The 60,948-nt window shown below is 46.3% G+C and overlaps 6 protein-coding genes and 1 long non-coding RNA gene across 11 annotated transcripts in view; 2 read left to right on the forward strand and 5 right to left on the reverse strand.

Moving 5' to 3' along the window:
* The window catches only part of svopl (SVOP like), a 6,616-nt gene extending 5,465 nt beyond the window's left edge, over window positions 1-1,151 (reverse strand). For all 3 annotated transcript variants that reach the window (XM_022755847.1, XM_022755846.1, XM_022755845.1), the window contains exon 1: window positions 1,063-1,151. The gene's annotated coding sequence lies outside the window, so the exon portion shown is untranslated. The remainder of the gene's footprint in view (window positions 1-1,062) is intronic.
* An 822-nt stretch (window positions 1,152-1,973) lies between these two features.
* LOC111229500 (UPF0606 protein KIAA1549-like) lies at window positions 1,974-15,265 on the reverse strand. The gene is made up of 18 exons (XM_022755833.1): window positions 13,987-15,265; window positions 13,615-13,717; window positions 12,012-12,291; window positions 11,724-11,910; window positions 11,523-11,582; window positions 11,211-11,362; window positions 10,708-10,885; window positions 10,239-10,449; window positions 9,976-10,200; window positions 9,687-9,826; window positions 8,900-9,122; window positions 8,593-8,835; window positions 7,709-7,859; window positions 6,763-7,056; window positions 6,584-6,662; window positions 6,399-6,506; window positions 6,138-6,292; window positions 1,974-5,714 (listed from the first exon to the last, which is right to left on the reverse strand). Exons 1-18 carry the CDS (start codon window positions 15,263-15,265, stop codon window positions 5,490-5,492), a joined length of 4,293 nt encoding a protein of 1,430 aa, XP_022611554.1. The 3' UTR covers window positions 1,974-5,489.
* Window positions 15,266-19,923: 4,658 nt separating this feature from the next.
* Window positions 19,924-24,968, reverse strand: LOC111229528 (poly [ADP-ribose] polymerase 12-like). 3 transcript variants are annotated; one of them, XM_022755871.1, is made up of 8 exons: window positions 24,567-24,968; window positions 22,808-22,958; window positions 22,357-22,633; window positions 22,069-22,146; window positions 21,518-21,644; window positions 21,259-21,427; window positions 20,853-20,973; window positions 19,924-20,502 (listed from the first exon to the last, which is right to left on the reverse strand). In XM_022755871.1, the coding sequence occupies exons 1-8, from the start codon at window positions 24,908-24,910 to the stop codon at window positions 20,405-20,407; spliced, it is 1,365 nt and encodes a 454-aa protein (XP_022611592.1). In that variant the 5' UTR covers window positions 24,911-24,968; the 3' UTR covers window positions 19,924-20,404. The 3 variants fall into 3 exon arrangements, with proteins under 3 accessions (XP_022611592.1, XP_022611593.1, XP_022611594.1); XM_022755872.1 differs by having other exon boundaries at window positions 19,925-20,502; window positions 22,808-22,943; XM_022755873.1 differs by having other exon boundaries at window positions 19,926-20,502; window positions 22,808-22,943; window positions 24,438-24,646.
* Window positions 24,969-26,231: 1,263 nt separating this feature from the next.
* Window positions 26,232-27,531, forward strand: LOC111229519. Its single transcript, XR_002665406.1, has 3 exons — window positions 26,232-26,260; window positions 26,395-26,495; window positions 27,360-27,531. It is a non-coding gene; the product is annotated as an uncharacterized LOC111229519 (long non-coding RNA).
* A 2,137-nt stretch (window positions 27,532-29,668) lies between these two features.
* Window positions 29,669-34,527, forward strand: LOC111229501 (transmembrane protease serine 9-like). Its single transcript, XM_022755834.1, has 13 exons — window positions 29,669-29,722; window positions 29,906-29,960; window positions 30,372-30,555; window positions 30,627-30,702; window positions 31,381-31,570; window positions 31,650-31,789; window positions 32,503-32,653; window positions 32,725-32,766; window positions 32,852-33,074; window positions 33,156-33,313; window positions 33,693-33,791; window positions 33,880-34,016; window positions 34,366-34,527. Exons 1-13 carry the CDS (start codon window positions 29,669-29,671, stop codon window positions 34,525-34,527), a joined length of 1,671 nt encoding a protein of 556 aa, XP_022611555.1.
* A 273-nt stretch (window positions 34,528-34,800) lies between these two features.
* On the reverse strand, window positions 34,801-50,822 carry stab2 (stabilin 2). The gene is made up of 49 exons (XM_022755858.1): window positions 50,772-50,822; window positions 50,552-50,663; window positions 50,288-50,468; window positions 50,029-50,122; window positions 49,677-49,835; window positions 49,464-49,559; window positions 49,217-49,309; window positions 49,081-49,128; window positions 48,847-48,980; window positions 48,582-48,684; window positions 48,391-48,468; window positions 48,223-48,312; window positions 48,032-48,139; window positions 47,813-47,944; window positions 47,021-47,149; window positions 46,882-46,944; window positions 46,426-46,524; window positions 46,157-46,352; window positions 45,792-45,887; window positions 45,206-45,263; window positions 45,021-45,094; window positions 44,737-44,862; window positions 44,363-44,436; window positions 44,058-44,129; window positions 43,705-43,824; window positions 43,588-43,632; window positions 43,419-43,511; window positions 42,733-42,888; window positions 42,494-42,619; window positions 42,235-42,294; window positions 41,964-42,140; window positions 41,195-41,284; window positions 40,975-41,121; window positions 40,415-40,474; window positions 40,206-40,329; window positions 39,420-39,569; window positions 39,237-39,341; window positions 38,762-38,869; window positions 38,340-38,533; window positions 38,117-38,258; window positions 37,646-37,779; window positions 37,402-37,567; window positions 37,028-37,134; window positions 36,821-36,940; window positions 36,595-36,741; window positions 36,247-36,357; window positions 36,040-36,171; window positions 35,295-35,443; window positions 34,801-35,205 (listed from the first exon to the last, which is right to left on the reverse strand). Coding segments are annotated over exons 2-49 (5,376 nt in total). The 5' UTR covers window positions 50,661-50,663; window positions 50,772-50,822; the 3' UTR covers window positions 34,801-35,204.
* Window positions 50,680-59,774, reverse strand: LOC111229502 (stabilin-2-like). Its single transcript, XM_022755835.1, has 21 exons — window positions 59,701-59,774; window positions 57,890-58,017; window positions 57,691-57,806; window positions 56,952-57,037; window positions 56,689-56,755; window positions 56,459-56,554; window positions 56,114-56,236; window positions 55,834-56,030; window positions 55,287-55,414; window positions 55,069-55,202; window positions 54,500-54,579; window positions 54,237-54,386; window positions 53,567-53,710; window positions 53,145-53,207; window positions 52,836-52,952; window positions 52,495-52,548; window positions 52,303-52,383; window positions 51,920-52,072; window positions 51,749-51,808; window positions 51,557-51,614; window positions 50,680-50,858 (listed from the first exon to the last, which is right to left on the reverse strand). The coding sequence occupies exons 1-21, from the start codon at window positions 59,746-59,748 to the stop codon at window positions 50,680-50,682; spliced, it is 2,262 nt and encodes a 753-aa protein (XP_022611556.1). The 5' UTR covers window positions 59,749-59,774.
* Window positions 59,775-60,948: the final 1,174 nt, after the last annotated feature.

The following is a 60,948-nucleotide window of genomic DNA, read 5'->3' on the forward strand; positions in this document are numbered from 1 at the left end:
TTTCTTTTCACTAATTCATAGAAACTCAAACAGTAATTACAACCTATTTTTGCTGTTATTTTATTTGTGTTTGTGGTATAAAAAAGATGGTCTAATGAAAAATGATTTTAAAACCTTTTTATGTTCTTGATTTTCACCAACAACTGGAAAAAATTCAACTTTAATTTTTACATTTCAGTGAGAATTTGAATTAATTTTAGGTCACATTAATTCAAACTGATGGTTTTTAAATATTAATTCAATGGAGTTTAAATTTCTTCTTTAAGTGATTAAAGTTCACAGGTAAATAATCATTCAGATTAATGTTTGTTTCCTGTCATGATTATTGTTATGAACCTGATAAACAGATGTTTCCAGGTGTTACAGGCGTAAATGAGCCTGGTTGACAGGTTGTAGGTGGAGACACTGAAAGCAGCAGGTTTCACAGAAACTGAAGCCAAAGTGTTCAAAACTCCCATTTACACATGAACGAATTTCATGATCTTGAAACTAATGCTGAAAGGTAAAGGTAAGGTTAGGTAAACCAAAGGTAAAGGTGAGGTGAGGTAAACTGAAGGTAAAGGTAAGGTTAGGTAAACTAAACGTAAAGGTAAGGTGAACTGAAAATAAAGGTGAAGAAGAATCCGTCAAGTGTTTTACATAAATCCGAGCCTTGAAGCGATCAGCACTTTGTTTAGTCTGTTTCTACTCGGTTCAAAAAGTGGATTTTACTGAACCTGAGTGTCTGAACGAGCATTATCAGAGAGCCGAGTCCCACAGGAAACTCTTTTAAACGGTCTCATAATGTTTCCGGTCGTGTCCGTGATTTTTTTTCAACCAACACCAAAGAGAAAACCTTAAATCACAAAAATATAAACGAAGTTTGGCGGGAGGTTTTCTCCGGGAGTAAACACCGAGTGACTCAAGAGGATATCAGTCATTAACTCTGGTTTCTTAAAGCAGAACCTGATGATTAAGAACACAAGTCTACCTGCAGTAACTTCAACTTAATGTTAACTAAACTGTTCCCGCCAACGACCAACACCTGTCTGCATTCACCTTGATTTAAGAGCCTGTACTTACACCGTGGGGAGTTTTAACCCTGGAGCCGCTGGTTTGTTTTCATGATGCAGGAGTTTCTTCCGGATTAAAATGTTGTTGTTGACCTGCCCAGGTGTATCAGGAAGTGTCATCGTCACCAGGGAACCCGCGGAGGGAGGAGGCAGAGGAGGAGGGAGCGGGCTTTCAATGGGAGGGGTCAAGTTTATACACGGATTGTCAGGTGGGTGGAGGCCTGTTGATGCAGGTTTAACTGCTGATCATTACAACAGAGAATCAAGCCACTGTAAATAAATATAAATATTAAGAAAATAAAGTTATAGTTGTTTATTATTTATACGACTTTATTTTAGTAACTCTTTTCTCTAAACTGTATTCTCTAAATATTACCTCCTTTCATTAAACCATTTTTATTTTCTTAAACAATCACAAATTATGTTTGGAAACATAGCTTTACAGTAGAAATATATTATTATCAAAATGTTCAGACCTTTTCTCAAAATATGAAATTTTGTCCTTCAAACACTAAAATTATTCAAATTTATATATAACGACTTTTTTTCTTGAAATAATTCAATTTTATTCACCTAATATTGAGTATTAAACATGTATTCTTGAAACTTTATTATGGAAATAAAATGGTTTTCTGCTGTAATATTTATTTTGAATATCTACTCATTGGCCCTGATTCATAAACTTTCTAAATTTGAACCTTTTCTGTTTATTTTTCTTATGTGTGTTTCCATAGAAACTCCACTGTGTGTAGTTTCATGTTTTCAGATTGGGACATCGTCTCACAGGAGATCACACGGATCATGAAACAAAAATCAGTTGATGATGAATAACAACATTTTAAATCATGTTTTGTCTCTAAATGAAAAATTAATACTTGAATGAATAAAGAAAAATATGTTTGAATTTGAATACGTCTTTAATGTTTGTTAACACAGTCTTTTAGATTGAAACACCACAGGATGCAGCTCACACAGACTTTGGGTTGAACAGGTCCTGTCATGTGACACAGTCAGATCAGCTGAGAGCTCAGCTGGCTGCTGTTGAACAGGTGAAACTGCTGGCAGTGTTCCCAGGTCACTGATTTGACATTAAAATAACTCTTCCTTCAGAGTCTGTCTCCACAAAGCAGCTTCACTGAGACCTGAATCATACCTGGAACCTGGACTGATGTGAACTCACCTGGTCTGAGTTCTCAGTGAAGCTACCTGTTGGAACAGAGTCCAGAGAGGAACAACAGGAATGTGGTTTGACTCAGAGCTGCAGCTGTACGGAAGTTTATTCATGACAAAACTCCTGAAACAATCCAACAGGTAAAGACCTGAAAACACACCTGCACAAGGTCAGAACAGAGCAGGTTCTGATCAGGTTTAATCAGGTCAGAGTCCGACAGGTAAAGTATCTTTGACGGGCCGATATCTTGTGCAGTTGTTGGTAAATTGTTTTGATGTGTTAATCAGATCCTTGTGTCAATGTTAATGACAAGATAAAACATCACCTTTCAGACATTTGGGCTCAGTACCTCTCAGTACCAGGTGGGTCTCTGAGTCTGGACCAGTAGTTTTGTCATGAATAAAACACCCACAGTGCACCTGGTTGTGTACTGGATTCTCACTGAGGATCACAGATCTAGAAAACACAGAAAATCTAGAAAACATGGAGGAAACATTCAGGAGGAGTTTATGAAACCTGCAGAGCAGCAGCTTGAATCCAGAGTTCGATGTGAGAAGACAAACTTCTCTTTTCAATCATGACACCTGCAGGGTTTATCTTTTTTTCAGACGCACCTTGAGTCCTTGAATTAGCACCATGTGATCCTGTAGGCTTGGCCAAGTCCCACAGCTTGACTGACAGGTGCTAGGCCCAATCAGAAAGTCTCCAGGCGGTTGGATTCTGGTCCATGGAAGGTGTGTCGGCATCATCGCCGGGCAGATGTTTGAGTCCATTCAGCAAAGCTATCACAGATAAAATATTTTCTAAGCATGATTTTTTTCTATTCAACATCATATCAATTTTCAGTTATACACTGTTTATTGTTACCATCTTCATTTAGATTCAAAAATATCTTCTGGAAATGAAAAACAAAAACAAAACAAAAAGAATACGTTTTAAGATGGGTTTTTTTCTACTGTGTTTAGATGAACAATGGTTTTATGGCACTGTGACATTAATCACTCTTTGCTCGCTCTTAACTTGATGTGGAACAACTCTTCACTTTTACAAACTTTGTTTTTAACATCTTTTAGCAGCATGCTAACATTAACTGGAACATCACAAGTAGCTAAAGCCTCAAACTCAGTCAAACATGCTGAAGAAGAGCAGAGAGCAAAGACGAACAAACCCTCTCCTACCCCGTGGAACCAGATTTCACGAGCGACCAAATTCTTCACAACACTACAGAGAAAACATCCAACCAGCAGAGGGAACCGTCATTCAGCTGTAAACCAACAGAAGGAACCTTCATTCAGCTGTACGACCAACAGAGGGAACCTTCATTCAGCTGTAAACCAACAGAGGGAACCTTCATTCAGCTGTACGACCAACAGAGGGAACCGTCATTCAGCTGTAAACCAACAGAGGGAACCTTCATTCAGCTTTGGGACCAACAGAGGGAACCTTCATTCAGCTGTAAACCAACAGAGGGAACCTTCATTCAGCTGTTATTTATTTATTTTATTAATTTTCATTATCTTATGTGCTTGCTGTCTGTGTTGTACTGTGTACTGGGACCATATTGCACAGTGATTCTTTACTTTATATAAAACTGATTGACTGACAGTCAGTTAGTGGTGAGTCTGTTTTCTTGTGTGCATTAAATATTACAGGCTCTGGGGGACGCTGGTGTGTCTGCTTTTAGCGTTAGCTGTAGTACCTGATTCTGCTGAATGACTGTTTCCCATCTTTGCCTGCTACACTAACCCCTTGACCCACCTGTCACCTAACAGACTTGTCGCTCTGCCCACAGACTGATGGATGCAACAAATCCGCAATGAAAAAAATTAGATATTTAAGCAATGCATTAGCGCAGGTTTTTTTTCATTGCCACCGATACATGAAAACGCGAGCGAGCAGCTACGCTAAGCAACGTCTCCACAGAGAAACAAAAGCTGGCTCAAAATCTACAGCAAGCTCAAACACAAGAGGATTACAACCACAGAACAGTAGTTTGGTCTTTTTTCATCAAAATAAAGGATTTAAAGTATACTTTCATATATGAGCAATAAAAAATAAGTAACATCTCAATACTCCAATAATAACGCTAACATTAATATTGTGCTCATTGGGATTCTATCTCTTTACATATATTTATATTCATTCTTATAGATATTTATTTATACTTTTTTCCTGTTTTTGTCCCTTTGATGTGGGAACTGTGTGCCACCTCCTGCTGTCGACAGTGCAAGACCTCATCAATATGGTTTATGAGCAGAGACCTGATCCCCATGGCTGATGGAAGTGTGGAAGGCAATAAGTGATCAATGAGGAGATGGTATGAGGCTAACGGTTAGCACCACAGAAGGTCCAGAGGGACAATTCACTTCAGACCTCCAGGATGGATGATTGACTCCAGAAGTCCAGAAAGGACTATCCACTCCAGAAGGTCAGGAGGGACTATCCAAATCAGAAATCTTGGAGGGTCAATCGGGTTCAGAGGTTAAGAAGGAATGATCCAAACTAGAAGGTTAGGATGAATCATCCACTCCAGATCTCCAAGAGGGACCATCCACTCCAAATGTTCAGGAATGAATTGCAACTCTAGAACTCCACGAACAATCCACTCAGTATCAGAGGGGACCATCCACTCCAGAGGATCAGAAAGGACTATCTGCTCCTTAAGTTCATGGAGGACCACCCATTCTTGAAGTTAACATTGGTCCATCCACTTCAAGCAGTTAGGAGGGATCGTTCCAATCCAGAATGATAAGAATGATCCACTCCATAAGGTCAGAAAGAAACCTCCACTGCAGAAGGTGCACATGGACCATCCACTCCAGAACTCCAGGAAGTACAATCTGCTCCAGAACTCCAGGATGGATGATTGACCCCAGAAGGTCAGGAGGGACCATCCTCTCCACAAACTCAGACAGTAAGATCCACTCTAAAACTCTAGGAGGGACAATCCTGTCCAGGAAGCACTTCAGTGGAAACACAAAGAGTCCAACTCCCGTCCAATGAAACACTGAGCTGAAGAATGACGGACAGACAGACAGACAGGCAGACGGGACCCTGTAAAGTACCGGAGGTCTTTCAATCAGAAGACAGGAGACATGGATCGTGGTCCAGAGTTATTTTGGGTTTAGCGATACAGACATAGATTAGCTCAAGAGAGTCCAGAGTGTGGATCATTTAGTTTTAGGGTTTTAATCCAGTCCTAACAGGCTTTGAGTGGTTTAAAACAATAACCAGTTGAATTCTGATCCAAACTGGTCCAGATCTGTCTAAGGGTAGCTGGTCACTGAAGCCTGTTTCTGGGCCAAACGACGCAGCTCCTCCCTGATAGCCTTGATAAGTGAGGCAGAGGTGTGGGCGGAGGGCGAGGCGTCCTCTGGTGGGTATTCTGGAGTGGGTGAGGTCAGGAGGAGAGGTGGTGCTGATGGGTCCCGCAACGAGGAGCTGGGCATCTGGAAAACAGAGGAAGAGGAGAACTCAGGGAATGACAGCACCTGTGGGGAGAAGGGGGGGGTGGGGGAGGGAGACCACAAAACAGCACTTTGTGAGCAGTCAAAGACCAGACCTGGACATGAAACTGAGTCATGTAAAGACACTTAATGAAATCAGAGCTATCTTTTCCACTATGATTTAAACTGTAGGCGATAATAAGGAAACATGATTAGCACTCTGAACGTCGGCACAGGACAGTCTAGCCTAGTGTGGACTGGTATGGACTAGTCTAGCATGTTCTGGTCAGAATGCATTTGAACATTTCTGATTAGCACTGGTGTTGTCAGAACTTGTTTGGACTGGTCTGGACTAGTTGTGGTCCCTACATCACCATACCTCTCAATACTACACTGATAGTTAAACAACGGAAGTAGTTGGTTTGATCCAGGTTTGGTTGATTTTACAACTCCTCAAAGTGGACTCACACTCTCTCTACTGGCTCCTGGTCTGGATAGGTCCTGGTCTGTGTGCTGCTGGTTCCAGCTTGAGCCAGTGGGGCCAGACATGCTGCGACCCACCCCAGGGTAAGCGCCGATATGACTGGACAAACCCACCTGTGTCAAGTGGTGGAGTTGTGCACCTGGAGGTTCATAAACCCAGTGAGTAAAGTCAACAAATATTACTATAAATGTTTCAGAACTCTTAAATGAGAGCAGTTTACCTATAAGCTGAAAATATGATGTTACCTGTGCTGCCCCCTACAGGTCGTGGTCTGGAGGAGGAGGGGGGGTCCTCATACTGCCCTCTGTTGGAGTAAACCGTCTCCTGCAGCTGATCTCCAGTAGAAACATACCCTCCTGAGCTCAGGCCCTGCCTGGATAAAACACACGGAGCATCAGTATTGGTTCAGGTCCAGCCATCACTCATGGACCTGGTTTTAAATTCACTGACACTGACCTTTGCAGCAGTCCCTGGACTGATGTAGGAGACATTCCCAGCTCTGCATATCTCTGCAGGAAGAAGAGAAGAAGACCATGAAAACTGAACACGGATCCATGACATTTCATGACACGACGGTATTGGGCCTCAGCTGCAGGTCGACACACTCACTGCAGAGAAGGGGCTGTGGGAGGGGGCTGCTGGGTAAGAGCCCCACTGTCTGCCTGGGGGGCGGGCCTGAGGGGAGGGGCTAGGCAGGGCAGGGCTTACCCCGCTAACCCCTGCGCTGCCCTGCGAGGACGGAGACACCAGAGCAAAGGCATCGTCCAGGAGGGAGTGCATCTGTTGTCGGGCCTCCTCTATGGAAGGCTGGGGGGGCATGTATGGTGGTGGGGCCGGGGCTGGGTCAAACACCTCATCAGTAGGGGACGGACTGCCGTGATCTGGGGGCAGGTCAGGATCTGACTGTGAGAGACGAGAGAGAATTACTAAAGGTATTCCACAAGGATCAACCTGAGGTCCACTGTCATTTATATTTAATAATATTTATTGTACAACTCAGTACAATGTGCACTTTTATGCTGATGATACCATTTTGTATCTATCGATGCTACTTCAGACCTTCTTTTGATGATCTCCAGATCATCTTTACATTTCCTTTAAAAGAGTGTCTGAGGCTCCTTTCAGATGTAAAGAACATGTATATCAGTTTATATCTGTTTTCATAGTGGACTGAGAACCAGAGACCCGTCCACTAGGGTTATATCTTTTTCATACTAAAAAACCAAGGTCATCTGCATATAGAAATTTCACTAAAGCAGGGTATATTTAAACAATTTATATTTAATGAAAATTAAAGAGACCCCAACACTCCACCCTGAGTAACCTCACATTAAGGGTTACGGTTGTCATATCAGATGTCCTGTTTACACTGAACCAGCTCTGAACCAGTTGTGTGTGATTTGATCAATAAAACTAAAGTCAATCTTCATCCAGTCTGTTCAGTTCCACAGCACAAATCCTTCCTGTGGATCCTGACTACAACCAGGCGACCAGAGCTGCACTGCTGACGGTTCACACACTGACACTGATTCAAATCTACATGAGCAGGTCTCACCATGTAGGCCACGTTGTTGAGTCCTGGGTACTTCCTGTAGGTGGCACTCTGATCGGTGAGCAGCCGGTCTCTGTCTGTGTCAGGAAGACTTCCGGGTCCCGGCTGAGCACGCCGACCCCGAGGAGAGCGCCTCCCCCTGGAGAGACAAGCACTATAATACTCATTTATCAAATTTATAGTGTTTACTTCTTTATGATATAACTAGCACATTCTAAAGACTCCTCTGAAACTTTATAAAACACTAAACCCATTCTCACTGTCCTCGGTTTTCATCCATTCATCCCTCTTTCTCTCTTTCTTCATTGTCTGTTAAGGAATGTATGATTTTTGTTCAAATGTCCTTTAAGGTCTGTTCAGCATCACATCTGTTTCTCACTCTTTTACTTTGTTAATGTAATGTTACAGTAGAGACAGACAGACAGAGGACAGACGGAGGACAGACCAAGGACAGACTGACGACAGACCATGGACAGACAGAGGACAGACCGAGGACAGACAGAGGACAGACTGACGACATACAGAGGACAGGCCGAGGACAGACAGAGGAGAGACTGATGACATACAGAGGACAGACAGATCGAGGACAGACAGATCGAGGACAGACAGAGGACAGACTGACCGAAGACAGACAGAGGACAGACAGACCGAGGACAGATAGAGGACAGACTGACGACATACAGAGGACAGACAGACTGAGAACAGACAGAGGACAGACCGATGACAAACAGAGGACAGACCAAGGACAGACTGATGAAAGACAGAGGACAGACAGACAGACAGACCGAGGACAGATCGAAGACAGACCAAGGACAGATTGACGACACACAGAGGACAGATCGAGGACAGACCGAGGACAGGTCAGGGGTTCTCAGGTGTAGTCTGACCTCTTCCTGGAGTCGATGTGCGTGGGGGGTGAGTGGGCGTCGGCCTGCAGGATGCAGTCCATGTGGTCATGGGCGGAGCTGTAGAGTCGCTGTGCTACCTCGCTCTGCACCGGCCCGTCTCCAAAGGCGTCCATGATGTCATCCATGGAGGGAAATTCACACTGGCCCCGCCTCTTGGCCCGCTGCCGAAGTTTGTTCCTGTGATGCTCGATCTCTGACTTGTGTCTCAACGCCACCTGTAGGAGCGTAGGTGAATGACGTCAAGCGGGTTTTAAAGGGCGAGCAGTGAGTTTGTTTGCGTGTTTGTCTTGATGACTCTCTCACCTCTGTGTTCACCTTCTCTGTGAGCGTGGGGCTCGGCTGTGATGGGGCGTGAGGCGGTGGCGGACTCGGTTGAGGCTGCATGGCGATCAGCTGCACTTTGTTGGCCTGTCGACGAGTGCCGTCAGACGAGCCTCGAGACAGACGGTCCACGTGGTCAAAGATGGAGGATGAGGAGAGAAGTTCGTCTGGACCGCTGCATGATGGAGCTGCTGGAGGAGGAGAACCTGAGGTTACAGTCTTCAGCTGCAGACTGACATCAGCTTTCGTTACCATTGTAACAACAAAGCGTCACAGCTTCTTCTCTCAGCTCATGGGCTGATTTATTCTGAGGCGTCAAATTGAAACTAGCTGGACTGGAAACAGGTTCCAGAGTCCAAGGAACCGAATCTGGTTCTGAACCTCGGACCTGCAGGTTCTCGGATCCTGATGATTCAAACTACTGGTCAGAACATAAACCTGCCGTATGTGTCAATCATCCAATAGACTGTTCTCTTAAGATCTGAACCAGCTGCTCTGACTGTGGGGGGGGGGGCCTTAGCTTGTGATGATGAATGAATCAAACGTACCCATCTTGCTCCTCCCTTCAGTCCAGAAGCATGAAGAAGAAAAGACAATCAAAACAGAGAAACAGGTTTGACTGCTCACTCATCCTCCACACCTCTATTTTTCTATTTTTATACTTTTCTATCTTTCTATTTTCCTTCTCTCTCTCGCTCTCACTCGTCAGAACTGGATATTAAAAAGTCAAACAGTTTAGGTGATGATGTCACTGTGTCTCAGACCATTTTTGGGCGTCTTCCTGTGCTGTTTCCCCTCAATGGGCGTGGCCACAGGTCGGGTGCTTTCCTCTGCTGACTCTCTGCCGCTGGATTGGTCGCTGCCTAACGAGTCTCCGTCCGATGGGCTGAGCCTGACAGAGGTAAGAAGAATTGGTTGTGGTTGTGGTTCTGGTTCTGGTTCTGCTGAAGACCGGATCTTAATGTTCCTCAGCAGAATGTGGAGATTTTAACATGTTGTTCATCATATTTATCTATTTTCAGAAGAAGAAACATGTCTAACCTTCCTCTGCGGCGGCTGGACCGGCCTGCCTTGGTGGACGACCCTTTAGATTTGGGGGTGTTGAGGTCTCCGCCGTCAGAGGGCGTGGCCTCTTTGACAGGGGCGGGTAGCGGCCCAGGCTCCTGGATCACCATGATGTCATCTTTACTGTGCTGACCGAGGTGGAGCTTGGCGAAGTCGAAGCCTTTGACGCTGGGAGCCTGAAGCTGAGGACAGAGGACACATCTCAGTCGTTTACATTCACCTACAGGACAGGAAACAGCTGACTGACTTCCTGTTGACTTCTCACCTTCTGTCTCTGCTGGATTGTGTTGATGGCATCCGGCTGGAACTCAAGCTTCTCGGAGCCGCACAGTTTCCAGTAGAGGATGATGATGATGAAGACAGCCAGCAGGACGGGGACAACCACGCCCACAATCAGCCAGATGCTGCTGCTCTGAGTCTCTGCCGGGGGAACGGACAGAGTCTCCACAGCTGGATGAGAAACAGGTGGGAGACAGGTGAGGGACAGATGAGGGAAATAAGAAGTGAATGTTTGTCTCTGTCTTGGAGGAGACAAAGTCTGTCCACTGTCCTTCAGTCTCTACATGTCTCATGTTCATATAAACTGTGTGTGAACAAACATGTTTAAATAATCAATCAATATCTGCTGATTATTTTATAATGATTGTAATATTATATAATATAATAAAACAGTGAGTCTGATGGTCCCTGGTTCAGGGTCTGACTCACGCTGGGCCAGCGGTCTCTGGACTCGGTGTCCCAGGACAATGGCGGCTCTCTGAAGGTCCAGACGGTTCAGGGTGGCGGCGGTCGTCTCGGCCGGGATCCGCTCACCGGCCGCACCCTCCACAAAATACAAGACCTCCAGGGGGCGCTCCGCCCCCGACAGCCTCGCCACCCGCACCACCTGAGACACAACAGGTGGGTCACATGTCACAGTCAGAAAAGCTCAGCTAACTGATGTCATCATACACGTACATGTCTGTACAAGACCAGGTAAAGGTTTTACACCAAAATTTCACCAGTGAAATAACTGGTACAAAGGTCAGAGGTAAATAAAAGTGCAGGTGACCAGAACCTGAAAACACCTGAAGATGTGAAAACAGGTTTTTATCAGTGAAGAACAAACTGGTGAAACTTCATCTGTCCTGCAGCAGAGTACAGGATACCTGTATGATGTGTATATACCTGTATATACCTGTATATACTGTACCTGTATGATGAGTGTATACCTGTAGACTGTTGTTGCCCACGGCAGTAGCTCTCCTCCAGCGCCTCCTGCTGGACTCCTGCAGTCCCTCCTCCAGCAGCAGAGCCAGACGTCTCTCCAGACGAGCTTTAAAGCTTCTCTCTGTCACCAGCTGATCCTGAACTCCCAGCAGCACTGAAACAGGAAACACACAGGTGTCACCACAGATATCCCCACCTGAGATCATCTGCTGCAGGTCACACTGTCTTCATGTAAAACTAGTCAAATCTGTCCTAATGTTCCTTTACTTCGGAGGCGTGTTCATGAGGTTGTAAGTGCACAAGTGTGTTCTCACCTGTTCTGACCCAGGTGGAGCGCAGGTGGTGCGATGTGTTCAGCTCCGGGTAGTGAAAGGCTGCAGACAGAAACATGTTCTTAAAGAATGTCACACGTTTAACACACACGTGTCTGTTCACAGATTTAACACACACACTGACCGTGACACAGTGCTTGCATCAACATGTGTGTGTGTTACAAACGAAAGTGTGTGTCGTACGTTCTGCAATCTGCACAGCAGGAAATCCGACGTAGAAGCTGAACTCGACCACGCTGAGCTTCCTCAGGTGTTTGCTGACCTCTGACCCTGGCAGGTAGCCCCGCCCATCACGCACCGCAAATGTGATCTCCACAGGAACCTTCTGCTCAGGCGCCGGCTGGGACACGCCCATTGTGATGTTCAACAGCTGCAGAAGACGAAACAGTGTGTCGACGTTTTTATCTTTAGATTTCATCAACAGGGAAGTGACAGTTTTCATCATTAATAATAAAGAAATAACCGACTCACCTGTACAGTGACGTTTCCCGCCTCATGTGAGCGCCTCCGTGTCTCTGCGTACGCCATCATCAGCCCTCTCTCCACCCGTTCGCTGAAGTTACAGACTCGGATGTCGACGTGGGCGGGGACGAACTGCAGCACAGAGTGGATCTGATACCTGAGGTCAGGTATGGTGTAGAGTGGTGACACGGTGGGAACCGGGCCGAAAGAACGCGGCGGTTGGCGGAGGGCGTTGATGACGGCCACAGCAGTGAAGATCAACGGTCCTGATACAACACGAAAGGCAAAGCTGGACGGAGTTCTAAGGAACTGGAAACAGAGAGGAAACAGATGTGTTCCCTGTTGAGCAGGTACAGGTTTAATCATCATCAATCATGGAATCAAATGAGCCCAACATGAAGGTGTCGTCATGACGACATGTTTGTCAATCTTAACTTTACAGCAGAGTTAATGTCTTCTTACAATCAGCTGGAAGTGAAGTGAAGTGAAGTAATGTGACGTGAAGTAAAGTAAAGTGAAATAAAGTGAAGTAAAGTGAAGTGAAGTAAAGTGAATTGAAGTGAAGTAAAGTGAAGTAAGGCAAAGTAAAGTAAAAAGAAGTGAAGTGAAATAAAGTGAAGTAAAGTAAAGTAAAGTGAAGTAACGAAAAAAGTAAAGTGAAGTGAATTGAAGTGAAGTGAAGTAAAATAAAGTAAAGTGAAGTAAAGTGAATTGAAGTGAAGTAAAGTGAAGTAAGGCAAAGTAAAGTAAAAAGAAGTGAAGTGAAATAAAGTGAAGTAAAGTGAAGTGAAGTAAAGTGAATTGAAGTGAAGTAAAGTGAATTGAAGCGAAGTAAAGTGAAGTGAAATAAAGTGAAGTAAAGTAAAGTAAAGTGAAGTAACGAAAAAAGTAAAGTGAAGTAAAGTGAATTGAAGTGAAGTAAAGTGAAGTAAAATAAAGTAAAGTCAAGTAAAGTGAAGTGAAGTGAAGTGAAGTGAAGGAAAGTGAAGTAAGGTAAAGTAAAGTAAAAAGAAGTGAAGTGAAATAAAGTGAAGTAAAGTAAAATGAAGTAAAGTGAGGTAAAGTGAAGTACAGTGAATTAAAGTGTAATAAAGTGAAGTAAAGTAAAGTGAAGTAAAGTGAATTGAAGTGAAGTAAAGTGAAGTAAAATAAAGTAAAGTCAAGTAAAGTCAAGTAAAGTAAAGTGAAGTAAAGTATTGTGATGTGAGGTAAAGTAAAGTGGATTATGTTAAAAAGATCTCTGATCTTTGTGTAGTGTTGTGTAAATATACTTCAGTCTGACCTGTGCTATGGTGGATGAGATGACATTTACCTGGATGAGGTGACGTATACTTGGATGAGGTGACGTATACTTGGATGAGGTGACGTATACTTGGATGAGGTGACGTTTACTTGGATGAGGTGACGTATACTTGGATGAGGTGACGTATACTTGGATGAGGTGACGTTTACTTGGATGAGGTGACGTATACTTGGATGAGGTGACGTTTACTTGGATGAGGTGACGTTTACTTGGATGAGGTGACGTATACTTGGATGAGGTGACGTTTACTTGGATGAGGTGACGTTTACTTGGATGAGGTGACGTATACTTGGATGAGGTGATGTTTACTTGGATGAGGTGACATTTACCTGGAGCTCCACTGAGCGGTTGAACTCTCTCTTCAGAAGATCTCTGACCTGACTGAAACCAGCCGACGAACCCTTGGAGCTGACTGCAGGAGGGATTCAAAGACAGATCAGTTGACTCGTATTGGTTGGATTAACAGGTAAACAAACATCATTCAAAGAGGTAAACAAATTGAATCACAAAGTATTTACTGAACTAAGAGAGTATCTCTTAGTTACATAGGCCTGAATACTTAGATCAGGACTCAGCTGTACTCGTCAAGGTTGACTTAGACGCAATAAAAAAAACTGTGCATGTGACAACAACAAGTACAAGTACCTCGTGTTCTTGTCACCTGACCCTCGGTGGTCTTACCTACTCTGACCAGGTACATGTCTGGCTTGGTGATGTTACACAGATACTGTCTGGTGGGCGGGATCTGGGCCACTCTTGGTGTGGTGACAGGGGGGGCTCTGGTCAGGCTGATGGCTGTGATCTGGGTGGTGGTGGTGATTGTGGTGGTGGTCGTCGTCTTGGTGTTGGTGGTGGTCCTGGTGGGTGGAGCCTTCACTGGCTTCTCCGTAACCACCGGGGGCCTTTCTGGTCTGTCGGGACGGGTGGGTGGTCCCAACGGGGGTGGGGGAGGCACCCGGCTGGTGGTGTTGGAAGGAGGGCGGGGAGGGTATCTCCCCGGGACTGGGATGTGATCTTTGGGTTTTGTAGCAGACAGAAGAGTGGTGGAGGGGGTTTTGAGGGTAGTTGATTGAGCAGGTGGCTTCTTCTCACTTGTGAGGATGGGAGAGAGGGTGAGGGGAGGGGTGGGCCCAGCCAGAGGACGCTTGGGCTCCCGTCCTGGAGGAGGGCCAGAGCTTGGGGATGGAGATGGAGATGGAGTTAGACGGTGAGTTTGTGTTGTTGTAGGAGTGATGGGGGGTTTGGCATCGGTCCAGTTGACCTGGTCCTGGTCTTTCTCCCTGTTGTTCTCCCTCTCCCTCTCCCTCTCTCTCTCCCTCTCCCTCTCCCTCTCTCTCTCCCGGGCCAGCAGGTTGGTGTAATACTCCAGACTGTTCATGTCTGGCAGCAGCAGCTCCGTCGGCTCCAGGGGCATCATGTCCTCCAGGTCATAGTCCTCCTCCCAGGTGGGGAAGACGTCCAGGTGGGTGGGGCGAGTGTGCAGTCGGATGCTGGGGGTGGAGGAGGAGGGCGAGAGGGGGAGACGGGTGGAGAGAGGGACGGTGGGACGAGCAGGGAAGGCAGTGTCATAAGAGACCCAGTCCCCACCGGCGTCATCATCGTAGGGGTGGTTGGGCAGCGGCGTGGCCAGGGCCAGCTCCTCGCCGTCGGGCACCATGAAGGACAGAGTCTCCAGGTAGTCTCCAGAACCCCAAACTTCCTCCAGGGAGGGACCCTGTTCCCAGGGGGGAGGAGGGGTGAGGGTTGGCTGGGTGTGAGGGGGGAGGGGCGGGGGGAGACTGGGGGACAGGAGGTCCGGGGGTCTGAGTAGAAGGTGGATCCCCTGAGCGCCAGAGTCCGAATCGTCCCTGGAGCCTCCACTGTTACCATGGTAACCAGAGTCTGAGGGCGGGCTCGGGGCAGGGGGTCTGGGAGGGGAGGGGGGTGAGGATGGTGTAGAAGGACGTGATGAAGCCTCCATCGTCCTGTTGAAGTTTAACACACCTGTGGGCGAGAGTCGGAAAATTCATTATATCGTCCCCACAGACCCTCAAGACGAGGACCCTGTCCAAAGACCAGGACCCTGACCAAAGACCAGGACCCTGACCAAAGACCAGGACCCTGTCCAAAGACCAGGACCCTGACCAAAGACCAGGACCCTGACCAAAGACCAGGACCCTGACCAAAGACCAGGACCTTGACTAAAGCTGAGGACCTTGACCTAACCCTAAGTCTGGTCTGATTATAGGCCTAAAATAAAATAATTCACTCTAATTATATTTTGTTATAACAACTTATTACAATTAGATACACACACACACACACACACACACACACACACACACACACACACACACATTCTTTTAACACAAGGGCTTTAACTCCTCTGTTCTGCTGCAGTCTTTCTAAACCTATTTGTCTTTGTGTCATCACACACACACACACACACAGTCAGCCTTGACTGGGGCTCTTTCATCTGGTGCCGGCCTCGTTGCCATGGTGACGCTGTGCTTTGCGGCAGCATCACGTGCCGAATGGAGACGAGTCATTGGTATTCAAGAGACGACGCCCTCAAACCCCCCAGTACAGAGATAGATAGATAGATAGATAGATAGATAGATAGATAGATTGATAGATAGATAGATACACAGATCAGCTGTGTGTTACAGATCAGGTGTGATGGCTGTGATTGGCTGTGATCAGCTCCTGTCTGTGTGTATCATGATGTTCAGACTGTGATACTGAAGGAAACTGGAGGATTCTCTGTGATGATGATGTCACACATATTAATGATGTCACGTATATTCTGTTTAATGTGTCATGTTGCCATTTTATCAACTTTTACCTATTTTTTCCTCATTAAGGTCAGTTTGTGGCTAATGTCACAGTGGTCGTGAATCTGCTGCTTCCTGTTCATGTACGACCTGCTCCTGTAGTTTTTAACTAATGTGTGTCGACCTCGTTAATAAAAATAAAGTACATTAAATTAAATGACATCAATGTTCCATAAATGTCTGGTGGAGAGTTTAGGTCAGGGAATTCATTATGTCAATGACAGGTCCCCACGAATGTAGAAAGACAGTGTGTGTGTGTGTGTGTGTGTGTGTGTGTGTGTGTGTGTGTGTGTGTGTGTGTGTGTGTGTGTGTGACTCAGTATCAGTGGGAGAAACATGAAGGAGGATAAAGACTGAGAATAAGATTTCCTGTTTCAGCCAAGAATCACAGACATTCCAAACTTCCTTATAAGGACATTTCACTTCCTGTTTCCTACAGGTATAACAAAGGTCAAGGGTCAGCAGCTCATCACCTGTCCTCCAGACCTCTTGCATAAATTTGGTGAAATTAGCTTTTTAGTTTGTCCACCTGTTTGTTGTGGAAGACTTTGAACTAGTCCAAACCTGGACGCGAACCAAACCTACAGGACCCAGACCTACAGGACCCAGACCTAAAGAAACCAGACCTACAGGACCAAGACCTACAGGGGAACCAGCCTACAGAGGACTGAGACCTACAGGACCCAGACCTAAGAGGAACCAGACCTACAAGGACCCACCCCCAGGCTAAGGACAGACCACAGACCTACAGGACCCAGACCTACAGGAACCCTACAGACCAGACCTTAAAGAAACCAGACCTACAGGACCCAGACCTAAAGAAACCAGACCTACAGGACTGAGACCTACAGGAACCAGACCTACAGGACTGAGACCTAGAGGACCCAGACCTAGAGGACCCAGACCTACAGGACCCAGACCTACAGGACCCAGACCTAAAGAAACCAGACCTACAGGACTGAGACCTAGAGGACCCAGACCCAAAGAAACCAGACCTACAGGACTGAGACCTACAGGACCCAGACCTACAGTACCCAGACCTACAGGACCCAGACCTAGAGGAACCAGACCTAGAGGAACCAGACCTACAGGACCAGACCTAGAGGAACCAGACCTACAGGACCCAGACCTAAAGACACCAGACCTACAGGACCAGACCTAGAGGACCCAGACCTAGACGAACCAGACCTACAGGACCCAGACCTACAGGACCCAGACCTAGAGGAACCAGACCTACAGGACTGAGACCTACAGGACCCAGACCTAGAGGAACCAGACCTACAGGACCCAGACCTAGACGAACCAGACCTACAGGACCCAGACCTAGAGGAACCAGACCTACAGGACCCAGACCTAGACGGACCAGACCTAGACGAACCAGATCTACAGGAACCAGACCTACAGGAACCAGACCTAGAGGACACAGACCTACAGAACCCAGACCTAGAGAAACCAGACCTACAGGAACCAGACCTAGAGGAACCAGACCTAGAGAAACCAGACCTACAGGAACCAGACCCAGAGGAACCAGACCTAGAGGACTCAGACCTACAGGACCCAGACCTAGAGAAACCAGACCTACAGGAACCAGACCTACAGGACTGAGACCTACAGGACCCAGACCTACAGGACCCAGACCTAAAGAAACCAGACCTACAGGACTGAGACCTACAGGACCCAGACCTACAGGACCCAGACCTACAGGACCCAGACCTACAGGAACTGATACTGTCAATAAATAACTTACATGATCTTCAGAGAGCTTCCCCTCCTCTGACGGATACTGAGACAGATCCAGATCTACAGAGACTGGACTCAGATCTGTGGACTGCTCCTTTAGAAAACAGAAAAACGTCTTACCTGCAGCAGGTGAACTTGTCACCATGGAAACCAGCATGCCAGTCACCAGCAGGATCACACCGAGTGTTCGCCTGCATGCTGAGGTTCTGGGGTCCATCCTGGTCCTGGTCCTGGTCCTGGTCCTGGTGCCGGGGTCCGGCGGGATCACAGGGTCCATCGTCCTCAGAGGGCCGCTGGTCTGATCCCGGTACAGAGCACCGAGGGCCCATCAGGAGGACCTGAACAGAGAGACGGGTCAGCGACAGGTCAGACTGTCAGGAGGTCTCAGCCCTGACACACCTGAACAGGTTAAAGGTCAGACTCTCATCACTTTGTAAATTAATCAATTAATCAATAGGTAATTAATTGATAAAGAATCAATAGTTAGTTAATCTTTAAAGATTTTATTTTATTTCCTCCACATTCTGTTGAGTAGGTTAATCTATAATCAATCAGAATTTATTGATTATTTAAAACTGAGTCAGCAATGTCTCAACTGGACCCAAGATCCGGGCAGCAGAGGACCAGGTTCTGGACTGGTCCCTGCAGACTTTCACTTTTTCTGGGGGGCCCCCACCCACAGGCTGGTGGTCTGTGGATCCCCTGATCCAGGATCCAGCAGTGAGGTGCAGGCCCGTCCTGACTCCCATCACTGGATCACTGGTTCATGTCCCTGGCACTGCTCGGGCCCTGCTCCGGATCTAGTAGTACTGTTTCCATGCCACCCTGCTAGACCCGCACGGCTTGGCTCGGCTCGGTCCGCTCTGACGCTGACTCCATTATCGGACAGATAACCGCGGCCTGTGCCTCATCTGTCAGCGTGAGGACGGCTGCTCCATTGCCGCTCTACAGGCTCCGTCCCCCGGTTACAGTTGCCCTGATTACCGGTCCGTCTCCGCTTTGACGTGGTCTGCACCGACGAGAGGTCTGGAGCCTCCTCCCTTCTCTCTGATCCGAGGAAGCAGCGGTGAGCAGCGGACAGCCGCAGCTGGAGCCTCCATGCCGCTAAAACCGACAGCGAGCAGCGGCGATGCGGATCAGACCCGCGGCTGCCGCCACGCCGCCTCCTTATTACCGACGATTTAAACGAAAGCTTTTCATTGAGAGCGAGCCGAGCCGAGCCGTGCTAACGTTAAGTGTTTTACCCCCAGTCGGAGGAGACCTACCTGCCATCCTGGAGATGCAGTTCGGGCGCGTCACACCTCTCCACAGCCGCGCGGCGCGCTCCCTGCGCTGGGAAGGTGGAGGCGGAGAGTCCCTGCAGAATCACACCTTCCTCCCTCTGTCCGCAGTCTTCTTCACCTCCTCACAACGGACAGACCTCCTTTGCAGGGGGATCCGGATCCGTCCGTGCTGTTCCCGGATCCGTCAGATTCGGGGCACGTCCGGTATTGGTACCAGTCTGATCCGGCTCCGCCTCATTTGATCCAAATCTACAATTCAAACGACATCTTGTTTTCCTCCTCCCCGCACACAGAGACTTCAGCTGAACCCGGATCAGGTTTGCAGGATCAGAGCCCAGACTTCAGCTGAAAGATCCGAGACAGACTGAGGAGATCCGTCTCTCAGTCTGCAGAAACCAGTCCGTCAGTGAGAAGACCTGATCTGAACAGAACCTGAGACCCGGATTTAAATCCACGTCTTAAATCTGAAGTCAGAGCCTGATGCGAGGAGGCTGCTGACCTCAGTCCTGTCAGGACCCTCATACTAACATGAGTCCAGACTGATCCCAGGTCAGGTTCAGTTACACTCTGATGAACTGGACCTGAAACCTGCTTCAGTGCCACATGATGAACAGACAGGTGATAAGGAACACAGGAGGCCCACACCCGGACAGCTGAGCTTGTTGTCATGGAAACAAACAAACAAACAAACAAACTGACTGTTACTGCAAAGAAAACATTGTTCTCTCCATGTTATAGTTTTTCTGTTTTATATATAATGTACATTATTATTATGAATATAATATAAACATTTAAATCCTCATTTGTCACATAGAAAACAAACATTCATTTAATGTCCAAACGGGTTTTATTGAAGCTTCTGACAGAGTCTCTGTTTCTACTGAAGTGGATCCAGAACATCATTCAAAACCCCAGTGACTCTTCTAATCACACACATAAACCTCCAGCGAAGGACCTGGTCTCCTCCATGTTTAGACTGTAAAAAACATTATTTACTGATATTGTTTTTCATGATTTTTCATATTTACATAAATGATCATAGTGGAGTGATGAAGGTTCATCCTCTGGAGATGATGAATGTCTGAGACAGACCGACAGACCATCAGACCGCTGACGGTCTTCATCAGGTCTCCAGACTCGTCCGTGTAACAGATATGAAGTCAGCGACAGAGAAGATAATCCAGATGTTGGACTGAGTTAAGGCACAGGTTCAGGTCTCAGTCCAGTCCAGGTCAGACTGGACCACATCAGTTTTTGGTTTTTCTACTGAGCCTGTTTCTTCACCTCGGCCACAGAGACGAAGCGAGGACGGCGCCGGACTTTCCTCTTGGTGTTGTGTTTGAGGTTCCTCTGGTACATGTCTGAGGGGAGGGAGACAGGAAGTGTCAGAGCTAAAGCAAAGAAGAAGAAGAATGTAGATTTATCAGCTGCTGGTCGACATGGAAACATTCAGATCAGAAATTTACTTTATTTAAAACTAATAAACAAACATGATTAAAGATTTAATTACTTCTGTAAACAAACTGTTTGTCAGTGTGGAAATGGAAACACAGGGTTTAAAGGTTGGTGTTGATTTGGGTCGGACCCACCTGTACTTTGTGTCATGGTTTGGAACTGGATCTGAGACTCACCTGTCTTGACCTTTTTAAGACTTAAGTGTGACTTGTGAAACACTTGGCTCCGCCTGTGATGGAGGTGTCAGAGGTCGTACCTTTGAAGCTGATGACATACTCTCTCTGTCCTTTCACCACTTTGACCTCAGGAGTCCTGGCAGACAGGTACACCTCCTCCAGAGTCCTGGACGTCACTGATGTGGTGCGGTTCTTGTCGTCCTGAGGAAAGTGTGCATAGACAGAGGGGTTAGCATGCTAACACACTAGCATTCTGATCCCAGTACTATCTGGAGCTCCTGGGCTTCTTCTCTCACTGTAGCTAGTTACCAGACCTCTAGAACCAGGCTCCAGATCTCTGGAACCACGACCCAGACCTCTAGAACCAAGCCCCAGACCCAGTCCCCAGGTCTCTGGGCCCAGTCCCCAGATCTCTGGAACCACGACCCAGATCATTAGAACCAGGCCCCAGACCTCTGGGCCCCTTCCCCCAGTGGTCTGACTCACCGGCTCTCCATACTCTACCCACGTCCCCTGGTCCCCCTTGTAGTACCACAGCCACCCTGTGGTCAGCATGTAGTGTGGCGGCTTTGTAACCGAGGAAACGGTGGAGAGACGGCGAACTCGACGCGACTTGTGAGTCATCGTCAAGAAGTCGACGGGCCGATCGCCAGAGCTACAAACACAAAGAGAAAAGTTTCAGCTGCTGCCTCAACAGACTGACCTCAAACCCAAACACAGGTGGGGAGGGAGCATGACCTCTGACCTCTGTGTCTTAGATGGGTCGCAGAAATCTCGCTCGATGTCCTCCATGTGCTGCAGGTCCATCCAGGTGTTGCCATCGAGCACCTCCCACTTGTAGGGCAGGTGGAAGTGAACGCGGCGACACTCGTCTACGGTCACAAGAACTGAACATGAAAACTGAACCAGACTCCATCAAAGAAACAGCTGTTTTAACTGAAGTGACATCACACATTCAAACTAAACAACAACAAAAGAAATAAATTCTGATACTGATGAAAACAGAATCAAATTATTGTAGAAATCCTTGAATGATGAGTCACATGAAGATGTGACATCACTATGACATCACAGTGGTCAGTACATATTATCTAAGTGTAACAGTTGAACGTGACCACGGTGCAGTCGGAGGTTTGTGCAGCAGTGAGTGTTGAACCTGTTGAACATCAGTCTGAAACTCTTTGCTGCCCTCTAGTGGATTCACAGTGAACTGAAGCTGAGGGGCGGAGCTTCCCCTGTGGATCAGGTTTGTTTCCTGTCAGTGAGGTCACAGTAGAACCCATGAAGTGGACTCACTGTGGAACCTGCAGCTGTTTCTGATGAAGTGCAGACAGATGTCCGTCTCGTCAGTCTGAGGGTCAGGGACTCGATTCTCTGACAGACAAACAAACAAACAAACAAATATCAAGACTCACAACAAACAACACAATCTGTGCACAACATACTACATATATATGTATGTGTATATATATATATATATATATATATGGTCTGTGTCACTGATCTACAGCTTTTAACAGATGAAGAAGAGGAGTGGTCAATAGAGGTCATGATGTCATTGAAGAGGAGGTGTGTGATACTCACCTGAGGGCGAGGTGGCGGTGGCAGCAGTGGCAGCGGCGGCGGCGAGGTGGTGGATGTTCCTGTAGATGAAGGGCAGATCCTGGATGATGTCCCCGCTCAGTCCTCTCTCCTCCAGCAGGTGGCGGCCGTGGTCATCGATGGCGTGTTGTCGTTTACACTTGAGTCCGAACAGACAGTCGCCCTGAACGAAGTGCTGGCACAGGTGAACTTTGGTGCAGGTGTTCTGGAAGGTGCAGCAGCCGTGAGGACCAGAGCCTTTGTTATAGTGCAGACACACCTGAGACCAGAAGATGTCCACACACGTCCAGATGAGACAGGGTGAGACAGGTAACAAGGTGAAACAGTAAACAACGTGAAACAGGAGATGTCCACACATGTTAAAACAGGAAACAGGGTCACAAGGTGTGTCAGGTGTTTCAGGTGTGTGTCAGGTGTGTGTCAGGTGTGTGACCTCTGGCAGCAGGGCGGGGTCGTTCTGCAGCAGCAGCAGGAACAGCTCGTCCTCTCTCAGCTCCTGCAGCGTGCAGTCTCTCAGTAAATGATAGTTGTGATCTGATTGGACGTCGTGGGAGAACTTACAGGGTTTCCTGTGGAGAGAACAGCTGATCTGAGGTCAGAGTCACACAGACACTTCAGCCTGGACTGTAGTCAGGTGTGTCAGACTGGTCTAGTGTTGGTCCAGTCTTCATTCTGCTCATCAGTCTGATGTTAGTCACTAACATGAAGACTGAGGTTGTGTCTGAAAGTTGGCCATTTTGTTTATAGTGAAAAAAGTCTTAATTTACCCAGAATTCATTGCACCATAGTCCGGTTTACGATAGAACTAAACTGCTTTGAGTATCAAATGAATTCAGACTCAGTGACCCAATTCCAGTCCGGCCCCTACACACAGTGAAGCTCCGCCACATGTTGCTCAGTAACGACCCTGAAGTGGGAGTGGCTTATAAAGCCTCCAACACCGAGTCCGCATCGATGCAGACTTACAAACCACACCCCCAGACGTCACTTTGAGTCCATGATGACGAAACGCCACAGACATACTGACAGTTCATACTACTAGTTCTGTGTTGTTTCCAAAGGACAAGTCAGAAATTACATCAGACATTTGACATGTGTCACATGACATGTGTGTCATATGACATATGTGTCATATGACGTGTGCATTTTCACGCACACATGATGAAAAGTTACATTGTGTTTTGGAATGAACATGGCGCTGTGTACCTGAGAAAATAGGACCTGTTCTTTTTATCTGACCTGATATTTGAAAATTAAATTGTGGAAAAATAAGATTATAATTAGATTAAGACAATAACTAAAACTAAATGTGGCCAAAGAAGCACGGGAGTGAGTTTTTATTTATTCAATTGATAATTTTCCTTTCACAAGATCACTGCCATGAATGTGATGAGGCCCATGTCTCCGCCCACACACCTACACCTTCATGACGGCTGTGTGTAAGATCATCTTTATCATCTTTTAGATAAATATTGATTTAATCACAATATCTGTCCCACAGCCCCCCCCCATGAAGGAGGGTGAGAGAAGGAGGGTCTGAAGTCTGTCTGTGTGACGTCAGGGTGCGGCTACATGTTCCCTCACCATCAACACACTGTTGTTTACTTCAAAACAACCTTGACTCAAGGTCCACTTACTAGTCTTTACTGTTTGTTTTCAGTTGAACCACTCAGCTGTTTAACTCTTCAACACTGTGATCAATGAGTCTGAGGATCAATAACGTATCGATTGGATAATTCATCAGTAACAGACAAGCTTCACTTTCACTTCCTACGTTAGTTTCATTTCTCTGTAAATCAGATGGTGACGTCAACGTGACGTCTGACGACAAATGTTTGTTTTTGTTATTTGATACTTTTTATCAAGATGTCGTCACAACCAGAGGAAGAGACAGGGCTCCTCCTCCTCCTCCTCCTCATCACCATCATCATCATCAACTTCAGTTTCCTTAAGTTTCGTTTCTCTTCACTGCTGCAGAAAGTGTGTATCAGTCCGCAGCGGAGGAAGAGATAAAGTAGTCCCAGAGATAATCAGGTGTTTAATAAGTGTGACCGGTACTTCACCTGTTTACTGTTGTCACTACGGAAGCCTGGAGGAAAACGGAGTCGAGCTCCTGGCAGGTATGAGCGGAGGAAACTAACAGACAGTATCCCTCCGCCGCTGTCATAGACCCGGGTCTGGACTCGGCTCACCTGCCTTTGCCGAACCTGCAGGTTCCGTAGACGAAGAACCTACAGAGGTGCAGCTGTTCGCACACCCCCTCCCCCCCGCACGGCTCCTCCCGCCCGTAGCTCCTGCACAGCCGCAGGGACGTCTGAGCCACCACCGTGCAGTCCTCCGGCCGCCGCCCCGCGTCCCCCGCCGGGCCGCGGACCAGCAGGAAGCGGGAGCACCCCTCCATGATGTGTATGAACTCTTCTTCGGTTATGTCGCAGCGCTGCAGCAGCTTCCGGTGCAGCTGCAGCAGCTGCATGGCGCCTCTGCTGTCGCACAGCAGGCGGGTGGCCTGCAGGATCTCCCGGCTGTACGCAGACATGTCGCCCGGTCCGCGGCCTCCGCTAACTGAGAACCGCCCTGGCTCCACCGGGGAGGACCGACAGGTCCACAACCACACATCCGCTCCGAGACTGTCACAGTAAAAGCACACACCACCGGAAACTCCTCAGTCAGAAACCGAAGTGCTTCCCACCTTCTGGTCCCTGATATTACTGTAACACGTTTACAGCAGGCTGGACGCGGGAAAATATAAAACACAACATATACAGACACAGTGACACGCAATGGACTTGACTATTTACTTCCTGTATACACCTGTACCGCGCTGACAGGTGTCACTGGACACATGAACACACCTTGTTGAGTGGCAGTCAGACCACAGCACAGTACGCCACAGGCCCCAAAACTGCCCCAAAACTGCCCCGGGTCCAGGAGGCAGGTGGTGGGATAAGCCAAACCAGCGGCTGGAGGTAGAGAGGGTCTCTGACCAATTAGAAGGTGGGTGGTTTGATTCCCGGCTCCTCTGGACTGCATGTTGAAGTGTCCTTGGGCAAGACACTGACGGCTGTTCCCTCAGTGTGTGTGTGCGGTATGAGTCTGTGGATGTGGCAGGTACTGTTTGTTTTTGTTTTTTTGAACAATGTCTTTATTGAATTTTCATTTTATTTTACAGCCATTAGTATTATTATACAACATATTACACAACATACACCCCCCACCCCCCCACCCAAAAACACACACTCGTTCTCTCTCTCCCTTGTGTTTAAAACCAAAATCAACATGAAGGATGAGACACAGTCAGACATAAACTTCAACTGTGCCTCTAACAAAGTAAAGATGAGGTGTCCACTGTTCTGATAAGTGTCTCCTCTCGTCTCTATCTTCTATGAATTTATTAAATTGTTTCCAAATCTCCTCGTAAGCCTCTTGTTTTTCAAGGTAAATGTTATTCTCTCCATGGACATACAGTGGCAGGAGCTTTAAAGTCAGTGAGACTAGAAAAGCTCTATATAAGTCCATTTACATTCTCCCACCACCTGCCTCCTGGACCCGGGGCAGTTTTGGGGCAGTTTTGGGGCCTGTGGTGTACTGTGCTGTGGTCTGACTGCCACTCAACAGGGTGTGTGTTTTACATGATGATATGAACTTAGACAGTTATGGAAATAATTCTACGTTCCATTAAAGGTCTTTTCATGGCTCTGAAATGCAAATGGAGTTTTACTGTGTGCAGGCTACAATGGTGAAATGTATAGATAGGCAGAAGGGACTGTAACAGTCAGATCACTGGTCTGATTCCTGTGACGAGGTGTGGCTTCGGAGCACAGATAAATAGGTGTGAGTCCCTGTAGAGGAACCAGAGACCTGGGATCACTTCTCCACATGACGACTGGTGAGTTGATTTCTGAGTTTTGTGCATGTTTTAAACTCTTTACTAGAAGACGAGCTTCACATGTGTTTATTAGTGACACGGCAGCAGTGTGATGCAGGGCACTGTTGACGTCACACTTCTTCATGTGTGTGTAGGTGTTGGAGCTGTTTTACCTGCAGTGATGGGTGGTGACACACTGATCCACGCTCCAGTTTGTCTGCTCCTGTGCTGGATGCTGCTCATGGACCCAGTGAGGGTGAGAACCACAGTCTGACAAAAACATCAAACTTGGTTTTAGTCCAGGGAGTCAAGTTAGGTCTCAGCTCAGCACCAGAAACACTGGTGGCTGAAACCCTGAAACCCAGAAACCCTGAAACCCTGCTTCCTAGAAATGACGTTAATATTTCTAAACTGTTGTGGTCACAACAGTAATCTGGACTGGATAATGTTTCAGGTCAGGGTGGATGTAGGACTGTCAGGACAGAGACCAGTTTCACATCCAGAGACCTGTCTGTGGTTTAGACTAGTGGTTCTCAAAGGGGTTCTTGAGGGGGTTCTTGAGGGGGTTCCTGGGGATCCCTGTCACTATATTTCCATCCATAAGCATCACAGAATGTGACTGTTTTGGTCCTGGGTGTAAACACTGTCTGTGATAAAACTCTTTTACAGCCGAGTCCCCGGATCGACCCCTGGACAGTCGGACTCTCTGCTGCTTGTCATTCCCCGTCTCTGTCCTGTTTCCTGTCAAATGAAAAACACAAGCCAAAAACAACTTTAAATTAATAATAATGATAATTTGTGTCAGTTTAAAGTCCATGATGTGAAAACGTTTGAGAACCACTGGTTCAGTCAACAGCAGCTCTTTGGTCCAGGTTTATAAAGATGGCGGTTCAGGTGTTAAACCAGAACCAGGATCTGTGAGTCTGAACAGAAGCATGAGGTTGGACTGTGAGATCAGATATTTAGGAGGAAAACAAACAGGTTGTGTGTGAATATTTGACTGATGCGTTCAGGATCAATGTGTTTGTGACTTGTATGTACATGAACAGCATTTCCTCCTTATGTTATAGATGTAAGTTGTAGATCACAACACATATAACATCATCTGTCTCTTCTTCAGACTGTAGAACTCGACATGGTTGAAGATGCTGTTGATGACGTACTCTGGCTGCACCGACAAAATGAAGGAAATGCAAGAAATAAAAGAAATATGTAGAAGATTCAAAAGTGTTGGAGTGTTCGAAGAAGACTCCTGACAAAGGAGACGAGGCTCTGACTGAAAATCACATGAAAGCAATCTGTGTTTACACCTCAAACGAGACTTATAAAGAGTTTAATCAGGCAGTTAGGAAAAACAGGTGCATCTATAAAAGCACCTTCCAATACCGTTATTTACATTTCTGGCTCACAACTGCCATACAGACCCTGAATAACAACCATCACTGTCGCACAACTTATAGAAGATGCAGGATGCAATTTACTGGTCAGGTTGGAAATATAATTCGGTTTGGTTCCTTTACCTCCACTTCTCTAAAAACAAACCTGATAACATTTGGTTCAAAGACCTGCTTTAAAATTACAACCTGTTTAGGAGCTTACCTGAAGCATTATTCAATACTTGGACCTGTGGAGGAAGAGGTGCTTATACCCCCCTATGAAACATTCAACATAACGGCAGTATTTAAGGGTAAAGCTAAACCTGAAGATCTGAAGGACTGTGAGGTCATCTTTGTTTTGAAGGATTTTGAAGCTTCCAGTCGTTTAAACTGTGCGCTCGTTAAAGACTCTCCTTAACACCTGTTTGACTTACTGCACACTAGTGTTGTCACACTTCCCACCATCACTTACTTCATACAGTATCACGTGTAGGTGGCTTCTACTTTATTGTTTTGCATTAAAGAACATTTCTCTGTGTGACATATGTGTCAATGTGAAAACAATAAATTTGACATATGGAAAGAATGTGGACTTGTTTCTTTATTGGTCAGCTACCAACAAAAACAGACCCTAACCCTAAGCCACTGGAACAGCAGGGTAACACAGTTGGAAGGTTTATATTGGATGCCAAGGTTTGCTTTACTTTTTACAGCAGTTACAGATCAATGAATCCAAACTCTGCAGACAGATGTGTCCACTGTCTGACAGCCACAACCTGTCACACCTTTAACAGGATCATGTGATCATACCTTCATACCCCGCTTCTGGGAGAACACCTGAAGAAGAAAGTAACAATCAAGCTCAACAAAACTCAAGGGCTTAAACAACAGTATGTGGACACATCACTAAAGGAACTGTCACCTGACAAGCAGGTGAAAATGGATGGAAGTTCACCCTCCCATCCCTTTAGTGGTAGAAGACATATTATCACATGATCCTATTTAATGTGCGACAGGTTGTTCCCACATCAAATATGTTCAAACTAGAATAATACTCAGTAGATCTCACCACTATAGACGTGTCTGATTTCTTAAATTACCATCCAAACATTATTTGTTGAGAGGTGGAAGAAAGTGATGACAACACCTACTAACATCTACTATTTTACTTTTTTATTTTAATTTCATGTTGCACTATTTTTATGAAGCTATAGACTTTAGTAAATCCATTTCAAGCACCAAAACAATTCATCTCCATCAGTAAAGGTTTGTTTTCACATGTTTTTGCTGCCTCGTTATAGAAAGAGCGGAGCTTGTTCTGAGACTTGTGATTTAAAACACTCTTCTGTTATGTTACATGCAAGGACCATTAAAAAGTGAATTTAAGAAATAATGTAGAAATCAAGAAAATGCCCTCAGACCTCACAGCAGTGTTTGTTCGTGGTGTGAGGCTTGCTCATGAAGGGGAGCAGGTCTGCTGAGCTCAAGGCTAGAGGCCATGTGAGTGGGAGGAGTCTGTGGGATGTGGGTGGAGTCAACAATATAGACTCACTAAGATGAGAGACTCTGAGTGGTCTGCGTTATGATCAGCTGATCTGAATGCGCGCTCTGTTTGCAGCACTGACATCTGATGAGGGAAACCACAGAGATCCACCTGACGATCACCTGGACGCTCATCGGGAGATCAAATATTAATCTTCATTATCTCTGAAATAGTAAATAAGTTTTTAACTTTTTGATTTTCATACATTTTTAACCACATTTTATATTTTTTATCATTTTCATTTTTTAGCTTGCTCAGACATATGTTAGCCAAGAAAAGCTTTTTGCATTATTACTTTACATCAGTGGTTCCCAACATTATAATCAACGAAATGTAACTGCACCACAGGAGAACATGGCCGCCATGTAAGGTGTGCTACAGTGATGTAGTGGGAGTGTCCCTCATTGATGACATCATCACATCAGTGACACAAACAGTGTGTCACACTCTGTATCAGTCCACAGTGGAGTGACAGATAAAATAGTCCCAGAGATAAAGATGTTGAATAGAATGCAGGTAGATGACGTTTATCCCTCCGCTGAACAGGTGTGTCCAATCACACAGGTGTGACTGACACAGGTGAGTGATGAGGAGCCTCAGCAGCTCACAGTGATCCTCAGACATGATGCTGTGTGTGACGTGTCTGCTGTCGCTGTGTGTGTTCACACGTCAGACAGGTGAGAACCTTCATCCTCAGGTTTCCTGTTTCCTCTTCCTCATCCTCACCTGTGCTTTGTGTCTGTGCAGCTCAACTGGAACCATCGACCTCCACAGCTGCTGCTGGGACAGGTAAACTCACCAGGTTAAGACACTCCTACCTGGGAACAGTTGAGCCGGTTCAGACTCTGTACTTTGTCTCCAGGAGGAAACGAGACTCTGCAGCAACATGGAACCTTCTCTGGCCTCTTTGGATTCAGTGGTTTGTTCTCTTTACATTCATTTATTTATTAAATCAACAAGTTATTATTCTAAATCTGACTATAAACTATAAAAACTTTAACTTTAAACTTTAAAACGGTTTGTTTTTAAATGTGGTTTGATCAAATGTTTTAACCAGACTCAGTAAAACCTCATGAATCCTGTTCAATGTGAGTATGCATATTATATATTTGATTGTTAAAACTGAAACCAGCAGGACCTGGTTTCTTCTTAATACTGACCTTTTTGATTGAACCCTGTTGACCTCTGTTGACCTCTGTTGGTGTGGTGTCAGACCTGGCCGGGGTTCGGCCCTTCGGTCCGGAGCAGGAGATGGAGTCCAGGATCATTGGGGGTCAGGAGGCCTGGGCTCACTCGTGGCCTTGGCAGGTGTCCGTTTGTTTTGCCTCCATGCCGGCCTGTGGGGGGGCCATCATCAGTCCACTGTGGGTCATCTCTGCTGCTCATTGCTTCAAAAGGTCAGAGGTCATCGACACCAGGATTAAATTTACTGTCACACACACAGCTGATGAGTCATACCTGTCTGCAGGTACAACAGAGCTTCGTTCTGGAAGGTTCTGGCTGGAAAACACGACCTCGATAATCTTCATGAAGCGGGACAACAGGTGAGACGACCTGCAGCTCAGACACAGGTCACACTTGTGGACAGAGTGCCTCATGGAGACGTTTGTTTTATCACAGGAGACAACTGAACCTGTAAAGTCTGACAGTCAGCACAGTAGAGCCCAGTAGAGTCTGAATGATGGTCTGTGGACATTCAGGTTCTCAGAGTCTTAAAACCAGTTCAGGTGCTGTATCAGGTTTTTCTGGCTGTGACGGTTCCTCCTGTTCAGGACATTCAAAGACCTCCTCTTGATGTGGGTCCACATCAGACTATGTTCTGGTCCTGATCAGACTCAACAGACTGAGACAGATCCACCACAGATGATGGACTCAGATGATTGGAGTCTCTTCAGACAGACTGGAGAACATATGTTTACAGAGGAGGACTGTGAAGTCCAGGTCTGATCAGACAGAGAAACCTGGTTCAGGGTCGGTGACTGTTGATTTAAGACGGACTGTGATAATGTGAACCTGTTCTTCAGTTTGTAAAATGAACCACACAAGATTCAGGATATGAACTGGTCCAGATCCTGAACCAGTCAGTGGTACAGGATCAAGTAGCTGTAGAGCGACTTCCCGTTCAGCCGGTCGGAGTCTCTGCGATAGTTGTTGACCTCTGTTGGTTTCTGTTGACCTCTGTTGGTTTCTGTTGACCTCTGACGGTTTCTGTTGACCTTCAGCTGGTCGGAGTCTCGGCGATCGTCAGCCACCGCAGCTACAACACTCGGACTAAAGAGGGCGACATGGCTCTGCTGAGGCTGCAGCGGCCTCTGGTCTTCAACCAGTTCGTCAGACCCATCGACATCTGGATGACTCCGCTACCTCTCTTCAAGAAGTGCACCATCACCGGCTGGGGCTCCACCCAAGAGAGTGAGGACACATTTACTGATCTCTAGAGACACGAGACCTGTTGACTGAATCTGACCCGGCTGGATGTGTCTGTCTCCAGATGGTCCTCGAGTCAACAGGCTGCAGGAGGTGAACGTGACTGTCCTGCCCTCTGAGGTCTGTAACCAGTACTACCTGGGCAGGATCAGGTCCTCCATGTTCTGTGCTGGGAAGGACGAGGGAGGAGTTGACGCCTGTCAGGTAAGACCTGAACATGTCCAGGGTCTGGACACAGTTCAAGACCGTCAAGGTTCAGAATCTGGACTCTGAAGCACTTACAACCAGTCAGAGACCTGAGAGGAGTTTGTCCACATCACAGAATCTGTTTCTGTCTTGTTTCTTTGTCGTCCTCTTCATTGTTCTCTCTCAAGCTGTCTGTTTCTCCTGTCTTCTCTTCATCGCCAATTTGTCTCTTCACCGTCCTCTCGTCTTGTTCTGTCACGGTCTGTTGTTGTCGCACCTTGTCTCATAACTGTCCCGTCTTGTCTCTCTTTTACCCAAGTCTTACCAACTTCTTTGTTCTTCCTGTGTCTCTGTTCATGGTCCTGTCTTCACTCTGGTCTTACTCTTGTCTCTTTGTCTTGTGGTGTCCTGTCTGGACTCGTGTTGTGCTGTTATTGTCCTGGCATCTCTTTATCATCCTGTATTGTCTCTTAACGTCACGTTCTTCCTTTCTGGAGATTTGTTTCATGGTCATTGTCTTTCTTCTGTCCCTTTTTACTGTCCTACCTTGATTCTCATACTGTCTTCTATCTTGGTTGTCCTGTCAGTCTGTGTCTCTTCTCCTGTGATGTTTGTCCTCCCTTTTTTTTTTCCTGGGTTTTAGTCGTTCTGTTGTTGTCTCGTCTTTTGTCTTGCTTGTCTTTGATCTTTTCATTGACGTCGTCTCTGACCTCATCATCCCTCGGTCTCAGGGGGACTCTGGAGGTCCTCTGTCCTGCTTCACCGGCAGCAGGTACGAGTTGGCAGGTGTGGTGAGTTGGGGAGTTGGCTGTGGACGAGCCAGAAAACCAGGAGTGTATACCGACATCCAGCAGCACGCTCAGTGGATGTCTGACATCATGAGTGAGTTCCAGACGATCAACACCTGAGTTCTTACCTGTAGAAGACGTTTCCTCATGTTGTTTGATTTTCAGATGATCAGAACAGGATGTATGAAGATGACATCACAGATGAAGGTAGGTTTAATCTGACACAGATCTGAAAGACTTTATTTATGACACACACTGCTCCTGTATAACTGTATGTTCACCTGGATGACAGAGGACAGGTGTGGGAAGCAGCAGAGCCCCAGCTGTGATCACGCTCCAGGCCTCGCTAGTCTCTCGGTGTCCCAGGACGGTGAGGTGTCTGTAGGGAACGTGACCGAGTCCTGCCCCTTCTTCTGGCCCTGGCAGGTCAGCCTGCAGTCCAGTGGACGCCACTACTGCAGTGGAGTGTTGATCCATCGCCGCTGGGTTGTCGCTGCTAAACACTGTAACATCAGGTAGGATATCAGTGTTCCTGCAACATGCTGCGACATCAGGTCTACCCCCTCTGTTACTGCTCACTCCTGCTTCTCTCTCAGACCTAAAGTGGACGTGGTGGCTCTGGGACTTCATGACCTCCGGTTCTTGCCAGCTCAAACTGTCCTGGTGGACAAAGTCTTCAACCTGCCACAGGATGGCAGCTTCCCGCCAAAGTCTGACCTGTCACTTCTCCGCCTCAGTGTTCCCGCCAGATTCAGTAGGAACATAAACACACACTCCAACATCTCTCTTGAGTATGAGACAGTGCTGCTCCAGGTGTACACTGAGCCACATGTACACAGGTATTTATTTAAACTGTCCGCTCCTCAAATCTCCATCCACATGAAAACACAAACACGCTGTGAGGAGCACGTCAAACCAACAGGGGGCGATGTAACCCTGACCAAAACCATGTTGGCAAATCAGAAGCCTGGAAAAAGGTTCCAGTTGTCAAAGAATGTGAAGAGTTAGTCTCTTCACCCTGTGGCTCCACTCTGACCTAATCAACAAAAGGTCCAAACACACAAAGCTACAGGTAGGTGTGAACATGGCCTCTGTGTCCACTGAGTCAATCTGTCCTCTGACTCTGTCTCCAGGCTCCGATGTGTCTCCGGTTTGTGTCCCTGAAGAGGACGAGGAGCCGGACGACAGCTGGCACTGCTTCACCTCTGGCTGGGGAGCGGCAGCAGGAAGAGGTGAGCTCAGTGTTTCTATATTTACACAGAAACATGAACACATCATTGTTACACTCTGTTCATGTGCTGCCGTCTCTTTTCTCTGTAGCCGACATCGATCCGGACCGACTGCACCACGTCAGACTGACTCTGGTCAATCAGACCAACTGTAGGAGCCTGTGGGGAGGAGGACTCATCAGTGACTCTCACATCTGTTCACATGCTGCCAGCTCCTCTTCCTGCATGGTAACAACACACTCACAATCATGTCATTAGACTGTAAACGGGTTCCACCTGCAGTTAATGCTCAGTGTTTAACCCTCACATAAAACCATCCTCAGCCGTCTGACAGTGTCCTACCTGAGTCCTGCTGCCGTCACAGCTGTGACACATCTCACTGTACGTCCTGTACGTCTCACTGTACGTCACACTGTACGTCCTGTACGTCACACTGTACGTCACACTAAAAGCTGTGTAACAGTGAATCCAGGGGTCAGAAAGGATCAGAAGGTGCTCGTGTGTCATCAGTCAGTTTTTTCTTGGTTGATTTGTCTTATTAAAACGATGTTGTAACTCTGACTGACCTCGTGCGCAGGGCGACGCCGGAGCTCCTCTCATCTGTCAGAAACGTGGCACCTACTTCCTGTCTGGTGTGGTCACATGGGGCAGCCGGCGCTGTGATGCAGACAAACCGGCAATCTTCACCAGAATATCTGACTATGGTTCATGGATCACTGAGGTGACTGAAGACAACTGAACTGGTTCTGTAGAAATAAACTGGTTTGACTGGAAGCTGTTTGTTGTTCTCTTCCTTTAACAAACATTCATTCACATTTACATTTAGTGTCATTAGCTCCAGATGTGGAACCAAAGTGGTGTTTAGTTCAGGGACCAGAACCAAAGGAATCATTGAGTAGAAATTCTGAACGTGCTTCATTACTCACAAAAAAACCTCTTTACTTTTTACAGTGAGTTCATTAGAGTCTAGATTTTATTTGATGGAAAAAAAACACTAGAAACAAAATGGAGCACAAATCATTTAAATCAACATTTTTCACAGTTTTACATGATTCTCCACTAATTGTTTCTGTGTTCAGATAAAACAAAGGTTAAACTGGGTACAAACAGCTGTTAACAGCTGTTACTGCAGAAACTCGGAGCACCTGAACGCATCATCAGTGTTGTTCTGTGAGAGGAAGTGGCTGAAAACATGATGATGAGTCAGTGACTCCTCCTTCACAGGTGATGCAGACAGACACACCTTTGGACCTGGACCAATCAGAGAAGAGAACTGAGTCTGTGATGAAAGAGTCTGGAGCAGATCAGAGGTATGAAACAGTTGTGAGGTTGAGTCCAGCAGTGAGCACCAGCAGGTTCCTCAGCCGTCCTGCAGCAGGTCGTACGATCCTCCGTTCACCACCTGGTGTGTGTCACCCTGAAACAGTCATTCAACATGTCTGTGACTAATCATCAGTCGGTTCAGTCTGTCAACATCGTCACACTCAGAATCTAACTCTGACTCACTATGACGTCACACGTGTTGGACTCTGCAGGTTCAGGTGCTGCTTCGTAAATCGGGTTACAGATGCTGCGACCGCAGTCTGAGGGCGGAGCTTCTTCCTCCCCCTCATCCTCCTGTCAAATAGGTCAAAGGTCAGCAATGAAAGATGTAACTGAAACAGACAGATGACTGTTATTAATGTGATAAACTAACAATGAAAATGTTCAATATAATAAACATCAACAGGCCGGTTCACCTGCAGCACTGACCATCTTTGTTTAATTAGTAATTAATCCTGTAAACACGCAGCACTTTACATCTGCAACTTTCTGTTGTTTGCCTCTTTTTGTCTCTTGAAAAATGATGTAAGAGATCAATTAACACACACACACACACACATACAGACAGACAGACACAGACACACACACACACACACACACACACAGACAGACAAACAGTTATATACAAACAGACACAGACACAGACAGAACAGATACATACACCACACACACACACACAGACACACATAATGTAAATATAAACACAGACAGACAAACAGTCACATACAAACAGACACAGACACAGACAGACAGACACACACACACACACACACACAGACAGAACAGATACATACACCCACACATACACAGACAGACAGGGAGACATACACACACACACACAGACATACACACACACACACACACACACACACACACAGACACACATACAGACAAACAGACAGCCACACACACACACTGACAGACTGACCTTGAAGTAGTGGAACTGGAAGGGTTTGGTGTTGTGGGTGTAGAAGTGGTATCCAACGAAGACGGCTCCCACCACCACAGCGATCAGCAGCACCACGCCCACGCCCATCCCCGCCTTGTGAGCCACGTGCATCTGAAGAGCCAATCAGAGGTCAAACTGGGAAACACTCCTCCTTGTTGTTTATACTGTTCCTATGACAACACTCACCTTTTGGCGTGGGGGCGGGGCTTTCAGGGGTCCCTGAAGAACATGTATAATCCCGTTGGAGGCCAGGATGTCGGAGCTGGTGACGAAGCGGTCGTTGATGTAACGGGACGACTGAGGAGACAACAGAATTCGTTTTTACTTCTGTGTCTCCATGGAGACTCGTACCTGTTAACTTTGAAATCAGCCAATCACAGTCAGCAGATCTGTTTACTGAGCTCCATCTGCACCGCAGCGTCTCCTGACCCCGGAGACAGTCATCTACAGGTGAGAGAGGAGCCTCGCCTCATCTACAGGTGAGGGAGGAGCCTCTCTCACCCTCTAGTGTCCAGAAGTTGTAAAGACTCTGACCAGAGCTGAGGGGTTGAGCAGGTCTGTGACTCCAAGGACGGTCAGACTTCCGACTCTGGTTCTGATCCGGCTGCCGTTCTTCAGCCGGCTGAGAGACAGAGCCTGACCCTCTGACAGGTGGAACTCAATGTCCCGCTGAGACAGAGTCTGCAGGGACATGTGGACAGAGACAGACAGGTGAGGACATGTCAACAAGCGCAGCTAGAGCACCTGTGGTGAGACTCACCTGGTTGCCGGGCAGGCCGTCGTTGTCAGGGACAAACAGAGTGGACTGGACCGTCAGGTTGCTGAGACGCTTCACAAACTTTTTCCCGGACTCGGACGTCTCGGAGTAGTTCCGGATTTGCTGAAGAATCAGAAATAAAGTGAGGTGGTGAAGTGGTGAAGTGGTTACCATGGAGACCTGACCTGGACGAGACCATCTCTGACTCACTGTGAGGAAGTTGGAGAAGGTGGGCGTGGCTCTGAGGACCTGCAGCAGGTTTCCTGTACAGCTGAACCCGTCTCCAACGAAACCGAGTCGACACTCACACTTGACATCTGAAACACACAGCCACCGATCAATACATCAGTCAGGTCTGATCAATACATCAGTGACAGGTCACATAAATAAATTGATGTTGTTCTGATCAGCAGCAGCTCCTCATTAACTTTCTTTACGTCAGTCCTTCTTCTCTCTCCTCCTCCTCTCTCTCTCCTCCTCCTCTCTCCTCTTCTCCCTCCTCCTCCTCTCTCCTCCCTCCTCTCTCCCTCCTCCTCCTCCTCGCTCTCCTCCCTCCTCCTCCTCTCTCTCCTCCTCCTCCTCACCCTTCATCCTGTAGCAGAAGGAGTCCCAGGTCTCGCTCAGGTTCTTGCGGACTCCGTAGTCGACGATGCCGACGTGTCCGAAGCCACAGTTGGGGTTGGAGTAGGTGGTGGGGTACGCCACCCGGGCCTGGTCCAACCAGCCAGCAGCACACATGTTCAGCCCTCCCTGCAGGACGGGGACCAGACCGCAGCTTTAACCACAGCTCTACAGATACTAGAGGGAGTCTTTGGTGTGTTCACTGACCTGCTGAGCGTAGGACAGCTGAGTGTACGTGGCCAGGCCGCCTCCCTCTGCAGTGCAGGCCTGCTGAGCTGCAGTGAAGTTCAGCTTGTACTGACCTCTGTCTGAGCGGAGGTGAAACACACCGAGGGTCGCATCTACACACACACACACACACACACTCTCTTTTATCACACACACACAGGCACACACACACACACACACATATGCACACACACACACACACAAGCACGCACACACACACACACACACACAGGCACACACACAGGCACACACACACACACACACATATGCACACACACACACACACAAGCACGCACACACACACACACACACACACACACACACACACACACACAGAGTTGGTCATGTTCATGAACTTTGTGACCAGTCTATCAATAATCATATCTATAATAATATCTATAATCTATAATCACATGTGAACCCTTGAAGCACTTCCCCTCTCTCTCTCACCTTCAAAGTGCAGGTCTGTACACTGGGCGTCCTGATGACACTGTCCGTTGTCATGGAGACAGCGGCTGACTGGCAGCTGTTTGACCTCACAGGTGAGTCCGTCTCCAACGTAAACGTCTTTACAGGTGCACTTCTTCTTCCCCTGTTCACACAGACACCTGTCAGCTTCCTGTACATGAGACACCTGAGGTGTACACCTGTCAATACCCACAACCCTCCTCACCGGAGCCGTCATGGTGCAGGTGGCGTGTTCGTGGCAGCCGCCGTTGTCTCCGGAGATGCAGGGGTCGATGGGTTGACAGGTGAAGCCGTCTCCATGGTGACCTTTAGGACAGGTGCAGCTCACCTTCTCTCCTTTCTGAGAACATCTGGCTCCTCTAGCACAACCGCCATTCCAGATGTGACACATGTCCACGACTGAGGAGAGACACAGACATCAACTGATGGGACGTCTCATACAAAGACATAAAGATCTGACACGTCCACCACTACAGAGTGAGACAGTCTGAGACACACTGAGACACACTTAGATACAATGACACACTCTGAGACAGACTGAGACACTCTGAGACACACTGAGACACACTTAGATACAATGACACACTCTGAGACAGACTGAGACACACTGAGACACACTGTATTTACCTGAACAGGTGAATCCGTCTCCTTCATAAAATGGCCGACAGACGCAGGTGTTGTTCTCCTGACAGACGGCTTTAGGAGAACAGGATGGAGAACACTGGAACACCTCACCTGGACCAGAGAGAGAGTCAGTCAGCTGCTGTTTCTTTACCTCTACCTGTCCACCTGTCCACCTGTCCTCTCTCTCTGAACATCTAGACCTTCATCACCTCTGACCAGTGAAGCTCACGTGATATGATTGAAAGCTGTGCAGCAGCTACTAAATGGACCCGGTGGTTTTGTCAGTGAAGAGTTTTAACATTTATCCACTAAATGGACACATCAGAGATTCAATCAGCAATCAATAATCATTAGAATTATTTCTTCTTTGAAAAGCAGAGAAACAGAAAACACACATCAGATAATATCGTATATATATATAATGTAAATATAAACTAATATATATTATATATATTGATCTGAAGCTTGTGACACTCACTCTGCTGGATGTCACACCGCTCGCCGCTCCACCCCTCCTCACAGAAACAGGAACCCGTCCCTCGGCGTCCGTCGTCACATGACCCGTGTTCTGAACAGTTACAGGCTGAAACAGGTTCAACACAAACTGTCAGGACCACGAACCGACAGGGTCACATGACAACCAGGAAACTGTTCTGCTCACCTTTACAGGTAGGTCCATAGAACCCGTCACCGCACTGTTCGCAGGCCACACCCCTGAAACCTGCATCACAGGTGCAGGTACCGTTGCCTAGGTGACCGTCGTCACATTTACCATGGGTACTGCAGGGGGAGCCGACTCCACCTGGACACACTGGACAGAGGATTAATACAGGTAAATGAATAATGTCATATCTGTGATGTCACTGTGATCGATTACATGTCAGAACATTTCATCAGCTGTTAGTGAAACAAATCCTAACAATGAAACATTTCTCATGTGGCCTGTACCTGAATGTACAGCCCACAACAGACAAAAAAAATGTTCAAGCTGAGTCTAATAATAATAAAACTCATGATTAAAAACTATGGGAGTCAGTACAAAATATATTAATATATTTTTAATTAAGATTGTAATGTTTCAGGAAAAATCACTACAATAAGTCAAATAATATGAAAAGTAGAAGTTAAAATTCTAACCATCTTTTATAGTATTTTAGTAGTTATAATGTTGACTCTAATTTAAAATGGTCACCTTTAAAGTCTAAATTAATTAAATTAATATAATTATCATAAACAGAGTGATGTGTTAACAAACCAAAATATATCTGTTATCTCTGATTTGGACTTTCTATCCCTTAATTAAGAATAATGAGACGCACAAATGAAATTAGTTCGTTTCATAAAGTCACCAGAAGTTTTTTACCACAAGGGCAGAAATGAGCTTCCATAGTTTTCTTTAATGAAATAGATCTGAATGTTTTATTTGTAGGTGACAGGGCTGTCTCACCCAGACAGTCTCGTCCGTGGTAACCATGGCAACACTTTGGTTGCCAGAAGTGGACGGTGCAGATGCTGCGACAGCCGGTGTTTTTAGTGACGAAAATGGTGGGAAGGTCGCACTTCTGAACCTCCTGAACACAAACGACACAGAGACGTTACACGCAAAGTTCATGAGTCTGTGGTAACAGATGATGAAGATGATGATGACGGTCAGACCTTCTGTTTGGACCCTCTGGGACAGCGAGTAGCTGAGGACGTGCACAGGCCGCAACTCATCTACCAGAGAAAAAGAAAAGAAACAACACTAACTAAAACCAAATCCAGAGCTGCTGGTTCTCGCTTCTTTTATATCTTAAACTTATTATTATATCCAAGTATCAAAGTCTTACAGGCTCTTCAGTTAGCAGCGAGCCAAGTCTCTCCATTTACCAATGCTCCCTGAACGCCTCATATACAGGCTATCAGTAGACGGTATATAATTTACCGATGTTCCCTGAACGCCTCATATACAGGCTATCAGTAGACGGTATATAATTTACCGATGTTCCCTGAACGCCTCACATGCAGACTATCAGTAGACGGTATATAATTTACCAATGTTCCTTGAACGCCTCACATGCAGAGTATCAGTGGACGTGTATAATTTACTGATGTTCCGTGAATGCCTCACATGCATGTTTCAATTAATAGATTGTAGATGAGGCGTGAACACAACAGGGGGCGCTGCAGAGAGGGCAGGAAAGCAGGGTTCAGTAAACAGTCGAGTGAGGATTTACCTCGAGGTCAAAGGTCGTCTGTTCATCACAGCGTCCTCCGAGGCTGGGCGGAGTCAGCAGGCAGTCGATCCCATAGGCGATCCCGCCGTTAAACACGAGGTGTCTCTTAACGACCCGACACTTCCCGTCATTGACGAAGATTTCTCCCTGTTCAAAGACAGTCAGTTAATCAGAGCGTTGTCTCCTCTTCTTCTCTGACGTCTGTTTCTGTTGTACTCACGATGTCGTCCATCCCTCCACAGCTGAAGGAGAGCGGGGAGCCCTGCAGAGTCCGAGCCGAGTCCAGGTGGATCAGGCCTTCAACGTAAATCTGAGTTTAGAGGAAGAAAGTTAAGAATTAATATCAAAACATTCACTCTAAAAAATTATGAAGAAAATCTTTGTTAAACCTATTAAAGATAATATAATTAAGGGAACTGTCTGTTCATCACTGTCAAATCTGCTAAATGAATAAAGTAAATGTCACTTAATTTTCCCTTTTTTCAACATGTTTCACCATCGTGGCCTCTGACGTCTCCGTATGCTGATGATGCAGTTATACCTTCATATAAACCCACTGATGTCAGCACAGGGCTGGATGGTGAATCATCAAATTAAAAAATTATTAACCAGTAAAACCTGCAGCTGATTTGACTGATTGATTCTGCTGCTTCTTCTCTAACCACCTCATTTTAAACTCGTCTGTTTTTAAGTCTTTCATAGTAAATTTGTCGTCGTCTCTTTTCGTGTTTCTGCTCAGGTTGAAATCAAGCGACATGATGAGAGGATATTATATATGTTAAATATATATATGTTATGAGAGTGAACAATATGATTACACAGATGTTATTTCTCCTGTCTGATTGAACATGCAGCTCCCCTGGAGAGATGTGTGTGAAGATGTTTGACTTGTGACTTGATGTTTGATGAGGATCTGATTCTAACTAACTAACTCTCATGTTGTAGAGAAAGTTCTTTAACCAGTTTCCTGTCTTTGTTTTTAGCATCACCTTCTGGGCCTGCAGGATGTGGTACTTCAGGTACTCCACCAGCTGAGCTCGGTTATCCTGGTGGAACAGGAAGTCCTTCTGCTCCTGCGGCAGAGACGCCATGGCGCCGTCTGAGGGCAAGAAGACCGTCACCGGCTGGTAAATCCCATCATTCACCAGGTCCATCACACCTGTGTCCTGAAACACAGGTAACCTGTCAACATGTAACTACAGGGAACAGGTGGAGGGAACAGGGGAGGGAACTCTTCAGAACAAAGCTTGAAGGTCTCACCTGGAGAAGTCTGTAGAAGGTTTTATATCCATGACGTTCAGCTACATCTGTCAGGTTCACCTGGAGGAAACAGGTGTATGAAAGAGTCAGACAAGTTATTGATTAGTGAAAATAAACTGATCATTGAAACAACTAACTGATCCAGTCAGATATGATCCCTGTCTGAAGACACGACTTTCTATAGATCAACACTTTTACATTATCATTGTTTAATCGGAGATAAATGGACAGACGAATGGACAGTCTGTGGTGGACTGACAGGGACGTCTGGATTGTCTTTGTCCAGGTCAGGAGGAAGCAGGACCTCGTCGATTTCATGGAAGATGCCGTTGACGCTGATGTCGTGGCTGTACGTCACATTGGCGTGGTTGATGAAGATGCTGCCCTGAGAATGTAACAGACAAACAGTTTTCATTTATTACTTTATCTCCACCTGTTGTTATCAGGCTTTAATGTGATAGTTCAACAACAGAATGTATCGCTGATCTGATTGGTCACCTGGATGGAGCTGGTGGTCAGGACGAGTCCGGACAGAGATGTCAGGTTTCGGGGTCGACTCAGGTCTGCGGGCAGCAGAGTGTGACACATAACGATGTGGCTGCGCAGGACAGATGCCAACTGTTCTTTATTTTTCTCCGACCTCTTCAATTTTGTCTAAACAGAAATAAACAACAGAAATAATCAATAGAAATAAATAAAAGAAATCAATCTTCAGCTTTGTTTAGCAGAGCAATCGATTGATTTGATCACATGGTGTTTTCCATCATTTCTGATCAAGTATCAAACTGAAAAAATGTGTTTTATACTGTTTCTATCTCACAGTTTCTTCTCTTTTTAAGATCCATGTTGATGAAAATTATAAGTTTTTTATTATTATATCATTTAAGATTTTCTTTCAACTACACTCAGAACTACAAAATAAAAATGCGGTTAGGATTTTATGTGTTGACTTTAATTTAAAGCATCAAGGTTTTTGCTGTGATGCTGGGACACACACTAACACTGGACCATTTAAAGTGTTGACCTGATGGTGGCGCTGGAGGAAAAGTCCAGTTCATCCTGAGGTGAAGATGAATGTGAACATGAACATCTGCTGAGACCCATTAACGTCCACAGAGACACAATGCAGCTGCTGCAGGTTTAGATCAGAAAACACTGATTCTGAATCAGATGACAGTCATCACCTTTGCAGCGTTGTTTTTGTCGGATTTGAAGGCAGCGCTTGTCGGAGCAAAGACGGTGAATGGGCCGCGTCCTTTCAGAGAAATCTCCGCCACCTGAAAGCAGAGTTTTTCCTTGTGTTGATATGTTTCATCTGCAGGGGGCGACAGAAAGAGGCGCCTCAGCACTCACCATCAGAGCCAGGTAGAAGTCTCTCAGCTTCCTGGTCAGGATCTCCTGCAGAGAGTCAGCTGTTAGGTCAAAGAACCTGAACACACCTGGTTCTGTGGTAATGTTTCAGCTGCTCACCTTCCCCACGGTGCCTCTGCAAGTGACGCCGTCTCCCAAGAAGTTGCTAAAGCATGTGCAGGTACGAATACCTGGACCAGTCATGTTACAGCGGGCGAACTGGTGACAGCCTCCATTCTTCTGGAAACATTAGCAGCACACAGTGTTACTGTGTACGACGTCATGTGTGGTTTCCATGGTGATTTAAAGTACCTCACACTGCCCTGTGAGTCTTTGCAGTACTTTAGTGTACACAATGATGTCAACTTCAGGTACTTCAGGAAGATGTGACAGGAAGTAACTGACAACTCCTGATTATGATCTCAGATTAAACTGAATCAAACAAACAACCCACAGTTTCAATTCAAACTCACCTTTTGACACAAGTTGATCATCTGACAGGTCTGTCCGTCACCTGAGTAACCGTCACTGCAGGAACAGGACGTCTGCAGAGCGACAGAGAAGGACACTAAACAACAAACATCATCCAGTAAACAGCTTGTCAGGTGGGCACAGGTGGGTACTGACAGGTACAGGCAGGTACAGGCGGGTACAGGTGGGTACAGGCAGGTATGGGTAGGTACAGATGGATATGGGTAGGTACAGGTGGGTAAAGTTGGGTACTGACAAGTAGAGGTAGGTGTCACATTAAGCATCAGAGAGTAGAATCAGTTTTTACTTTGTTTGGTCCGACATGGACACAGTCTGCGTTGACATGGCAACCTCCGTTTCCCTCCAGACAGGGATTTATCTCTGTGGGACAAACATAAACTCCTGCAGCACTTGAACACATCACACATTCTGTTAGTTTCCCTGACTAGTTCTTTTGACACGTCTGACACCTCTTACACAGACGCCTGAGTGAATTCATTCTTTGATTTTTAATTTTTATATAAATTTCAGTTTTAAATGTAAATTAATTTCAAATTTTACATTTAATGTAAATTAAATTATTTTAATTTTTTTCATTTTCTGTCATTTGTTGGACGAACACAACACCAGGCTCCACCCACATGATACAGGTGAGACCACAGGTGTTCAGAGTTCACCTACCGACACACACGAGTCCGTCTCCAGAGTAACCGCTGTTACACACACAGTCTCTGCGTCCAGGTCGAGTCCGTTTACAGGTGGCGTAAAGACTGCAGCCGCCGTTATCCTCCACACACGGGTCCTTCGCTGCAGACGACATCATCATCATCATCATCATCATCAACATAAAAAGAAGATGAACACACAGCTCACCTCTAACTGGTTCATTTGAACTTTGACTCTGTTTGTTCAGGTGAGCTCAGGTGTGACTGGTTCACCTGTAGCTGTCAGGTCATTGTTCTTACCTTGACAGGAAGTCCCGTTTCCTTCAAACCCTGCAGCACAGAGACACTGAGGGCCGGACGGTCTGATCACACAACTGTCAGAACAGAGAAACGACCTGTGTCAGAGCAACAACATCCTGCAGGGGGCGCTGCAGTTCTGATCACTGACGCAGCAGGTTAAGCACATGAAGAAGAAGGAGTCTTACTTTGCACTGGTGTGACATCTGACTGAGCCGCACAGCTCATCAGCCGTGGACTCAACCTCTGAAAACACAGTTTTAGAGACAAAGTGTGTAAACATGTACATATATACACATATAAATACATGTGCATTATATATATGTACATGTGTAAGATGATTTACATGATGAACAGTGTTATTTAAAAAAAAAAGTTGAACATTTACAAAAATGTGTGAATGAAAGTGAAAAACGTACAAGAATAAAGCAAAGACAAAAGTTATGACTTATGAGAAAACTGCTGTAATTTTGTGTGAATATTTGTAATTTATCTATTACAATACTTGTAATACTGTTCTACCACTGTTAGAATAAAGTTATTAAAAAACTTTATTTAAAAAAGATTTTACAAGAAAGACGTGATCAGAGCTAAACGTGTTGTGACTGAATCTCTAAAATAATCAAGCTTTGAGAGAATATAATGTTATTTTTGAAATATTAAAAATGTAGATTAATTACTTTATTATCAAATTAAAACTTTTTATCAAAACTTTATAAAAACTCTGACGTGTCTCTTCTGTCTTAGATGTTTGTGTCTCTGTGATGGTCTCACTCTCGTCACAGATGACTCCTCTCCAGCCGACGTCACACTCACACGACCCGTCACCTGTGAGTCCGTCACTGCAGCGGCCATTTTTACACCTGCAGCCTGAGGGGGGGGGTTAGTTCACTGGATCACCTTCAACAACAAGCTCGGGTCCTCACCTGTTTGTTTCTTTGTTTGTTTGCCAGCAGGATTAAACAAAAACTACTGAACTGATCTGCACCACACTTGGTGGAGGGATGGGTCCTGGTCCAGAGAAGAGCTCATTATAGACTGGCATTGATCCAGATGATGATGTGGATCTGACAGATGTGTAGGACTGGTACTGTACTGTACTGAGGACTGTTCCAGTTCACTGTATGAGGTATACTCACCCTGGTCACAGTGGATTCCATATTTCCCGCTCTGGCAGGTCTCGCAGGCGGTCCCATTGAACCCTCTGTCACACTGACACACTCCGGTCCCGCCCGTCCCGTCCAGACACACTCCGTTACCGAAGCAGGGCTGACCCTTCGGACCGGGACACGGCTCACAGTGCTCCCCAAAGAACCCTCCACAACACCTGCGCACCTGGAAACAGAGGAGGTCTTTTATTCTGAAGGAACTTCCTGTCTTTGCGTTTGTTTGTGCAGAGGAGACGTACGATGTTCCTCCGGAGGCACGTGGCTCTGCAGCCGATGGTCAGCAGACGCTCCTCCTCAAACATCCGGGTGAACATACACTTCCTGGTCCTCGCTGACTTCTGCAGAGAACAGGTGACACAAACACCATGATGTCATTAACATGCTAATTAGTGTATTACATCATCGAGCAACATTTAGCCACTTTCCCAGCAGCTTTAGCTTCTCTGAGCTACATCCTCATTGACCCCACATGGTCCAGACCTGTACGAGGTTTGGACCTGGACCTGGACTCGTTTTATTATTTCATTAAATTACTTATGTAATATGCTGTAATTATCTCCTGTTGTTGCCACTTGATGATTTATTTAAATGTGTGTTTAACTGTCTTCTGCGTGAACACAGACAGGAAGTGAACGACGACCCCGCCCAGAATCATGAGTGTGTGGGTCAGGTGGTCTGAGGGTCGGAGGTCTTACAGCTGGGACGGTGTCGTTGGGGCAGATTTTGCCCTGTGGGAACAAACAGTCGACACAGGTTCCCTGTGGAGGAGGAGAACAGTGTTAATCAACAGGTGAGTGTGAGTGCAACAGTCTCTCAGGTGACGGAAGACGTTACCATGACGGTCAGGTACGTTGCTTCATCACAGCGGTTCCTGTTGATCTGCAGAACAGCTGACAGGCCGTGAATCACTCCGTCACCACTCAGGATGTTGGAGGAGTTCATCTGAGCATCGTTCACAAACAGCTGAGGAGACAGAGTCACATGATCAGGTCATGTTATCAGATCATCATGTGATCAGGTCTCTGGTGCATCAGGTCATGTGGTCAGGTCTCTGGTGTATCAGGTCATGTGATCAGGTCATGTGATTCAGGTCTCTGGTGTATCAGGTCATGTGATCAGGTCATGTGATTCAGGTCTCTGGTGATCAGGTATTCATGTGATCAGGTCATGTGATCAGGGTCTCTGGGTGTATCAGGTCATGTATCAGGTCCATGTGATCAGGTCTCTGGTGTATCAGGTCATGTGATCAGGTCATGTGATCGGGTCTCTGGTGTATCAGGTCATGTGATCAGGTCATGTCATCAGGTCTCTGGTGTATCAGGTCATGTGATCAGGTCATGTGATCAGGTCTCTGGTGTATCAGGTCATGTGATCAGGTCTCTGGTGTATCAGGTCATGTGATCAGGTCATGTGATCAGGTCATGTGATCAGGTCTCTGGTGTATCAGGTCATGTGATCAGGTCTCTGGTGCATCAGGTCATGTGATCAGGTCATGTGATCAGGTCTCTGGTGCATCAGGTCATGTGATCAGGTCATGTGATCAGGTCTCTGGTGTATCAGGTCATGTGATCAGGTCATGTGATCAGGTCTCTGGTGTATCAGGTGTGATGTGGTTCAGGTCCAGACCTTCCCGTCTCGGGGGAAGAAGCCGAGCTGGAAGGAGAATCCGAGCAGCGTCGGTTTGTAACCTCCAGGCTGCAGGTCGGTCTTCAACAAACGCTCTGATGTCACCACGTGGTAACGAGTCGTATTCACATCCTGTTAACAAAATAAAAGCGCAGAGACTGTAACAGCTGAGGTCTGATGTTTTGTTGACTTCACTCTGCTCTCAAGTCAGACTTGTACCAGTGCCGTGGCGGCCATCTTCTTCAGGTAATCGTTGATGGCAGCGTCTGTTGGGGCGAAGACGGTGAACTCGTTGGCCTGTTCGATCTCGTCTGTCAGGTTGTACTCCTGAACAAAGACACACACACACTTACAACAAACACCACAAATAAATAGAGATAACTAAACGAGCAGAGTGTTTGTGTTCGTACGATCAGATACGATCTGAAGAGCGAGAACTCTGGTCTCAGAGCGAGCGTTGCCAGCAGCCCCCCGCTCAACTTCCTGTCCGGAACCAGAACCTGCAGGTTAAAAGACAGAGTCAGTCGGTCTGTGGTGTCAAAGCATCGTCAGTGTTGTTACCACGGTGACATTTGTACCTTATCGATGACATGGATCAGCCCGTTGGTTGCAGCTAAATCTGAAGTGGTGATGGAGGCTCCGCCCACAGCTGTGAGCTGAGAACAAACACTGAGTCAAACTAAAACTTCATCATCAGAGGATTCATGTCTGGATGTTCTGGTCCTCCAGAATCAAACCTTCTCAGTCAGCATTGCCTCTGTGGACTCACCTCATTGGTTGTTGAAACAGGAAGTGTTGTCTTGAGCAGTGATGTCACCGAGGAAATGGTACTCAGGCTGGATAACGGATACCGACCAGGGATCATGTGATTTCTGTAAACAGATGGCAGATGTTACAGATGTGAACAAACAGCTGGAGGCAGAACAGAGTTTCAGTTCAGACCACTGATGGGTTCAGGTTTAAGATCAGACCAATGACGGGTTCAGGTTTTAGGTTTACAGAACAAACCATGTCAAAAGTCAAACAGCTGTAACCTGACGAGACTCGGCAGGTTTCCCTTCATGGTCCAGAAGCTTTTGTCCTCTGAAGACATTTTTGCAATAGCAGCTGAAGACGGAGCCAGGACAGTGAGGTTCTGGTCCGACAGAGACCAGGTCAGACCAGAGTCCTGACAGAGGATGACACAGAGACAGAAATATAAAGACTCAGAGACAAGACAAAAAAAGATTCAGGTGAGACCAGGTCTTTGTTCTCGGAGTGATACTCACAGTGGTCCAGGTGAGAAACTCGGAGGTGTCGGGCAGACTCATCAGTTCCTGGAATCGTCAGGAAACAGAGTCAGGTTTGGTGGTGAAGGTAGGGCTGAACTTACTTGTCGAAGGTCTGAACCTGGTCGACACTCACCTGATCCACTGAACCAAAACATATGTGACCGTCTCCAGAAAGTCCTTCATCACAGACACAGGTCCACCTGGAGGACAGCAGCCGACAGCTGGCCTGAAGACAGGAACGGCAAAGACACGACACAGTCAGAGACCTGAGGCCTAAGAGGTCAAACATCCACTGTGGTCATGTGATCAAAGATCCCTCAGCCTCAAAGACTCAGATCAGAGACTCAAAAATGCATCTGGTTCAAGAGATCAGAACTCACCAGGAAGTGACAGCCTCCGCTCACAGTGACACACTGGTTCACGGCCTCACAGTCTCGGCCACTCCCCTTGTACCCGGCTTTACAGCTGCAGTCGCTCTGTTGGAATAGACCAGATCTCAGACTGGACTCAGGATCAGGATCCAGTTCTGAAGCTTTAAAGGGTTCAATTTACCGCCCCCATAAAGTCAGAGGTAACGCCTCAGTGGACCTCACCTGTCCCGGTCCCACGTAGATGCAGGTGGCGTTGGGGTGACAGCCTCCTCTGTCAAGACCGTCACAGTTGTTGACTGGCTGACACTCGTCTCCGTCCTCCCTCCATCCGCTTAGACACTGGCAGGAGTGAGTCCCCGGTCCCGTCTTTATACATTTAGCCTGCAGGGGGCGGCAGCGAGTCAGGGATCAGGACTGTGAGGGATCAGGACTGTGAAGGATCAGGACTGTGAGGGATCAGGACTGTGAAGGATCAGGACTGTGAGGGATCAGGACTGTGAAGGATCAGGACTGTGAGGGATCAGGACTGTGAGGGATCAGGACCAAAGAGCTGGACATCAGTGAGGTGACTTACGTTCACACTGCAGCCGCCTCGGCGAGGAGGAGCACAGGGGTCAGACTCCACACAGGTGATACCATCACCTTGGTAACCACGTTTACATACACACCTGAAACGTACACAGCACACACTGAATGAAACAGCACATGGGGGGAGTTCACAAGTAATCAGATTACTGAGTTTCCCATGAGCGCTTCGTCAGATCTGATTCTCCAGGTTGAAGAAATGAGGCTCACTTACTGTTTATAGTTAAAACTGATACAGGTAAACTCACCTGGTCGTCCCTTGGCTGAAGTCACAGTCGGCGTGGGCGTGACAAAACTGAGCCTGAACGCCGCAGGCCGCTGTTTGTCGGTCACAGAACCGACCAGTGAAACCCATCTGACACGAGTCTGGTTTACACCGACCATCTGAGTCTGGACGGTTGTCACACTGTCCATGGATACAGGGACAGGCTGTAGGCACACAGGTGAGGCTACATCATCATGACATCACACCTGCGTGTATGACGTCATCAGGTGAGGGCACTCAGACTTACTTGTGTCACAGTTTGCGCCATATTTGTTGGAGAAGGAGCAGTACTGACAGCGAGAGCCTCTGAAGTTCAAATCACAGATACACGACCCATTTCCTCCAGTCCCCTCCATACACTGTAAAAACAACACTTCAGTTTCCTCCAGTCCCCTCCATACACTGTAAAAACAACACTTCAGTTTCCTCCAGTCTTGATAACGTGTTGAGCATGTTGAAAGTCTGACCTGACCATGTCCTGAGCAGGGAGTCTGGTATCCACCTGGACAGGGAGCGCAGTCTGGACCATAGAATCCTATACAACATGCTGGAGTCTGACCACACACAGGTGCACACAGGTAAACACAGGTGAACACAGGTAAACACAGGTACACACAGGTGCACACAGGTACACACAGGTGAACACAGGTACACACAGGTACACACAAGTACACACAGGTAAACACAGGTACACGCAGGTGAACACAGGTACACGCAGGTGAACACAGGTACACGCAGGTAGACACAGGTAAACACAGGTAAACACAGGTAGACACAGGTAGACACAGGTGAATACAGGTAGATACAGGTAGATACAGGTACACACAGGTACACATAGGTAAACACAGGTAAACACAGGTGAACACAGGTAGACATAGGTAGACACAGGTGAACACAGGTAAACACAGGTAGATACAGGTACACACAGGTAAACACAGGTACAAACAGGCAGACACAGGTAGACACAGCTAAACACAGGTAGACACAGGTGAACATAGGTAGACACAGGTGAACACAGGTAGACATAGGTAGACACAGGTGAACACAGGTAAACACAGGTAGATACAGGTACACACAGGTAAACACAGGTACAAACAGGCAGACACAGGTAGACACAGGTAGACATGTTTCACATGTTTCAACAGTTCTGTGACACCTGGTCAGCTCAGTCTTCTAATGAAGATCATGTGATATGACCAAAATGTCCAGAACAGATTTTAAATGGACCTAATCTGAACAGGTGTTGACGTACTGTTACAGTCACGTTGCAGAGCGGTGAGCAGCCAGTCGCCGGGATACTGACAGCTGGACTGCCAATGGAGAAAGTGTAAACACATCCGAATATGGAGGCGCCCTGATCAGAGAGAGGATCACACACTGAGACACACTTCTCTCAGTCACACAATAAAAACCCTGGAAAACTGAGCAGAGTGAGACGTCTCACCGTGTAGAGTCCAGACGAGCACTGAGACAGTTTCACTTTAGAGCAGGAGACACAGTCGCCCTGGAAAACAAAGATCCTCAAACGTCTTGTCTCAGTAGAACCTGTGTGTGTTGGTGTGTGTCTTCAGGACTTGAACCCTTAGAAAAGAACACGGCGGCATTTGAGTCTCACCCTGATGGTCTTGGTCTTGCTGATGTCACACCTGTGGGGCAGCACAGGTTCGATGGAGGGCGGAGTCAGAACTCCATCCACCACATACAGACGTCCGTTTTTAGCCTCCACAGCCGCCTCCAGCACAGCGGCTCCGTTGACCAGGATCTGACCCTGGGACACAGAACAACAGTCAAAACTCCAGACAACCCTGAACGCAGCACCAGGTACAGATCCAATGTCTGTATGGAGGAAGTAAAGTTAATATTATTAAAAAGGTTCTGCCTGACAGAGACCTGAGACCCACAGAGACCCACAGAGACCCACAGAGACCTGAGACCCACAGAGACCCACAGAGACCTGAGACCCACAGAGACCCACAGAGACCTGAGACCCACACTTACACTCTCTGTCACATTCATCGTCAGAACCTGATTGGCCATCGTCACGATCCTGGGACTGGATACAGCGTTGTAGACCTCCAGCTACAACCAGGACAGAGACTCATCATCAGAGACCAGTGAACATGTTAAACTCTTGAGTCAACTGACAGGTGAACTACAGGTGAACTACAGGTGTGATACAGGTGTACTCACCGCAGTGGATGGGACGATGTGGTTCCTCAGAAGCTCCAGCAGCTTGTTGTGACCCTGAGGGTTCAACATTTAATTTAATAAGTTTAAATGATTCAGGAATTTAAACAGTAAGAAAATCAGCTCTGAATTCTTTTGTTTTCATGAGTAAAAACTCGTCAAGTTTCTTCTGTAGCTGATGAATTTCCTCCTTTTAGGTTCAGGTCTCATGGTGTTTGAGGTTTTACGTCCTGACATTATTATTGATGGTTAAAGTTTCTGAGTTAAACTGTTTTAATTCAGACGTTCATGTGATCTTATTGGTTGTTTCAGATCCTCACTGCTGTTTCAGGTGCGCGTCTCACCTGAGCGCTGCTGAGGAAAGTCAGGTGTCCTGCAGCCATGGCGTCGAAGGCCGAACTGGTCGGAGCGAAGACGGTGATGGGTCCGGGAAGATCCAACACTGAGGCCAGCTCAGTTTTCTGAGGAGAGAGGGAACAGGGCTGAGAGGTTCATCCTCTGAAGAGCAGGAACATGATCAGGACGTTGAACACACTGATGGAGACACAGGATGTGACTCTGCACCGGTTCAGGTGTCATTAATCTACAGGTGTCTACAGGTGTCAGGACTCCTGGTGCAGACCAGGTCCACGACTCTGCAGGAACCTGCTCACCTCTAATAAAGACTTGAACTTGTCAAACTTTCCATAGTCAGAAACGATCTTCATCAGGTTCTCCTGAGGAAAAAAAGACATGATAAACGAATGAATGATTGAATGAATGAATAAATACAATAATGAATGAATGAGTGAATGAATGAATGAGTGAATGAAGGAATTAATTAATAAATACAATAATGAATGAATAAAAGAATGAATGAGTGAGTGAATTAATTAAAGAGTGAGTGAATGAATGCATAAATGAGTGAATAAATACAATAATGAATGAATAAAAGAATGAATGAATGAATGAATGAATGAATGAATAAGTGAATAAATACAATAATAAATTAATGAGTGAATGAATAATTTAATACAATAATGAATGAATAAAAAGGATGAATGAGTGAATGAATGAATTCATGTTTTTCCGGTACCTCAGTATCACTCTCCACGGTGGGAGAGACACTGTCCATCAGCTTATTGATGAGGTGGATCATCCCGTTGGACGCCACAACATCTGATTGGACGATTACTCCTTTCTTCCTGCTGCCATGGATACGGATTTTAGTCTGAGCGTCCTGAGGGAGAGATGAGAGAAACGTAGACTGACGAGCGGCGTGAGGCGTCAGGAGGAGCTGGAGCTCATGTGTCGTTGGTGTATAACTGTCTGACGACATGTGAAGTGTAACCTGTTGATGGCCGTGTGACGCAGACGAGCGGCTGTCACTGTAATTTGTGTCATGTGATCAACGCTGCATCAGAGAGGAAGGTTCATCAGAGGATCATGGTCTGAAGTGGACTCAGTGTTTCCACTCACACTTCCTGCACAGTCAGCACTTCTGCTGTGTGTGTGTGTGTGTGTGTGTGTTTGTGTGTGTGTGTGTGTGTGTGTGTGTGTGTGTGTGTGTGTGTGTGTGTGTGTGTGTGTGTGACAAATGAAAGAACTAATTAATCTGACTCATTAATAAACATGAAGTCTGTGTCTCCCTGTGTGTCAAAGTTGGCTGAAGGTGAAATTTGACCTCTGAGTGAATCCTGAGTTTTAAACCTGAAGCTGAACTGAAATGATCTGATCTTCCTCACTGAGGCCCCTCCCTGTCTCACCCCCTCGGTTGTGTCTGTCTCAGCTGATTTTCCAGTCAGGGTGTAAAACACGTCACTTTTCTTCAGAGAGTCAAAGGGCATCGTCCCGGCAACCAGGTGCATCTTACACAGGTATTTAGCTTTGGACTGGTCTGCGGTCAGAGTCCTCACCTGGTCAACAAACAGGAAACAGACATAAACTGATATGATCCATTACAACTTTCATGCTGTGTTTGACGTTGTGGAGGAAAAATGATCGATCGTTTATCTGATGTGATTCTCACCAAAATTCCTTTGAAGCCTTTATTGATCGGGACGAAGACAGTGAAAGGACCCAGATTCTGCAGAGGCCACGACACAGAACCTGAAACAGACACAGAACGTTCTTTATCGACATGAACTGCTCAGTTCTCGTGTCATGGTGACTGAAACGTCAGCAGGATCTGGACTCAGACAGAAACCATATCACCTGAGAGTCCAGCGGGAACGTAAACCCCTGAGGTTCTTTATCTCAGCTTCTTCTCATTGTCATGACGACTTGGCAACTGTTGTCATGAGTCATCGTCTGAGCAGCAGCTCATAGTTAGGTTTCATTGTTGTTATGACAGCAGAGGAGGAAGTCATGTTACCTGGTATAAAGAGTCAACGAAACACTAGACTTTGACTCCAGTTAACTGTAACCACGTTGCTATTGTTGTAACCATGACAATGAAGGTCGTCTAATCTTAAAGGGGTGTTTATTTTGAGCTAAACCACAGCTGTACAATATATATATATATATATATAGATATATAATATACATATAATATATTTATATATATAATCAATACATAATCTATAATGAAAGTCATACCGAACAGGGAGAGGGCGTTGCTCAGCTGACCGCTCCACAGTCCTCCAGGTTCTGTGTTCAGCTCGTTGAGACGCTGCATGATGTTTCCGTAACAAATTTTACCGTTACCGAGGTAACCCTGGAGGCAGGTACACCTGAGGGACAGAGGGACAGGTGACACACCTCTTCAGCACTGTGACACATGTTGATCGAGAGGTGGAAACAGAGTTAGGACTGACTGGACTCGTCCTGGACCCACGGTGGTACAGTTGGCGTTCTTGTGGCAGGAATCAGATCTACACGAGTCCCTCATGCTGCAGCTGCCGTTAGACAGGTTCTCAAAACCAGGAAGACACTCACAGTGGGACTGAAGACAGCAGAGACACACAGGATTACACTCATGAGCTGGTCCCCCCAGATCCTGATCCTGATTTATTGATTCTATTTATAATTCGATTTTAAGGTTCAATTATTTTGATCTATATGAAGAATTAATTCAACGGATATGACTTATTAGCAGATCCTGATCCTGATGTTGTTCCTGTTCCTGAGCTTGTTCCTGATGTTATTCCTGATCTTGATCCTGATCTTATTTCTGATCTTGATCCTGACATTGTTCTTGATCCTGTTCCTGATGTTACTCCTGATCTTGACCCTGATCTTGTTCCTGTTCCTGATCTTGACCCTGATCTTGTTCCTGATCTTGTTCCTGATCTTGATCTTGTTCCTGATCCTGATCTTGTTCCTGATCTGGTCCCTGATCTTGATCTGGTCCCTGATCCTGACCTTTCCCGGTCCGTCATAGACACATCTGGTGGACTTGGCGGTGCAGCCTCCTTGTTGGGTCTGACATGGATCGATGGCCATGCAGACACGCCCATCCCCGGTGTAACCATCGTGACAGGCACACAGGTGCTGGTTTGGACCCGTGTGGACACAGGAGGCGTGGACATGACAGGACAGCCTGAGACACGGGTTTATGGCTGAGGAGAGAGACGGTTTGGCAAATGAACCAATCAGTGATCAGAACTAAATACAGGTGGTGCCGGTTTCTAGGGAAACTTACATAAACACTTATTTCCTGACTTCTGGTAACCAGGTAAACACTGACACACAAACTGTCCCGTCAGAGCCTCCTCCATACACTGAGAGTTCTGCTGACAGCTGAGGGCAGCACACTCAGGTGACTCTATAACACACAGGTAACAGGTAACACACACACAGGTAACAGTAACAGGTGAGAGGACAACAGAGAACAGGTAGCAGAAATAGAACTGGTACAGGTAACAACAACAGCACAGGTAACTGTATGTATTTATAATATATTTATCTGATGATGACACAGTGAAATGATTATTGATTGATTAATTGATTGATTATCAGAACATCAGATATCACTGATCAGACTGACCTTGGTCACAGTTTGGACCTTTGTATCCAGAGAAACAGGTGCATCTTCCATTACCTGTCAGTCCAGAGTCACACAGACCATGGACACAGGTACACACTGGACCAGGTGTGTGGGACACACACACACACACAAACAAATAAACAAACAAACAAACAAACAAAATAGATAAAGGTGAATATTTGTGTGTGAAATGTGACAACTGATGTTATTAACAGTTAGTTTGAAGTTACCTGAGCTGCAGGTGGGACCATATCGACCAGGTGCACAGTCCTCACATGCAGTTCCTGCAAAACCCACCTAAATCCAATACACCCCCCCCCCCACACACACACACACACACACACACACACACACACACACAGTATAGTGTATACATAGGCTATAAACATAAACATAAACATATATATATATATATATATATATATATATATATATATGTATGTATAAACATACTGTATATATGTGTGTATATTTGTATATCCAGGTGTGTTACCTGACAGCTGCAGGTCCCGTTTCCTCCCAGTCCATCAGAGCAGACTCCTCTCCTGCTACAGGGTCTGTGAGGCTGGTCCGGACACTCTGAAACAAACAGCAGCACAGGAAACAGTCAGCAGAGGAAACTACAGCTCCCTCCATCCTTCCTGCTCTCATCCCTCTCTCAAGTTTCTGTCCCTCTCTTATCTCTGCATGTTATCTCTCTGTTTCCTTCACTCTCAATTCTCCTCTCAGGGAACAAAGACTTCAGACTCACAGCTCATCAGAGACAGTACTGGACCTGGACCACCTGTGGACATGTGTGTTTGTGTGTTGGTGGTCTGAAGTCAGTGTCAGTGTGACCGTCAGCACATTTGTGTCCTGCTGACTGAGAGGAAGGAAGTCCTGGTCCCTGCAGGACGATCTGCATCCTGCAGGACTGAGCTAAAAGCCTAGTGAAGCTGTTTACATGTGAAGCAGCAGCAGCAGGAAATGTAGCGTTAGCATTAGCAGTAAGCTAATGATGTAAATGGTAACACCGGCTGCAGGAAGGCTTTAACATGTGAAGGTACAGTAGTATCATCATCAGTTGTTATTAGAACAGAGGCCCTGCACTGCTGCTGTTGTTCCAGCTGTTGCCATGATGACTGTCTTCACTCGTTCTGGGTCAAAGTTCACAGAGTTTAACTGAATTATAAACTCAGCAGCTCAGCAGATGACCTTCATGTTGCAGTGAATGAACATGAGTGAGTCCTCACCAGCACAGTCTGGACCCCAGTATCCTGGACAGCAGCTCTTCACCTCCACCTCTCTGTAGCACTCGGAGGAGCAGCCGTCGATGGCTAACTTCAGACTGGGGGTCCTGATGTGATACCTGACAACACAACACACACACTGTCCATACAGGGTGGTGGACACACAGACAGCTGGACTCTGGTGGCGGGGGTTCACACTCACTTGCAGGCCTGAGTGGTGGCCCCTGGTGTATGTTTGTATCCTAAGGGACATTGCACATGGAACAGGACGATGCCGCAGGCGCTACAGGCCGTCCGAGTCCTCAGCACCGTGGAGTTAGAGCAGAAGTTCTGACAAACACACAAACGCAACATGAGTCTGAACCCAGTCCGACAGACTAAGAATTATCGATGCTACGTCCACACTACTACATTTTCATTTTAAAACTCATCTCTTCTCTACATTTTCTCCTTTGTCCACACGATTCCGGAGTTTTGGAAACTCTGGGGTTGTGTTTTATTTTAAAGACTCTGGGGTTGTGTTTTATTTTGTACAGACAGAGACTGAGACTAACCACTAACTAACCAACTGCAGAGGAGACAATCTACTTTCTGTTTACACCGGCTTGCACATGCTCAGTGTAGATAAATGGTCATGTGTTTTCAGGTGTGATAGTCTGGACAGAGATCATTTTTGATTTAAAACGCCATTCTTAAAGGAAATTGTAGTGGTGTGAACACAGCCTGAGACCTCAGGTGTGAGTCTGTCACCACGCCAACAGACTCACGTGTTAGTGCAGAATAAATGATGAACACATGAACAGACTGTAAGAAAATCAGATCAGAGAGAAACAGCCTGGGAAACGTCTCCAGACTCTCCAGGCCCAGAAATCCAAACCTTCACACATCATAAAGCCTGTGTGAGTGTAAACAGGAAATGACTGTAATAATGGTTATCAGCTGTATCTGACCCGCCCAGGAAACCCTCAGAAACACTAACACAGGTCCTGGAAAGACCTGGAAAAACCTGGAGTACTTTACTGAGGGTTTCCAGGCGGCATGGTGGCCTGGAAAAGTTTCCAATCATCAACAAAACTGAAGAAAAATTTTTTTTTCTGAAACAATTAAAGATGAAAAAACAGAAAATAACAAAAAGCTGATTTTATCTGAAACTTTGGAGACGATGAAAACATGAACATGAAGGTCCAGAATCTTATTTTCATCCTTTTTATCACTGACTTGTGTCAGACTTCAGTCACAGCTGAACAGTGAAGAAAACATCTTCAGTCATTGAATTTTTTTTTATATCAGGTTGCAACAGGACAAATTCATGAACATATGGGAAAGATGTATTAGGTATGAAGCACCTGGACGTTATCATTTGGTTCATGTCTTTTTTTTCTTTTCCAGCCTTTTTTATAAAAGGTTTGAGTATCAGACAGGTTCACCCCCACTATATTTTTGTTTCAGTTATCTGGATTGGTTTTGTTGCTCTGTTGGATATTTCATATATTAGGTATTTACTTATTGAAATTTTTGTATTTTCTTTTTCCTCTTGTTGGATGTTTATAATTTAATTTACTTCACTGTTCTAAATTGTTTCCATATTAACTATTTTGACTTGATTCATTATTTGTGTTTGTAGCCGAGTCTGACAGAATTCTGACGAATGGATCATGAAGTCATAAAATTAATGTATTCATGTTTGTGACATTAACAGATGAAGTTAAACTTTTGTTTCACCAATCAATTTCTTCTTCTGTCAAACTAAAGTTACTGATCTGACCCATGTGTACATGGTTCCTCAGTTTTCCCTGCTCTGACATGATGGAGAACAGATCACTTCAGATCAGATCAGTTTAGATCAGATCAGATCAGATCAGATCAGCAGTCTGGAGTCTGAGCTCTTAGATTCGGGTTCAGGATTCAAAGTTGGTTTTAAAGGTTTGAAATGAAGCAGTTTGGTTCTCAGAGTCCACAGGATGAAATATCTTTGAATGAATGAATGAATGAATGAATGAATGATGACTGTACCTGTGATGCAGCTGAAGTCATCATCATCATCATGGTCGTCATCATCATCAGAGAGACAACCAGCAGCTTCAACATCTGACAGACCTCCATGTCTCCTGTCCTGGTCTGTCCTGGTCTGGTCTGTCCTGTTCTCTCCCTGTCAGACTCTTTTCAGCGCCCCTCCCCCCTCCTCTATGTGTTTCCTGTAAATCCCGCTCAAAGAGAACTGCTGACTCAGGTGTTTTTTTACTGACAGAACTTTGATAAAACTTTATTTAACCACAGACGAGCTGTGTTGAAACGTTGTTTTATAAATAAAACTGTGTCATATTATCACAGTCCTGTAGCAGAGACCAGACCTGCAGAGACCAGACCTGCAGAGTCCAGACCTGCAGAGACCAGACCTGCAGAGTCCAGACCTGCTGAGTCCGGACCTGCAGAGACCAGACCTGTAGAGTCCGGACCTGTAGAGTCCGGACCTGTAGAGACCAGACCTGCAGAGACCAGACCTGCAGAGTCCAGACCTGCAGAGACCAGACCTGCAGAGTCCAGACCTGTAGAGACCAGACCTGCAGAGTCCAGACCTGTAGAGTCCAGACCTGCTGAGTCCGGACCTGCAGGGACCAGACCTGTAGAGTCCGGACCTGTAGAGTCCAGACCTGTAGAGACCAGACCTGTAGAGTCCAGACCTGCTGAGTCCGGACCTGTAGAGACCAGACCTGTAACAACATAAAAAACTAAACTCAGACAGCTTCAGTCTGCAGTGACTTTCAGTTAAATTCAACACATATGTTTTGACTCTCAATTTAAACTGGTTTTTAAATTAACTCTTGTTTAATCCTGAACAGACAGATGGAGGCTGTAAGATCATACTACAGTTAACTAATGTGTGTGTGTGTGTGTGTGTGTGTGTGTGTGCAGTGAATAGCAGGAAATCCTGGACTGTAAATGAGAATCTGTTGCTCTTTTCTCTTTCCTGAAACTTTCTGCTCTGTCATCACACACTGCTGATAAGACACACACACACACACACACACACACACACACACACACACACACAGACACACACACACACACACAAAAACAAACCACTTTCTGCTGACTGTCAGTGTGAACAGGAGTCGTCTTTGTTTTTTGTTCTAACCTCGTCATAAATCACATGTTCACCTGAAGAACAATCTTTCTTTAAATGTCTACAGTCTGAGACAAACAGATGATCAGAGAGCAGATGTGATGCTGCTGAACATCTTGATAACAGACTGACATCTT

This window comes from Seriola dumerili, unplaced genomic scaffold (assembly GCF_002260705.1).
Source record: "Seriola dumerili isolate Sdu_G_001 unplaced genomic scaffold, Sdu_1.0 BDQW01000236.1, whole genome shotgun sequence".
Taxonomy (NCBI): domain Eukaryota; kingdom Metazoa; phylum Chordata; class Actinopteri; order Carangiformes; family Carangidae; genus Seriola; species Seriola dumerili.

Coding starts and splice junctions, on each gene's coding strand:
- LOC111229528 (XM_022755871.1), bottom strand. CDS start 24,910: ATGTCTGCGTACAGCCGGGAGATCCTGCAGGCCACCCGCCTGCTGTGC. Junction 22,634..22,807: donor ACCCCGCCCTGCTGCCAGAG/GTCACACACCTG, acceptor TTCTGGTCTCAG/GTGTGTCTGCACTATAACAA. Junction 20,503..20,852: donor GTATGTCATCAGCTTCAAAG/GTACGACCTCTG, acceptor CCCTCCCCTCAG/ACATGTACCAGAGGAACCTC.
- LOC111229502 (XM_022755835.1), bottom strand. CDS start 59,748: ATGATGATGACGACCATGATGATGATGATGACTTCAGCTGCATCACAG. Junction 56,756..56,951: donor ACGGGACCTGCAGCTGTCAG/GTAACACACCTG, acceptor TATTGGATTTAG/GTGGGTTTTGCAGGAACTGC. Junction 52,073..52,302: donor CGATGAATGTGACAGAGAGT/GTAAGTGTGGGT, acceptor TCTGTGTCCCAG/GGTCAGATCCTGGTCAACGG.
- stab2 (XM_022755858.1), bottom strand. CDS start 50,660: ATGGAGGGGACTGGAGGAAATGGGTCGTGTATCTGTGATTTGAACTTC. Junction 41,122..41,194: donor GTGGAGGGATGGACGACATC/GTGAGTACAACA, acceptor GTCTTTGAACAG/GGAGAAATCTTCGTCAATGA. Junction 37,568..37,645: donor AGCTGTCCTACGCTCAGCAG/GTCAGTGAACAC, acceptor CCCGTCCTGCAG/GGAGGGCTGAACATGTGTGC.
- LOC111229500 (XM_022755833.1), bottom strand. CDS start 15,265: ATGGAGGCTTCATCACGTCCTTCTACACCATCCTCACCCCCCTCCCCT. Junction 11,911..12,011: donor CGGGAAACGTCACTGTACAG/GTGAGTCGGTTA, acceptor CGTCTTCTGCAG/CTGTTGAACATCACAATGGG. Junction 8,836..8,899: donor GAGGTGAGAGAGTCATCAAG/ACAAACACGCAA, acceptor TTCACCTACGCT/CCTACAGGTGGCGTTGAGAC.
- LOC111229501 (XM_022755834.1), top strand. CDS start 29,669: ATGCAGGTAGATGACGTTTATCCCTCCGCTGAACAGGTGTGTCCAATC. Junction 32,767..32,851: donor AGATGACATCACAGATGAAG/GTAGGTTTAATC, acceptor CCTGGATGACAG/AGGACAGGTGTGGGAAGCAG. Junction 33,075..33,155: donor GCTAAACACTGTAACATCAG/GTAGGATATCAG, acceptor CTTCTCTCTCAG/ACCTAAAGTGGACGTGGTGG.